We start from the raw sequence: 72,089 nt of genomic DNA, 5'->3' as shown, positions 1-72,089 counted from the left end.
ACAGTCTCAGGGGAGGGAGGCACTGAGAGCCCAGGAGGAATGGGGAACACTGCCCTTTCCAAAGAGGGTGACTGCTCCTAGGAACCCCGTCACTACCATGTGGGAAAGTGGGGCCAGCTTTGTCACATCTTCCCAGTTTCCAAGATAAGCTGGAAATGCGTACCTTTCTGTGAAATATCTTTTTTTTATTTTAAACGCTGGTTTGAGCTTTTTAAGAATCATAATGTTGGGTAAAGAGACCACAACTGTGGCCACATTGAGGCTACGAGCACCAGTTTAAGAACTTCGCTGTTGAGGCTCCATCATAAAGGAGATTGTTATCTGCAAAGCAGTGTATTTAGAACGTTATTTACAATGATTTCAACAATACACCATTTTCTAGCAGAAATACTAGCCACTTGGGCTTGGCGATCCCCGGCACGTCTGCCCACGGGGAAGGGGCCAGCTTTGAAGCGACTTCACTGGCTGGCTCCATCTGATGCTATAGAGACTGAAAAAGTTGTCCTTGATGGCTTTACTCTGCAAAATCTTCTCCTGGTGGGGCCTTCATTTTGACAGGAGCCTGGCCTGAATCTTCTTTTTGGTCCCAGCTGGATGTCTGCTAATCACGTCCAAAGACATTAGCAGATAGTGGCTTCAGGTCTTACATTTCTAAGAGGTATTTAAATTTTAAATGATGATGCAAAGATGTAAATTTCACTTTCTTTCTTTACCATCCTCAGCATTATTAAATGACAGAGCACGCAAGGGAATGAATGCCCTCGACAGATCATGGGTGACACCATACGGTCTTTGATTTCAAGCAGATCGATTAATTTAATAATAATCTAGCTTTGTTCTAGTTTTGGAGGTTATCAGGAAACCCTCCTAGTACTCTTTATGACATCCTAGCATTCTTAAGGAAATAAAGCTAATTAATGGGGGTAAAATGTAAAATTTCAAAAGAAAGAGAAGAATTTCTTTTTTTTCTTTCCTTTTTTTTTTTTTTTTAACTAAGGGCACTGAATCCATTTACTGGAAAGATTCTATTTTAATGTTGGCCACTCACACAGATGAAGTTGATTAGGAAGAGAAGAAACTGTTTGCTTCATTAGGCTTTAATTATAGAGATGAATTATTATGGTTGAAAGGAGGGAGCCACAAAATTATGGAGATTGAATTCCACTTCAATAAACAACTTCAAATATCTTTCCTGGAGACATAAGCTAGTCATGTTCTTTTTTTTCCCAATTTAATTTGATGTCCGTTGACAAATGATGTTAGAATGTCCCTGGAAAAATCTTAATAACTACTGTGTGTTGCTGGCTATCATTTAAATGATACTTTTTTCCCCTAATTATATTTTCTGATAGTGGTGTGGAGATAGATAGGGCTTACTTCTGCTTCAATTTATTTTATGTAATAATGACAAAATGTTACATTCCTGTTTTGCTGTTATCCATGAAGCTAAATTGCCTTTACAATAGCTCAAAGGCCTTCAAGGGCTCCCCAGTGCATGCAAAGCTGTAAACCCTGAGTTTGATATTGAAGCACTTGCTGAATCAGATCCAACATAAATATCTAATATTATTATTCGGTATCTTGTTGTAAAGGTATAAAACTTCTGCTGTGGTAAAACTTCTCTTCACCATCGCGTCAATAGGTCTGGTACGTTTTGCTTCTGAGATTTTAGTCACATCCCAACTCCGTATTTGCCCTTTTAAATTTTACCTGTCTGAATCCTAACTGTCAAGGCCCTGTTCAAATTATACCCCCTTCCTCTTCTTTCCTGGGCATAGTATTCTGTGTTGATCCTGCTGTCTGATGTACTACATATATGTGATGTATTACATATATGTAACGTATGTAAAACAGTATCTATAACGTTCTTCTTTACACCTCTTACGTTATTGGTACCTTTCATTCTGGTCCTTCAACTAGATTTTAAACCCCAGATATACTATATCTCACATTTCTTAATACTTTAAAATAATGGTCCTATCAAAATATTGTGAACAATAATGACACGTATGTGGCAACTGAAAATGTGAAAATTGCATACGTCGACTACAAATCGGCACTCGCCACTGGCCCTTGCCATCTACCTCTACCAGGATTAAATCATGTGCTCTGCAGCTGCTGACTTTCAACACCCGCCCCCCGCCCCGAAAGGAATTCAGGGTGGAGAGCAGAAATGAGGCGCTCTGTGCTCTGGGAAAAACTGGCAGAACAGGTCTTCAGAGAGTTAAATATTTTCAGGAGCCAATTTTATGAGCCCAGTTCTTGTATCTCCTGGGATCTAGAAAAGCACCAAAATCCTTCATGGTGACGACTGCTCCTCGTGACTAGCAGAAACCTGCTGCAGAATAATATGTGCTCGATCGCATGGACTCCCCTCCCCCCTTCACCCAAATCACATCTATCCTGACCTTCCCCGCTGCCTCTCTGGAGCAGTTCCTCAGAGCTCTCTGAAGTGCTGTCTCCCGGGCTGCAGTTCTCATTTTGCCCCAAATAAAACTGAACTCACAACTCTCACACTGTGCATTTTTTTAAGTCGACACATATTTGAGACCACCAGAGAAGTATCGTGTGTTTTTTATGTGTTACACTATTATGGTGGTTATGGGGTTATGGTTTTTAAAAAGAGTATTTTATTTTTTACAGGAACTTTATAAATGGTTATGCATGAAATAGTGTAATGTCTAGGATTTGCATCAGATCAATATGGGAGAGAGAAAAGTGAGTTAGAGTACAGATGAAATGTTGAGGATAATGTCAAAATTGACCAACCATCACTGATAGTTGTTAAATTTGGGTACCTGGGATTCACATACTAATCTATCTATTTTTATCTGTGCTTAAAATTTTCCGTTGTGAAAAAGCTTTGAATTTTTCACAAATAAAATTAAACAATAAAAGTAAAGATCTTAGGGGCAGCATCAGAACACTCGAAGTGGGTACTGTTCTCACCATGGAATAGCCCCCTGGGTCTTTGGTAAGTCACGTAGCCTGGCTGACACTTCTATCCATTCTCTCGAGACAGAGAGAACGGTATACGCCCCGGCCTCAGCCTCTTCCTGCTCTGCAGCTTGGTGAAGCTAGGTGCTTAGGAATCAAAGATGGATTTTTGGAAAGTGGAATATTATATAAACTCTCTAGAGTGATCACTTTAACACCAATGAAGTAGAACCCCTCTTGGGAGTGAAATGAGACACACACAACGTCTACAGGGCAGAAGCAGGAGGAGGTCAGCCGCCAGGAGAGCATCACAGCTGGGGGTGGACGGAGAGTCATCAGGCAAAGGGCTTCCGGTCCAGAGTTTGTTTTGAGAGCAGTGATTTGGTGAGAAAATGTTCTCTCTCCCACAAGGAGGAAGCTTTACAGACTCACAGGGACTGGGAGTTTCAGCCAAAGTTCAGCCCAAGTTAGGTGGGACAAAATCACTCTGGACACAGGGTCCTTTGGAATTGGGGAATCAAAAGAATTATTACATCAGAGTCGGAAGAGACCAAGCGAAGTCAGGCAGGCAGGTAAAGGCCACTCCAGCCTTGGAGTGCATCCAGCATACTGAAGACTGAAAGCTTTCCTTTCCGTGCCAGGCCATGCATGGCTCTTTGGTGAGCCCTCTGTGGATCCAGAGAATGAAAAAATGTGTCGGCTTCACAACTGTCGAAAGCCCTTCACATCACAGAAGGCAGCGAACACGTTATCTTAAGCCTTGCCGTGCTTAACTAGCCTCTTCAAGAAAGGCCAATTCACACAGATATACTTTAGGGGGGAAAAAAAAAACCCAAACAAAAAAGGCACATAAGCTTCTCCGTGTGGTCAGAATGGATTTAACTAAGCACAAATGTAAGACATCTGGAGGGCAATGATGTTCACTATCCTTGTTAATGTGGCTGAATTTTATAGATCACCACAGTCTGTTCCTTTAATATGTTAGTTTTACTCCAGAGTGCTACTGAAGCTCAGAATGCTGGATATCATATACTAAGGTTATTGGAAAACAAAGTAAAATAAAATCTATTGTTCTAACTTGGGATATGTCAACAGCGAACAGTAGGGAGAGTAACTATAATTTGTAGAATACCTGCAATGTGGCAGAAGTCTTCGAAAGATTATCTGTGCTATAATCACCTAAATGAAAAGATATTCCCTGGAGAACAGGTGAGGAGATGCCAACGGCAGAGCTGAGATTTCAAAGCACATGACAGATGACACCCCAGGCCCCTTCCGCTATCAGGAGTTTCTCAATCTTGTCTGCACATTAGAATCATCTGGAGAGCTTCAAAGCATGCCCAGGCCCTATTCCTTTGAGATCTGCATTTAATTTGTCTCGGGTGGGGCATCAGCATTTTTATTTTATTTTATGGATTGCCCAGTACAAGTTGAGAGACTTATCTGTCAGCAGGGAGCTGCCTCCTCCCCCTTCTCCTTGATCTGTAAAATGAGGGGACTGGCCTGGAATCTCTCCAAGGTGAAGAGGCAGTTCTGTGGAAAAGCTCTGCCACACAGGCTCCAGAAGCTGCCTGCCAGGATTCAAATCCCCACCCTGCCCCGTACTAGCCCTCCGGGTCTCAGTTACCCGCCTACACGATAGGATACAATCAGTGCCTCGTGTACTGTTGCGCTGCCGGTAGAAGTGAGTGAGGGGTTCAAAAGAGTGGTCAGTGCTCATCCCATGTCCGTGCTATTATCAGGGTTTGACCCCCACCTGAACGTGAGTCAGGCCGAGGCCAAGGCAGAGCACAACCTCACAAAGTTTCTCTCCATCCTCGACAAGGAGGGCATTTAGGTCCTGACACTCTCTGTCCTCCCAGTTCTCAGTTTACTCTCTCACCTCCTCATTCTCCAGCCCTCACTGTTTTGCACGTTTCCTGACGACAGCCTTTGTCCTAAACACTGGTTCAGTATTCTATTGTATTTACTTTTCATCTGTTTTAAATTTTCCATAAAAAGACCTAAAAAATTTTTTTAAATAAAACAAAGTAATCAAATGAGCCTGAAGCTATCTGTCCTATCAAATGCATACACCATCTGGTTTCCAAAATCTTTTCCAGTGGTTTGAGTCTCATGTTTATTATTACGTGTTATTACTGAACAAATCTATTATGAACCCTCATTATCATACTTATTCACCTGGACTTAACCATTTAATCGTTCAATAGTGACCTGAGGATAACCATGCGGGGAACTTGTCACCTTTAGCAGCGTTAATACACTATCTGGAGTGTGTGCCTCAAGAACGCAGATGGATAAGCCTGGATGTGTATTTTTTGTGATGTATCACTTTCCCTGTCCTCAGAGAGTGATGTCACAGGCATTTGGGCTAAGGGTCTTATCTACAAGGCTTCCATGGTTCATTGTGCTGCTATCTTCAGGAGTATTATCAGACCCCCCTTTATCTTTTGAATGCCTCAAAATAACATGCCTCATGAGAGCCGTGAGTGGTCCATATTTAGGGTTTAGAGTAACAGCACTGACAGTTCATAGCCCTATAGTATTAGCTCTAAAGGGATACTGGAGATCTCCTACGTCAACATCTCATTCTGCAGATATAGAAACGGAGGCACAGAAAGTGGCTGTGTTTGCCCAAAGTCCCACAGCTATTAAGCAGTGCAAAGCATCTCTTTCCTACTTGCAGGGGCCTTTCATGGCTTCAACCGTGATCAAGAAGGGTGTGACCAGAGCAGGAGGAACGAGGGGGGGACAATGGGACCGTCGAAGAACTGCATTCACAAAGTGTGAGTACTGACTGGCTGAGCTTCCGGAGGTTTCCTAGACCAGTGGTTCTCAAACTTGAGCGTGAGTCAGAATTACCAGGAGGGTTTGTTAATACTCGCATCCCTGGGCCCTATCCCCAAAGTTTCTGATTCTGATACTAATGGAGCCTGAGGATTTCCATTTCTAACAACGGGGTCACACTCTGAGAGCACATTGAACGTATTTCCCTGACTCCCAACTATTACTGATGTTAATAATAATTTGGGTGGTTTTATGTTTTTATTTATTTATTGTTAATGAAGTGTAGTTGATTTACAATGTTGTGTTAGTTTCAGGTGTACAGCAAAGTGATTCAGTCATACATATATGACTGAATATATATATATATTTCTTTCAGATTCTTTTCCATATAGGTTATTACAAAATACTATCATTCCGTGTGCTTTACAGTAGGTCTTTGTTGGTTATCTATTTTATATATTGTAATATATATCTGTTAATCCCAAACTCCTAATTTATCCCTCTCCCCCACCTTTCCCCTTTGGTAACTGTAAGTTTTCACGTCTGTAAGTGTTTTTGTTTTGTAAATAAGTTTCTTTGTATCATATTTTAGATTTCACATATGTGATAACATGCAGTATTTGTCTTTCTCTGAGTTATTTCACTTAGCATAACACCCTCCAAGTCCACCCATGTTGCTGCAAATGGCATTATTTCATTCTTTTTTATGGCTGAGTAGTATTCCATTGTATATATGTACCACATCTTCTTTATCCATTCCTCTGTCAATGGACATTTAGGTTGCTTCCATATCTTGGCTATTGTAAATAGTGCTGCAATGAAAACTGGGGTGCGTGGATCTTTTCTAATTACGGTTTTCTCCAGATATATGCCCAGGAGTGGGATTGCAGGATCATTATTAATTATGATTAACAGATTCTCAAGTTCAGTGCTCTTCCCAACACGCTGCTGGGTTGCCATGCAAGGTGGTTTGAGGGCATTCTCTAACCAGGTTTTCTCCCTCCCTCTTCATTCTGTTTTTCACTATTATCCTTTTCTCCGCATCACCATGGAGGCATCTATCGTGTGTCTAGTTATAAATGGTGCTCTGGTCGGGACTCACCACGTCAGCGTGGTCACCCTACATTATGCACGATGGGTGGTAGTAATCTCAATGGGGCCATTTCAGCTCTGCGATGTGGTGGGAGAGGTTAGCTATTGTTTGTGTTTACAGTCCCTGAGCAAGAGGGGCCATAAGAATGGTTTCACGCTCTTCTGATAAGTTATGTATTCTGTTTAACTCATAAATCCTCAGTTGTGGCTCAAGATTAAAAGCTAGCCAAGGCGAAATGTTACCTAGAAGCATGGCTTACCCACAGTTGTAAGGACATTAACAAGACTGTTTTCCCTTGGCGACAGCATCCTGACCTCTTTCTCCTATAGGGCAATGACCCAGCTGGAGATGTCACCCTACCTGATATGCCTGTTGATTTTATGTAGCATAAGAAAATCCAGGTTGAAAATCAACCTGGATTGATTTTGAAGGCACCTTGCCTTCAACATTATATATGGTAATGCACGTGGGACTGTGTTTCCATTAACAGTGAATCATGTATTTTAATCCTAGCAAGTATTTTATGATGTGTGTCCATAGGAAATATGATGGACACATTCCAGAAGTCGTGAAAAGACCTTTTCTTATTTTTTTCCCTAGTGCTACAGAAATCATTGCAAAAACACATTCAGAGTAGATGAGAAAGGCACAAATTCAATCTCCTGGGGAAAAAACATGCTGTATTGATACGAAAAATGTCAGCTGCTAAGCCATAAATACTTAAGCATCATAATACCTGGATAATCTGATTTTTCTGTAGCCCCTTGACTTCTAAATTTTCCCTATTGATGAATTTTTTTTCATTGATTCTCTTGTCCTTCAACAAAACTGCACTTTACCAAGACTTTGCACTTGTGTCATCACACTTGAACAAACACACGAGAGACCTCAGGTAAAATGTACTCAGCTGTGGGGTCTGAAATGACAGGCTCCCCGTGACAGCAAGAGGGTTCATTCTCAGAACAGAGGTGCCTCCCAAGCCAGCACTTTCAGTATGTGTCACATCGTACCATTCTGTCATTTTTCAGTCTAATTTTTTCCAGCTGTGAGCCAATCAGATCACTGACACCCCATCCATGTGTACTGCAGCGCTATCTGGGGATTCATTATTTAAGAAGCCATTTCCCCCGTGCGCACGTGTGTGTGTGTATGCGCACCCAGAGAATAAGTTTCCTCTTGTGCTGTGGGTATGATGTCAGGGGCAGTCTCACTCTCGTCTACAAAGATTTCCTTCTTCTGATGCAGCAATTAGTCGACTATTAATAAAAAGACATTAGGTTATGCTTATTTATTTTTAAGGAATGACATCATTCCCTGCCTTAATGTCTAGCAATGGAGCAATTCACAGGTCTTTCCATTTACGACATCATGGAAGTCAACTGAACTTGGCAATCACCTTGCTGTTTTCACAACAGTGTTGAAAGGGGTGCTGAAAAGAGGGGTTGGTTGCAAGGGTCAGAATAAACATCTATAGGACTGTGTGTCCTCTTATTTTGTTAAGTGAATTTGTACTTGCAGAGCCCAGTTCAAAGTGCAGACATCCCTACTTTATTCCAGAGCAAAGCAGCAACTCTCAGTCTGAGAGGTCAGAGTAGACTTGGTAATATCCACCATCAGTTGGCCAGCCATCAGGGACCATCCAATAATGAAGGTCCGCTAACTGAAAGCCACAAACCTCTAGTTTGTAAGTTACGCCATTATAGGAGCACATTTGCTAAAACACACTCTCAGCTTCATAGAATTTTGGAAACGGAAAGGACTCAATTTTAGACATGGGGGAATTGACCCTAAATTACCGGAAAGATTGGTTTTATTTCCACTCTGTGATAATACCTTGGTCTTAAACATGCCACCTCTCTAGACTAAAAGAGATTCTCTTCCCAGTGGTGGAACTTATGACATTACTTGAATTTATCTGTCTCTTTGTATTGATTGAAAAAACAAACAGTTTCTCGTTGCTGAAGTACTCAAGTCATGAAGGCGCTTCTCACACTGAATAACTTTGTACCTGTTATTCAAACTCCAGTAACAGGACTGTTCAAGGCTTTGGTGTGAGCAGACTATTGAAATGGAATCATGTCACCTCCCCGCTTCCCCAAAGACTCCATATTTTACGGGCACAGATTAGTCTTCACCGAAAGGATCAATCTTTTTTTTTCTTCTACTCTTAGTATGGTTGAGCACAAAGCAGTGACTTTATCAGTAAAGGGTCTGATTATGTCGGTCATTAAGAAGATAATCAGATCTATTGCCAAAGGTCTAACTAACTGACTACAAAGTCATGGCCTTTGACCAGAGCCAGTCAAGGGAAACTTCTTTTTCACACTCACAGCTTCTGCTTATAACCCAGACACTGACCATCGACTTTACCAAAGTGTACATGTCTCTAGAATCAAGACTCAGATTTAAAACTTAGATGGAACTATTTACACAAGATTGCAAATGGATGGGGAAGAAAAAGTTTTTCTCGACACTCTAGGGTCCCTGGTTGGGTCTGAAAGTTAAACTGACAAAGACAGATAAACAGAAGAAAAGCATAGACATTTTACTGAATTTTCACACGTCCATGGTAGCCTCCACAAGAGAATGAAGACCCAAAGACGTGTCCAGAGCCCTTTTATACCCTTTAGACAAAGAAACACTACATCTGTGAAGAATGGACAAGACAAAGGGGGTGGACTAGGGGTAGTAAATGGTGAAGAAGTAACTAGAAGGATACGGCTGAGTTTAGCAAGGTTTGTTTACACAGCCTTCTCAGCCCCACATTCCTCAGCTCTGGCTATAAGAACGTCTTCTTTCCTCCCAGTACAGGGAAGGAACCTTCCACATGGGAGTTTTATGACCTGTTTCAGGGGAGAAGCGTTGGGGAGAAGGTCACAGTGAGCTTCCTGCTTTTCTCAAACTCCTTGGGCTTAAGATTTTCAAGGTACCAAGGTGCAGTGTGTCCTGAGCTCCTTCACAAACAATGATGTACCAAGAATATTCCCAGAGGATTGTCCTCCAGCTCAGAAACCTATCCATTTAAAAGGTTTGAACAGTTCTGAGTACTTTGGTTTGTTTTAGGAGATAGAGGAGATGACAATCTACACCAAAATACACTTTTTTTCACACAATATTTCTATTCTTGCTTTAGAGTGATTTTCCCATCCACAGAAGAGCAAACTTCACCTCACACGAAGTAGACCTTTCTATATTTGTGAATTAATATGTCAAGAAAATTCAACTGGATTGTATTACTCAGCCCCAAACCCCAGGCAGAAATTGTGTCTATAACAAAATATAATTAGTTGGAACAAGATAGTGGAGACAAGGACACAAACTCTTGACAACCCACCAGCACCACCATATACCTCATTATCGAATCCTAAAGGTTTCTACACTGTATACACAGCCAATGACACATTGTGCTATGGACTGAATGTTTCCTTCCCTCCGTAATTCATATGTTGAAACCCAACCCCCAAGGTGATGGTATTAGGAGATGGAGCCTTTGGGAGGTGATGAGGTCATGCGGGCAGAGCCCCCATGAATGGGATTTGTGCTCTTATAAAAGAGACCCCACAGAGCTCCCTAGCTCCTTCTGCCAAGCGAAGATACAATAAGTCTGTGACCTGGAAAAGGGCTCCCACCTGAGCATGCTGGCAGCCTGATCCTGGACTTCCAGGTTCCAGAACTGTGAGAAATAAGTTTCTGATGTTCATAAGCTACCCAGTTGCACTGTGTTACTGCAGCCGAATGGACCGAGAAACCGGGCATGGTACCATCTGTGGATCCACTAGAACTTTGTTGCTCAAAGAGAGGTCTGAGGAGACCTGCATCAACATCGCTGAGAGCTTATTAAAGAAACAGAATCTTGAGCTCCAACCAAGATCAATGGAATCAGCATCTGCATTTTAACAACCTCTGCAGGTGATTCACAGGCAAGTTGAAGTTTGAGAAGTAGTGTTTTAGAGGAGTGATTCTGAAACTTGGACAACTGTTGGAATCATGGAGAGTTTTAGAAAAGACTGGTGCCTGATTCCCATCCCCCAATATTTAATTTAATTGTTATGAGGGTGCAGCCTGGGCTTTGGGATTCTAACCTGTAGCTGTGTCTTCATTCTCTGCTCTAGGGCAGTGTTTCTCAAGCATTCTTGATAAAAAAGCATCTGCAGGTACTTGTTAAAAATTAAAATTCTCAAACTTCATCCTGGATTCAGCATTTCATTATCTACAATGACCAAGTCCTGTAGGCTGTATAAACATACAGGTGGCCCAGGAGATTCTGATCCTCAGAAACCTTTGGCAAACGCTTTAGAGCAGCTTGGGTACATACAGCACAAGAAGGAAGTAATCTCTCTCAAAACAACGTGCTTCTGGGCTCTTCTCAGCCAAAGCATTAGTTTATTTGTCCTCATTAGACAGCCACTCGTGAGGCACAATTATGAATTTATTGTGTTTGGTTCACTAATGGATAGTTTTGACTATTAGATTCTATACTTTAGAGCAGGATCTTTAAATCCATCATTTATTCATTCAATGAATATTTACGAAAGGCTATATTTACCAGATAATGTTATAAACACTGAGGATATAATTGCAGAGCAAAACAAAGTCCCTACTCCCATGACATTTTTGTTCGAAGGTGGAAACAGATCATGAAAAAATAGTAAACAGAAAATCTTCAGTGATAAGGGCTGTGAAGAAATAAAATGCATGAATGTAACAGAAAGTGGCTGAGGGTGAACAGCATCCGCTCTAGGTAGGTTAGCGGTGAGGTCGAGGTGAGATTCAAACTGAGATTTGAAAGATGAGAACCTCAAAAAATAGCCAAGAAAAGTGTGCTCTGGACGGAGGAAATAGTAAGTACAAAAGCCCTGAGCTGGACCAGGCCCAGCGTGTTCCAAGGACGGGTCAATGTGTCTGTACCATAGTGAATAAACCTATGGTTCAAGGGGAGATTGCAGAAACAGTCATGGAACCAGATCCAAAAGGGGTTAGGTTTTATTCTAAGAACAATGGAAAGTCATTAGAAGATTCTCACAGGGAGGTGATACGATTTGGAGGCTCTTTGGAGAAAGGATTGTGGCGGCAAAGATGGGAACTGGAGGTCTAATTCGGCAGCTGCCGTAGTTGTCGAGGTAAGAGAGGATGGTGGCTTGAACGGCAGAAGCAGCTATGGAAAAAAGTGCACCAGTCCCCCTGTGCACGCTCCACTGACATAGTTCTATCACTTGATGTCCTTCCCATTTTTTAAAAAAAAACCTGATTTGTTCCTGCGGTGTTTATGTTTTATTCGTTTTGTAGAAGTCTGTTTTGTCTTTGCATATCCAGCCCAAAGAAATGAATTCAAGTGTGAGACCAAGGAAGGCCTGTCCACTCATTCCTGATAAGTCTTTCACTCTGGTTTAAAGATTTTCATTCATAAATCTCTGGAGTATTTGCTTTTCCCGATATTTTTCTTTCTAGCTTTGGTTTTGAAGCCCTTCTAACGCTCTTTGTCAATTGTGCAATGCTTTCCATGTGAGTGGAAGGAGAGCTCATACCATTTTGAGAGGTTAAGTGCCTTTAAGTGATTTAAAATGCTGGGAAGATATTTAACTCTATGGCAAGGGGATTTGGAGAGCATGCTATTTCCAGCTGTGGGCTAGATCCATATTTGGAAGGAGAAATTCTTAGCATCAAGAATATCATAGAATACATCCAGGTGTTCTTAAAAACTGCAAAAATATTGCCACTAAGAAGAACCTTTCATCGTTCCTTCAAGATGCCATGCTTCTTCCTTAGTGAAGATAGGTACCATGCACTGTACTTCTAAAAGGACTCTTGGAATCGGTCCAGTCAGCTAGGATGGAAAGCGGGCTTTTGAGAACATTAAAAGCAGGAAACTGGAGCAAGAGAATGTAGGCATTTGCAAAGGTGCTAAAGATGAACAGGACTTAACTTTGTAAAGAAAGAAGTCTGGGGTAGGTGGTAGAAAATTCCATTCTGGAAGATGGAGAGTTATAAAGAACGGGTATGGGGAGGAGGGCTCAAGAAGTAACAAACCATTACATTGACGGTGCTGGGTGAAGAAGAGGGAAAAAAAAAAAGCAAGACTATGTCATTATGACTCAAGCAAAATAGTTGCTCTGGGGACCTGCACAAGTTATCGACTCACAAGTGGTTACACTCAGCATTCCTCTAACTGGGTCATTAGAGCACACGCCTGGATTTTAAGGGTAGCCTCCAGGAGGACAATCCAACAACGCGTGCCTTTGTGTAGCTTTCAGAGAAAGGACATAGGGGTGCTGGGCTCATGGACCATTTCAGACTGAAGACCGAATTACGTCTGCTGGGCTGTGATCCAATTAATAGCAAAGCGATTCAACATAATTGACCCCAAAAGAGTTGATTCGGTGACACGTGGATAGAGCTTTGACAGCATGGCAGTGAGATCAGGGAAAGAAATTAATATGTGATTTAAGTAAATTCAGGCACCTGGTAGTTTAACAGATTTAGCCACTTTCATCTTTTGTTATTGGATTGACTCCGGCCCAGTTGGGAGTTACTGAGAAACTGATCGCAATAAACTGGGCTCTGTGACATGCCACTTTGGGGCTCAAAGTTCCTTCCTGGATCACCAAGGGGAAATGATGCCACAAGGGCACTGGCATACACTTGCGTATTTAACTTGCACAGACCAACCTTGTGTTTCTTCCTAGGAGGCTGGCTGAAAAGCATGATAAATGACAAAGTTTTGGAACCAAAGATAAGACTTAAAAATGCCAGAAAGACCTGGGCTGGAAACAGTGCAAGCAATACACTTTAAATTAAACTAAGAAGTTGGTCACAAGCTGGTTTCCTCTAGATTCTGGTCTTACATTTGATCCAGTATTTTCATGGCTGCTTTACGGACTTGGGCTACTGGCCTTAGTTCCACCTTAAAATACCTATTCATCCTTTGGTTTTAGAGCCTGTGCTGTTTTTTGTGCTTTGGCTTCCATTGCTCTGTAGGCATGTAGGTGGTGTATGTGTCCTGATGTGATATGTGTGAAAAGAGAGGGTCTAAATTTTTCATTAGCTTTTTAAAATGTAGAAGTAATCCGCGAATATGAAATTTCAAGCACTATGGAAGTAAATGAAGTAAAAAGGAAAAGAATGTTTCAAGTTTAAACAGGCATTACCCAACTGCCTTCCAAAAATTCTGTACCAATTTATACTCACACAAACGGTCTATGAGAGGGTCCTTTCTTTTTCTTATCTTTGCCAAGAATTGGTATAACTGTTTATTGTGTCTGACGCTAAACTTCAGGGTAGTGACTATGGATTTGAGGTTGTTTTTCTGTTTGTTTTACAAAAGGGGATCACTCGCTGTTCTCCAGACCCACTTGTCTCCTTTCTGTTCCTTCCAAACAGCAAGTTCTCAGGTGGTGCTCAGACCTTCTTGGCCTGGAACACTTCCTCAGGTCTTCCCAACTGTCATTCTCACTGAGACTTAGCTCAAATGAAGCTTCTTCTGGCAGAATTTCCCCCTCCACTGTTTTAAAGGAGAAACCAACTTCACGCTGGCATGACTGTCTATCGTATTTCTCTACTTATTTCCCTCAAAGAATGTATCCTAACGTACAATACCCTTTTTCATGTACTAGTTTGTTTTCTTTCTCCACCAGTGCCTTGATAGCACAGACCGACCTGTGTGTCTTTCACTGTCCTCCTTCTCCAGCCTGACCCAGTGATCGGCAAATAATAATGATGCCTTTGTTGAATTTATGGATGAATAGTTTCTCCATCTTTTTCTTGGAGGCCACGGATGGAGGGGAGGGAGGGAGATAGATGCGGTATCTAGGATGACTCCTGCTTCATACCCACTGGTCCTCTTGAAATGAACATAACATCCCCCATAAAATCAGTGCACTTCAAAGAAATGAGAGAGAGCTTCTCTCTTCATGGTCTCCTTTTATGATGAACTTGGGAACACTATCACATTTTGAAACTCTTGTTTATTTTTCATATTTGGTTCAATGCATCCTCCAAATTACAATTTGCACCACAGACACAAAGACAATTTACTTGTGTTTAGTGGGAAAGAAATATATTAATTTATCTGACTTGTGCATTTTTTTCTAACTCCTAGGAAAAACATGGGGAGTTCACGGCGACTTGATATGAGAGGGATTTTTCATGTTGGTGGTGGCTGTTTTATTTTGTTTTTCCTGATCTCATGCTCACTGTACATTTAGACAATTCTAAAGAGGGTAAAGAAGGAAATGTAATCCACACATCACCTTTTATTCCTAAAATATACGTTTTGTCTTAAGCCGAATTCCTCTAAAGGCAGATGCTGAGGTAGGACTAGAACTTAAGTCCTTTACTTTGGAAGTAACCTGAGGAAGCAGCTGTAGGAGATAGGAGAAGTAAGGGGGGGATAGGGAGGGAAGTCCATACAGGCTGTGATAAACAGCAGGTCACCACCATGAGTAGCTGGGGCTCAGTCCTGCTGGAGACACCTGTCAGACCAGGTAACAACCCTTTCAGTTGTCCCACCTGAGAGACATTTCCAGTCCATGATTAGACGAGGGCTGCTTCTAGAGGTGTTAGCTCCCCGGCCCCCCCACTCCCATCCACTGAGTCCTGCTCCAAGCACAGGCTGGGCAAGTGACCATGGCCAGAGAAAGCCCTTAGGCAGACGGTTACAATATGAAGCCAGCATGTGCCAGACAGTGTGTGCCAAGGAGACACGGGCAGGGTATTGCCAGCATCTGTTACACAATCATCAGAGGCAAGCTCAGGTGGAGCCATTCTGGCACCAAGTCCTGCCCTCCTTCCAAACAGCCAGTGCTGAACAGACAGACCACTCCTGGGAGCACGACTTAGAAAAGTCACATTCAAGGCTGAGCGTACACACAAAGACCTCTGTTTGTAGATGGGGCAGGGAGCCAAGGCTTCAAACATGCTTGCCCCGACTGGCTTGGTCTCTTGTCTGCCCACAACCTACCATGAGGAGAACATGTACCCAGGTAGCAGTTGGTCCAAGAGAACTGTGAAGTGGGTCAGACCTGAATCCAAACTGAATTCAGGAGCCCAGCCCAGCTCAAAGTCATTTAAAGTAGAGCCACCCTAGTCTGCAGACCTCTGAACAAGAAAAATAAATGCTCATTATTGTAACCACTGCTTTTCAGAGTTACATGTTACACAGCATTATCACAACTGTAGCCGACAGATGCAGTACTCAAGGGGATAGATTTAATGAAGCAATGAGGACAATAGTTTAAAGAACATTATTACAATCCTCAAGGATGTGGAGTGGATATTACAGACCATTTAAAAAGGGAGAGAGAATCAACTAGAGAGCTTGTGAATTATAAACGTTATTGCTAAAATTAAAAGCTCTCTTATACGGACTAAACAGCAGCAGGGAAACAGATAAAGAACAAATTCATTAGTTAATAAATTGTGCCAAAAACTTGATCTGATATTCAACACAAAGAAAAAAAAATTATGAAATAAAAATCAAAACATGATGGATAGATCCAGGAATGGAAGGAAGGGCATATGGAAAGTAGTGATAGAAAAACAAATCCCATAACAAAGAACCCATCAAATGTTGAGCAGGACTGAATGAAAAAGGGTCATCATCTAGATACACATGGCAAAATTTCATTAGAATAAGAATTTTAGAGGGAGGCAGAGAGAGAGAGAGAGAGAGAGAGATCTACAAGGAACAAAAAATGGATTAATACAAATGCTGTAATCAGCAACACTGGATTTAAAAATTAAACTAAAAAAAGAAAAAGCTGTGGTAAACTAGGAATAGAGGACAACGTTGTTAACTCACTAAAAGTTATTCCTAGAAACCTTTAGCAACCCACCTACTGAATGGTGACACACTTCAATTATTCCTCCTGTAGTTTTTGTCAACCTTAATTTTCAATTTCATATATATGTTTTCGTACTAAACTGATATATATCTATATGAACATTTTGAATGGTTGTACAGTATTTCACTGTATGATGAACATCTTCTAACTTATTTAATCAGCCCCTCTTTAATGGGGATTGCTTGTTTCTATTTTATAATCTATAAAGTGTGCTTCAATGAACATTCTACTTGAAATTTCCCACATCTTCTGGAATGCCGATTGGATATTATCAACATTTTTAACGTTGACTAAATCAATGATTGGAAAGTAAATCTTGTGGGTTTTAAAAAATTTTTCTTTTAAAAACACTGGTGAAGCAAAAGACCATCCTGTGTTCATTCATTCAACAAAGAGCACCTACAATCCACCAGAGCTGCTCTATGTGCTCAGCACATACACATCACTGAACCAAACAGACACAATGCACTGCTCTCATATGTTCCAAGTATTTCTTCTTTTGTGAGCTACTCATTAATCTACTGAGCTGCTCATCTTTTCCCCATTGCATTTTAGAAACTACCTGTGCATTCAGATTTTTAATTATTTAGTTAAATTTTTATTTAATTATTGCCATAATTACAAAACCTTTTTATTTCTGTTTATATTTTAGCTTTTATGCTTCTTTTCTGGCAGCTCAGGCAAGTTTCGATTTTATGTAGGCACAGTTTTCAGTGTTACCCTATATTTTTCTACCTACTTATCCTAAGATCATAGAAATAGTTATCCACATTTTCCTCTAATATTTTTTATAGTGATTAAGCTTTTAACTTAAAAACGTACCAAATCATATACAAAACAGATCTATTCACTGGCTGGGCCTGACCTGAGAATCACCATGTGTACCATGCACAATGGTGGGTAAACTGTTTGGTTATGAAAGAGTGCTTTTCCCTATTAAGGTGTGTATTTTACTCCTGCGTCAGACTCTCCCTGTGTTAAAACATGGAGATGTCAACAGAGCGACATCAAACCACCTAAGTCAAAATGCTCTTGGAAGCAGAGTTACTGCCTTTAAAAGAAGGTCTGAAGTCCCTAGCAGACACACTGACCCTGCCCCACTTGAGCTGCAGCTCCCTGAAAATGACACACCCTCCCCTGTCGCCCGTAGTGTCACGCCACTCGCGGGAGTTGGGTCTCTACCCCACGCTCACTTGGTTGACTTCTACTCATCCGCCAGACCTCAGCTTCAGTGTCGTCTCCTCCAGGGGAAGCAGGCAGTCAGGTCATGAATATTTACTGGACCACCCTTCTTTGTCCACACTGTTCTCCCCACTTCCCAGCCAAGGCTGGTGAGGCGTCACTCCTACATGTAGCCATATCTCCCATCGCACAAAATCACAACAGCCTCGTTCCTGGACTGTAAAAACTATAGGAGGTAAGCCCCTTGTCTCCTTCACTAAGGTATCCCCAGCCACTGACACATAAATCAACGTGAACACAGACAAAGCAGTAAACCAGAAGGAACCAGGAGGAAAGTGTGTGACATTTCATTTCCTGGAAAGTGAACAGGGCAAGAGAAATGGTGCCCATCCTTCAGAGACCTGTGCTGTAGGTGCATTTGAAAGAACTCTGGCTTTGACGTCAGAGGAACTTGTTTCAGCTCGTGGCCCTGTCGGGTTCTACCTCTGTGACCTTGGACGAATAAACTTTCTCAAATCTGGTTTCCCATCTATACTCGGCATAAGGCCTATACTCCCCAAACCTCAGGGTAACATTTCTTGAGCTCTTACTCTACGTGCCATACACTGAGATGATTCATTAATGATATTACCTACTTCAATCTTCATGCCCTATTGTGGAGATACTATTAATATTATCTTCATCAATAAATTGGAGAATCTAAGGACTTCAAGCCCAGATGAGGAAACTGGAGGGCATCACTTAGGGTAGTAGGAGTACTGGGGGTTATGTACTCAGTCTAAAACGTAGAGAGGCTATGTGATCTGCCCACATTCACACAGAGTGAAAATAGCAGAGCCCGGATTCCGACCCAGGACCGTCACTTAGTCATTAAGAACATCACCTAATCAATGTTCCAAGGCTTATTCAAGTTGGGACAAGGGTGTTATAAGTGGATGGGCTTTGTAAACTGTCAAGCCAGGGCAAAAACTGGAGATGGGGGGCAACCCACCCGCAGGACAAAGCAAGCAGCCGCAGTATCCGGATGCCTGTGTGCCTTCAGGGAGGAATGTGTGCCTGGGATTTCAGATCTGATCCAAGTTCAGTGTGTCTGGCCCAAGGTTATTTTTGATTCAAGGCCTCTGTGCCCTGGTTTCTGTCAACACTGAAATAAACACCACTTTGCAATCTGCACCTTTTATTAATGGTGTGACTCACTTAATGAGGGCTTCGCTGACTCACATCAATCTTCCTTTGAGAAGAGGCCCATCAAGGAACTGTGGACAGCTGCCAGCCTGGATCCTCTCCGCATCAGCAGCTGGCCGGTCCAGCCACCCTGCAAGCGCTGTCCCTCCAGCGGAGGGGAGAAAGCAGAGCCTCGAGGCTCGAGGGCAGCCCAACAACAGACACAGGTTTAAAGGCTACCTTATTGGCCTTCTCCGGACACTGCTCTTTATCTTATTTTCGTTTCAGACAAACAGCCATGGATGGATTCCTCTTGAAACCTAATCATAAAATATTCTCCAAATGGGCAAAGGCACTAATCAAAACTGTGAAAAGCAAGGCTGGAATAAGGAAAGAACTAAATGAGACGTGGGGGATTTTTCACTGCAAAGTTTCTCTAATTCAGCATCCCAGGCTGACTCATAAAGGGAGAAAATATCCTGCCATGATGACAATGCGTGCTTTAGCGTCATCTGCGTTACAGAAGGGTGGCGGCGTGACGGGGATGGCTTGGTGTCCCCAGAGTTTGGAACGGAATCTGCAGTTCTGTCTACATACAATCACACACTGTTCATTTTTAATTCCTTCTCCATCCACTAGTTCTTAGGTCTAGTTATCGCCACTGTCCACACCGAGCTCTTGGAAAGCAGTTGAGGACAAAGCCAAGTTAGTTGTGGATCCCTTTTAGAATAACGCAGGCTCCTTGTTTTACACAGAAGAGGGCTCGCCGTGTGGTTCCCTCCCTGCCTTCCCTAGAGTAACAGGTTTAGAGTGGGAGCATCCAGAGGAGGATGTGCCGTCTTGAGGACCGGCCTCCTTCCCCTTCTCACCACTGCAGTCCTGACTGTTTTAAGGAAGCCTAAAAACAGGGACGAAGGCTTTCGAAGCAACACCACCACGGGAGGATGCTGTTCCCTGTGAGAATCTAAACTAGATACGACGTGAAGGTAGAGGCAAAGACAGCCTGGGTGGCATCGTAGCACATCTTCCTCAGCAGGCAGTCTGGTTCTCCTGAGAAACATGTAGGGGACAGCCTTGTTGCCCGCTTATCATTTCTGTTGTTTCAGGGTTGGGGGAGTCTGGAAGTGGAGGAAGGCTGAGAGGCTCAAAGGGGATGCTTCCTTCAGAGGATTCTCCTTGGCTACTCTCAGTGGGTGAAATGGCAGGGCTCCTGTGCACTTCAGAGTGGACGGGGTGTCCACAAAGCAGCCATGCCCAACCCCCGCATGATGGGTGGTGGAATCTGGGAAGAGGGCATGTGGAACTCCCCACTGAATTGCAGTGATTAGCTCGTGTGTATGGTGAAACTATGAGCAGTTGGCTTTCCTTTATGCTTTTCTGTATGTTTTAATTGTTCTGTGCTTATTTTCATAATAGGAATATATGTTGCTTTAAGTATTAAACTAATAAGGATTTAAAATGTTCTTTAAGATTTTATCCAGCTCTTAAAATCAAGATAAAGGTTTTCTATATGTTCCAAAATGAATTATCTTAATCACCTAAACCTGTCCTTCTTCAATATTTCTTATTTTGGCACCAACAAGCCAAAACGCTTGGAATTGCCCTAAACCGCACTCTTGCAACTTGTACCTCCAAACCTCCTCAAGCACACATTTAGTCTGTTTACCTCCTCTTAAATCTGATATCCTTCTCTCCATCCCTCATTATATAATGAACTGATTTGGGGTTGGAAATAACTCTTATGTCATGCTTTCTCCTCCTATCACTCCTTAGAAGATGCTTTCTGACTTACATGCTGAAGTTGCTACTGCTGGACATTTTATATCTGGCCTCCCACTCCAGTTGTGTCACAGTAGTTGGTCAAATCACAGAGCCACAGAATTTTAGAACTGAAAGGAACACGAAAGTTATCTTGCCCTGTCCTTAAATTTTACCAAAAGAAGAAACTGAAGGTCAGAGCTGTAAAGTGACTGCCCAGTATCACAGAGCTACGTCATGGGGAAGCGGTGACCTGACCCTGGGTCTCCCAGGTCCTAAGCCTGTGTGTCTCCGCACAGTTCTCTCCACCTCCAGCTTCAAAACATCCATTCAAAACGGTTATTTTTAGTCGATGCTGGGCCTCCTCGTCTGCCCTTCTGCAGCTCTAACGATAAAGGGGTTTGCAGAATAAAAACCCTGGCAGGGGTATGGGGTACAAACGCTGGCTTTTAGCTGAACTTGCTACGGGGCTGCAGCTGAGCCATAAAGCTGCCCCTTCTTTTAATTCAAATTTGCAAAGTTAAAGTAATAAAGCATAACAGAAGCGTCCTTTGATTTAAGGCTGCTGGGGGAGAGCCTTGAGTCAGATCTGAGCTGTTTATTTAAATCAATGAATGGAACTTCAGCAGAACAGCTAATAAACAACCCTCCACAAGGTCAGGCCAGGCTCCCCGGGACCCGAGGTGTTGGGTCTGAAATCCAGCCAGAGAGACCAAGGCTCACATTGGCCTCATAGAACTCTCCAGTGGTCTAGGGTCCCCCCTGGGGCCTCGGGTTTGGAATGCCTTCTGAGAAGACAGGCCAGGGACGGTGGCAGGAAGACAAGCTTTATTTTGTCTACCTTAGAAGGAGGGATGGTCAAGGGACACTGCCTCTAGGGAAGCCAGCACCCCCACCCCCCACCAGCACCGAGGCACCCAAGCCGCTCTGCTGAGACCACAGATCTCTGCTCTGCGGAATCCAACTGAAAAATAGTAAGACTTCGGACACAGTCCAGCTGACATTTACATCTGAATTTTTGAAGCCTTTACACTTGATTTCTAATTACGTTCACAAATCGATGTACTAGTAGCAAGCTGTCCTTAGAATGACTCCCAGCCCCATCAGAAAGTTTCCTCCCTGAGGCCTCTGTTTCTGCTGCACCTTCTATGCAGAACCACCTTCCTTCTCCTCTCTTCCCCTCCCCTCCACCTCCCGTATTTCAAGATTAAGTTCTGAAGCTGTAGCTTTCACGTTTTCTTCTCTTAACAACTCGGGAGAGAGTGAACTTCCTCTCTTCTGCATTCCTGGGGAACTGGGGTAGACCATTGCAATGTGTTTTCTAATCTTATGCAGCTCTGGGTACCATTTTCCTTTCCCTGCACACTTTGCCCATAACAAATGTCCAACAGAAGGATGTGAGATGCGGAGACGCGAGGGAGGGCCCGAGGAGCGGGCTCGCCGCGGTGCCATTAGCATCCATCACCACTCACAAAGCAGCTGAGGATGTTATTTTGTTTCGTGTTTGGCAGGATAGGTGCACCTCAGGGCTTCATTCCACTGTTCTTGCCTTTTAAAACGAGGTGGGAAGCCCTGGCTGAGGTAACAATTGCTCATGACTTTCCCTCGAGGTCTTTTTACTAAAGCAGTTTTACTAATAGGCTGTTTACAGTCATTTCCTTTTCACAGCTGGCCACAGAGCGAAGTGAAAACAAAAGATACCCAGGGGTTTATCAATTTTTCTCCCTTATAAACTGTTAGTGCCTCTCAGCAGGAAGGGTTCACAATCCCCAATTTATAACCCCTTTCAGCAGGATTTGTCTGCCCAGATTGACTCACTACATGGAAGGAACTCAGATCCCTCCGGCAGAGGCGGGTGCCCCGTGCTGAGCCTCGCAACCTCACAGCCGGGTCTGTGACACGGTTGGGGGTGGCAGCTCGCGGACCACTGGAGCCGTGTAGGGAGGGACCAGGACACCGTCCCAAAGCAGCTTTATGGGGATTCCAAAGAGCGGGGCATTGTTCACCTTGCACGTATTAAGTTTTTTTGTTTTTAATTTTTCCAAGCAAAGACCTCTAGCATGGTATTTAGTATACAGGAAGTAGAAAACAGACTGTCAGCTGCACCTAAAGTTCCAAGCCGGAGCAAAGAAAGTGAAAGGGCAGAGGCACAAACAGGAAAGGAAAACATGAGGCAGAAAGCAAAGACAGCAAGTCAGATTTGACCCTGATCAAAAGGGGAAGGTCACAGCCAAACCTCGTCAGGGTGGCATGTGGAATGAACTACCCAGATTAGCCATTACCTCAGCTATGATGAGTGACAGGAAGCAGTCTGTGCAAAGGGGGCTTTTCAGCCTTCACAGGTGTGCTTTGCTAAAGAATACAAGACTAAGCTTGTGATTTACTTTAATGATACATTTTTTCATTCGTTTACTATTTCATTCACTTATTCATTCATTCATTCATTCATTCAAAATAAGCATCAACTACAAGCTGGGAAAACAAGAAAACAATCACAGAGCTTTCTGCCTAGTGACAGACATGTGTTTAAATGAATTACTCCACTGGTTAGCTATTAGGGGAATCAAATCTAGACTCGGTTTACACAGCACTGGTAAGAAGGACAGCCAGAAAAAGAGGTAAGTGAAAAAACAACTGCTAAGTGGAGAAAGGAATAAAAGCAGCTTATTGAGTCTGAGAAACAGAAAAAAGGCCAATACAGTTAGAACATACAAGCAAAGGGGAAAGTGGCTTAGGATGCGTCTGCAGGACCTGACAGGGGATGGACCATTCAGTGTCCTGCAGCTCGTGCTGAGATAATGACTGCCATCCTCAGGGTTCGGGGAAGCTGTTGGAAAGTTTCAAGGGATGACAAGACACGACCAGACAAGTATATTCTGAATATTGCTCCATCCGATGGAAAATGGACCAAAAGGAGAAAACGCCAGTAGGAGGTTAGCATGCTGGTCTAAGTGAGGATGCTGGTGGTTTATTCTAGGATGCTAGCTTGGGCTAAGGTGATAGTGGTAGAGTTGGAGAGAGTGGACATTCAAGATCTATTTTGGGAGTAGAGTTGACAAGACTTGCCAATGGATGGGATATGCAACAGGTTTCTGGCATGAGCAACTGAGTAGATGAGGCTTTTGCTTCTCCGACTGAGTACTTCCTACTTCCCCCCAATCAGAGAGAACTGAAGGAAGACATCAGCCTGGTCTCTCTCCGGTTTCACCTTCAACTGCCATCCATCTCTCTACCATTGATTTTCAATCCCTGCCTCTCCACCTGCCAGCTGTGGGTCTTTGTCAAGATATTTAGTTCCCTTAAGCTTCAGAGCCCCTAGCCAAAACGGGAGAGTTGAGAGAGTTAAATGAAATCCTACTTAAAGAGCTCCTGGACCACAGAAGGAACTCGATAAATGGATGTTTATTTCCTCCCTCCTTTTCCTTCTTAGCTCCGCCCTCTGAGACCTTGAGTTTGGCGCTTCCTTTTCTCAGACATACTCTTCTGCTCATGTGCTCTCTCACCCCGCCTCCCATACAAATGTGATCATCTGCTCCAGCCAGATAAACGTCCACCTCTTGCCTCCATCGTTCCAGCGAAGGCTACTATGCTTCCAAGTGCGTGCTCCCCAGCTCTCAGTGCCCATTTCTGACCTTGTGATTATCTATGACCTGCATTTACAAGGACCTCTTGTTCCCTGGTGGGAGAAGCAGTAAAGTGGCTGAACTTGAGGACAGAGGTGCAGTGCTTGAGAAATAAAGAGATGTTGCAGGTCAAAGGCAGGGCAGACAGGGGCCCTGTCTGGGGTTGGAGCCGATTCAGAAGCGAAAAGCCAGAGCCAGGCAAGCTGTGAGGTGGCAGAAGGGGGAGACCCACCCTGTCAGAGATAACGGCTTTTGAAACAAAAGCAAAACCTGCCTCAGACAGGAAACCTCTCATCCCCTCCTCTGTCACTACTGTGACTGGAACCGGTGGTTACCTTCCCCCCCAGATCTGCAAACCCACCGCCTGCAGCCACTGCCACATTAACAGACCAGACGGCAGATTTTATGCAGCCTTGCAGTCTGCCTTCTAACAGAGATCTCAGACCTGCACTTGGGTGCCTCTCAACATTTAAAATACCTTTACATTAAGGAGGAAGTTTAAACCAGTTCATGTGTCCAATGTTCAATGGAATGACCTTAATTTTACTTTGTTTTAAACTTGTTCATTAGGTGGATAATAAACGCATACACTAAAATGAAATTCAACAACGTGAAGGGGTACATGCCAAATGCCTTTACTTGCCTTTCTCAGAGGCAATCACTGTAACAGGTGTTGTGGGTGTGTGTATATAAAATTTTCCATAAACATCCCACTGTGAATAACTATGAGTATGAATAGCCGGGCACCTTTTCCCACGACTCACTTATCTTTCAGTCACGAAGCTCCACCTTTACCCTACCCTCATTTATAGAATCAGTCCCTTTGTTTTGTGTCCTCATTGTGCTAAGTACAGACTCCTACCCCTGTGTCTATCATATTTTCTTGCTATGTATGTCTCACTCCCCATATTAAAAAATGATGAACAAAATAATAAAATAAACCCAAAGAAAGTAAAGGAAGAACGGGTAGCAGCAGGAATTAATAATATAGAAAACAGTCACCAAAAAATAAGCTATAGCTGATTTGTAAAACCAAAGTCGATTCTTTGTAAAAACTAATGAACTAGATAAATCTTTGGCAAGTCTGATTAAGGGGTAAAAATGAAGACAAAGGTAAGCAATACTGAAAGCAAGAAAAGTGGCAGGACGATAGCTGTAGAGGAGGCTTTTAAATTATGAGAATGTTTTGTAACAATGTCAACAAATTTGAAAATCTAGATGAAATGGATGATTTCTTAGAAAAATGGAAATTACTCAAGAATGAGTACAAAATCTAAATGTATTAATAACCATACAAGAAACTGAAAAAGTAGTCAGAGATTACTGTTAAAACTCTTGGGCCAAGGGTTTTATAGGCAAATCCTACGAAGCCTTCAAGAAGCAGATAATCTTTGTGTCATTAAACTTATTCAATAGCATAATAAAAGATAAGAAATTTATTGACTCAACCTGCAAAAATAGTGCATAAAGAAAAATGTCTGCCAGTGTCACATACACAGATGTAAAAGTTCTAAGTAATAAATGAAGCTATCAACTCCAACAGTTCAATAATTAAATGCCAAAGTGTTGTATCTCACCTACCATTGGAAAATCCACTAATTTAATTCACCACAGAGGCTGATTTAAAAAAGAAAACAATTTATGATCATCTCAAAAGATGCCAGAGAGAATATTTTATAATATTTAACATCTTTCCTCATTTAAAAAATACTTTAATAATATTCTTTAATTAGAATGAAATGTCCTCACTCTCTAAAAGGTTCTTCACCAAATCCCATATAATTGTGAAATATTAGAGGTAGTCTTACTAATCAGGAACAAAACAAAGACCTCTATTACCATTGTCACTGGAAACATTAGCAAATGCAACAAGACAAGAAAAAGAGAGCTTTAACTATTGCAAAGAAAGGCGCCCAAATGATTACTTTCCACAATTATCAATGAAGAATATCTAAGAGAAGCCATTTAAAATTATTATAAATAATAAGGTAATTCAATAAAGTGTCCAAATAGAAAACAACCTAGCAAAACCATTTGTTTTCTTACGTGCAAGAAAATACAATATGATAATAGTATAATAAGGCAAATATTATATATCCTTACAACATGCAAGTACTGATCTAAGTGTTTTACACAGACTAACTCATTTCATCCTCATAACAACTCTATGGGTTAGGTATAGCTACTGTTACATTTCACAGGGAGGGGAAATAAAACACAGAAAGATGAAGCAACGCGCCGCCCAAGATCGTGCTACCAATAAGTGGCAGATCTGCGGTATAAACTCAGGGAGTCTGGCTGCATATTCCATGCTCTGGAAATTAAACTCAGAGTGAACATTCTCCTTGAAAGTTTTCTGAAGAATACAAAAATGATTTCTGTCAGATTGGCAAACGTTTTTAATTTGATAAAATCAAATACGGGTGATCACTGAAGGATTCAGATCCTCCCCTACCTTGTTACTTGAACCACGAATTGATGAAGCTCTTCTGAAGGCAATTTGTTAGTCCATCAAAACTAGACATAAGCTAGGAGTTTATACTGAATAAACCTTGAGTACAAGAATACTTATTACAGAACTGTAGGAAATAGCATGAAACAGACAACAACTAAACGACCATCAATAGGGGAGTCTTGAAATAGAGTATGCTATATCTTTACTATAAAGTATCATGCAGCTGTCAAAAAAGAAGGCATTGATGTGGAAAAACCACAAAGACAAATTTTCAGATAAACAAAGCAAACTAGGGGAAAAAGTGCATAGTATGATCCCAATCGTGTTTTTCCAAGGCATAATATATATACACGTATGGATATGCAAACACAGAAAAGAGAATGAAAAAACATGGTCTAACCTATTGGCAGAAATGAATTCTAAGAAGAGGACTGGAGGAAGGACAGGATTTTCAAGGTTTTCTTTATATAATTCTTTATTGTTTGAATCTCTTATATAAGGAGTATATTTATAACTTTAAATGTGTTTTTAAAAGGAGAAAAATTTTAAAGTAGAAAATGAAATATTACTTTAAAAATCAGAATAGGGCTTCCCTGGTGGTGCAGTGGTTGAGAGTCTGCCTGCCGATGCAGGGGACACGGATTTGTGCCCCGGTCCGGGAAGATCCCACATGCTGCGGAGCGGCTGGGCCCGTGAGCCATGGACGCTGAGCCTGCGCGTCCGGAGCCTGTGCTCCGCAACAGGAGAGGCCACAACAGTGAGAGGCCCGCGTACCGCAAAAAAAAAAAAAAAAATCAGAGTAGAGGAAAGGGAAAAGTCTTTAGGCTAAAGAATGCATTTAAGCACAATGAAATAGTTATATCTGTTTTTAAAAGGAATGAGTATCTCTGCGAGAAAAGAGTTTGGAAATGTCCATTCCTCTGACCACTTCCATTCATACTTAATAAGATGAGGGAGAAACAAATTCTGCCCTATTTTACCCTCACACAGAAGAATGTGAGGTAACCTGAAAAGGCAAAGAATTTGCCGTGTCATATAAAAAGCTGGATAGTATGTGTTTCATCCTGGGAAACAAGATTAATAAGAACTGTTTAATAAGAGTTGCTTTTGAGAATGGTATTAGATTTGTTAATAGCCCTCCTCTAGAGAAGTGATTCAATGCACTTTCTCAGAAGGCAATGGAAAGTATAAGTCTCTGCGTTGTGTTGAGGGGAGAGCCTGCTGTGCTGGAAGACTCGTCAGTTTAAACACCATCCCAGCCATGGCTGGTAAAAAGAGCTGGGAGGATGCTCCCTCCACCACCACCACCCCCTCCACTTCAATAATAGCAGCTGCAGGGCAGGGCAGGAGGCAGAGTTAGTCCTCAGGAGGGGGCAATGCCAGCAGTAAAAGATAAAGAAAAAAGAAAAAAAAGCAGTTCAAGAAACAAGCAATATTGCTTATTTTGAATTAATCAGACTCTGGAAACATCTGCCTGAGAATGGATGTTGGCTCCACCACGCAAAAGCTCTGTGACATCAGGCAAACTGCAATTCCTCTCATCCTCAGTTTATTGACCTTTAAAATGGTGATACAACAGTTTTCTCACAGGATGGTTGTGAGAAATCAACGAAAAAATCTTGCAAAGCTCTTAGCACAGTGTCCAGAATATACTAAGTATTTCAACATAGATTAGGCATTATTAATAATAATGTTATGGCCACTTTAGGGACATGGGAAACAGAAACCACAGCCCTTTAGGAATTTGACGTCTACCTGTGGTTTTTTTGCTCTTTGGCTGAGCACATTCCAGGGCTCATGGAGAAGTAAGTGGTTATTGGTGAGGGTGGGGGGCTGCTGGAGATGCTGTCAGCTAGGACACAGGCTTGAGTTGCGCTGTCCACTGTGATAGCCTGGTTTGCTCAAAGTAAGATGCACCATAATCACAAAATAATACTCTGGATTTGAAGATATAATATGGGAAAAAAGTAAAATATCTCATTAATAATTTTATATTGACTACTTGTTAGATATATTGGGTTAAATAAAATAATTTATTAAAATTACTTTCATCTGTTTCATTTTACTTTCTTTTTTTTTTGCGGTACGTGGGCCTCTCACTGCTGTGGCCTCTCCCTTTGCAGAGCACAGGCTCCGGACACGCGCGCAGGCTCAGCGGCCATGGCTCATGGGCCCAGCCGCTCCGCGGCATGTGGGATCCTCCCGGACCGGGGCACAAACCCGTGTCCCCTGCATCGGCAGGCAGACTCTCAACCACTGCACCACCAGGGAAACCCCATTTTACTTTCTTTAGGTGGCTACAAAAAAATGATACAAATGAACTTAGTTACAAAACAGAAACAGACTCATAGACTTAGAGAACAAACTCATGGTTACCAGCGGGGAAGGGTGGGCAAAGGAATAGATTGGGAGTTTGGGATTGACACATACACACTGTTATATTTGAAAGAAATAACCAACAAGGACCTACTGCATAGCACAGGGAACTCTGCTCAATATTCTGTACTAACCTTAATGGGAAAAGAATTTGAAAAAGAATAGATACATGTATATGTATAATTGAATCACTTTGCTGTACACCTGAAACTAACACAATATTGTTAATCAATGACACTCCAATATAAAATAAAATTTTAAAAAAAAAGAAAGTTTTAAATTACATTTCTATTGGACAGTCATGGGCTACAACCTACTTGTCCTATTAAGTGTATCTTTTGCATTTACACATACATTTCTTTAAGTTTCTGGGAAGGTAGGTGAGAAGGAATTCTTTTCTCCGTTACTTAGAGAAACTGAGAATTGAAGTGATTTGCCCAAGGACTTTCTCAACATAACATGTACCCATGTAGAAGGAAAGAAATTCAAAGAGAACAGAAGACCTCATAATAAAAGACAGCAGCCTTCCACCTCCTTACAGTTCTCAGAGGCAAACCCCATGTTTCCCAGTGCATCACCCCGCCTTCACCAGAACAATGCACAGTCCATAAAAGAGGCAGCAATCCTCAGACTCGCTCAATTACCCAAGCACAATCTGTGGCTCGTAACAAGAACTTAGGGGTTTTCCAAAGAGAGAGAAGAATAAGTCTTCAGGAAGCAAGGGGTGTTTTGAGTTCAATCATCTTTTTCCATAATTGGATCTGGGCACAGTGGCTGCCCTGGTTTGCAGCACAGGATAATGGAAATATGAGTATCGCTCCGTGTATCAGGATTCTCTCAACTTTTTGAACCAGGGATTCTTCTCAGAAGAGAACATGGTCTTCCCATAGTCTGGCAAGAATTTATCAAAAATAAGGAGATCTGGGAGGGAGGGAGACGCAAGAGGGAAGAGATATGGGAACATATGTGTATGTATAACTGATTCACTTTGTTATAAAGCAGAAACTAACACACCATTGTAAAGCAATTATACCCCAATAAAGATGTTAAAATAAATAAATTAATTAAAAAATAAGGAGATCTGAAGATCAAAATGAGCCTACAATATCATGAGAAAGATTAACTCCTACCTTGGCAAGCTTTTTTCTGTAAAGGACCAGATACTAAATATTTTAGGCTTTGGGGACTATGTGGTCTCTGTTGCAACTAATCACCTCTGCCTGTGGTTACACAAAGGCAGTGGTAAACAATATATAAAGGAATGGGGATGGCTGTTTTCCAATACAACTTTATTTATAACAACAGGCAGAGGGCAGCCAGTTTTGCCAAATGGCTGTAGTCTGCCAACCCCTGGATTAAGGTTTCTAGTTGAAACCACATCCAAGTCACAAAGAGCCAACAAAATTTGCACAAGAAGAGGAAATACAGATTAACGCTGAGTGGCATTATCCATAAACAACAGCAATTAGAGGACTATCTGAGGAGAAGGACTGCAGGCTAAAGCAAGATGGTGAGAAGACGCCTAGATTTTTATGAAGCAATGTTGACAGTGGGATGGCAGCCCTGGCAAGGGGTATCCTGAGGGCTCACCTTGAGATTCTGGGTGGAGAAAGGAAAGGAAAGGAAAAGTAGCCGGAGAGGCTGTTAAGGCTGGCGGGGGGTTTCTCCACAATGGGAAAGATGTGCACATCTTTGTGAAAAGAGGTTAGTCAAGAGGAATGATTAAGTCATTTGGGAAAACAGGAGGACTTGGTATCACGAAGGGCTGAAAAGGTCTGCCTGGATGAGAAGGGGCAGCACTTCTTATTTTAATAAAGGAATGAGAATCGAGCTGGCCTCGGGCTCCTAAGTACAATCTGTTTCTCTGTTTTCCGTGCTTCCTCCGACATCACCTCCCTTTCATCATCACAGCTTAGTGCGATATTGGCCTTTCTTTCTAGAGAAAGAGGAACCCATGTCAATCACCTTCCCATCTTCGCACTTCCTCACTTGATGCACTCCTAAGAGAAGGTGGCCAATACTCATCTCACTAGAACACGAGACCAGAGACAAGGAAGCATATGTGTCCCAGAATATATAACAGGGCCACAGGGCTGCTTTATCTCCAAGCCTCAGTTTTAGACTGAATTAAAAACCATCCCAATTGAAGAGATCACCTGGCAAAAGGTTGGTCTCCCACGTGAGTGGATGAGCATGAAATATGGCTGGTGGCAGTTATCCTCTCTGAGCGTCTGCAGTCACAGGATAAATGGAGATGACTGATTTCCCTGAATAAAGCTGGGTTTGCATTCAAGATAAATGGCCAGGCAAGGTGAGGTTGGATGATGAATGAACTGGGATTAGCATTGCAAGCGTGATGAAGAAAGGCTTTCTATTCCTGACACTTAACATCATTACTCTTGGTAAACATCTGCCACAATTAATCACTCCACCCCTATGTTTGCTCTGAGTACTTTGTTTGGATCTCAATCTGAGTGCTGAGTTTAGACTCCCTTCTATTACCCATAGTGTATAAAAGCCTGTCTTTCCACTGGACTGTGATTCCTTTGAGAGCAGGGACTATTTTAACTAAGTTTCTATCACAGTGGAATTTCTGTATAATGGTGGTTTGGGGGACAGCAATCTAAGACAGCATAAGGAAAGACTCTGTGGGCTGGGTTTGCATTGCAGACTCATTTTCTTTTAGATTTTACAGTTCCCTAGGTAGCTTTAGGTGGTGGGTGATGGAGGAATAGTAAATCTCTGATAAGCCAGAGATCCTTGGCACCCAAAGTGTCCCCAGAATGTCTTGTACATACGTGGTTGAACTGAATATGTCGACATTTTACCTGAATTTCTTTAAATGTTAAGGGAATGAAGGAAATGTTTTTTACCCAACACATCCTTCTCGTGTGAAGAGTTGCTTCATATGACAGGAAGATGTATTTTGATGAGGTCTAATGACCACGTCCTTCTAACGCCAATACAGTCTGTCTGCAGGGGCTGGCCTTTACAGTTGCTGAGTGTAGGCATGTGATTTAGGGCTGGGAACTCAGACAGGGCTGAGTCACTCACTACAACAGAGATAAGGGGCATGAAGGGATAGGAGTGACAGCTTGAGGAAAGCCAAGCTGAACCAGCCAGCATGGGCAATACATCGAAAAGCAGAGAAAGAATTCCCACACCCCTACACACACACACACACACACACACACACACACACACACACACACACACACACACACACACACACACACACACACACACACACACACACACACCCCTCTCCTCTAATGACACAATTGAAAATGGATTTTGAAGAGCAGAAATATCTGAAGAGCATTTGTGTCTATTTCCTGAGATGTCTAAAAGGTAATCCCTCTGCTGCAGTCATAGCGACCTAAACTACAAAGATTTGTGCTCCCCAGTGTGAAAGGACTGAGTTAATGCAGAAAAGTAGCTACCCAGACAGAGACTCCATATGGCTAGTTCTTGCCAAGAGAATGTGGGTGAACTGGGATGTGACCTTCTGGGATGAGATGGTTAAATCTTGGGTGCTCCGTCCTCTAGGTCAGAAGTTGGCAATTTTTTTTTGGTAAAGGGAAGTAGTTTTTTCAGTCTACACAGTCTCTACTACAACTACTCAACTCTGCCATCTTAGCAAAAAAGCAGCTGTAGAAACATATGGGCACAGCTGTGTGCCAACAAAACTTATGGACACTGAAATCTGAATTTCATATACCTTTCACGTCATGAACTATCATGCTTCTTTTAATATTTTTTTTCAACCACTGAAAAAATGTGAAAACCATCCTTAGTTTGCAGGCCATACAGAAACTAGTGGTGGGCTGGATTTGGCCTGTGAGCCTTAGGTTGCCACCCTGCTCTAGGTGTTCTCTCTCAGCCCACATGACTCACGTTCCTGGGATACAGGAGTCTGAGGTCCCAGGGAGCAGTGCAATGACAGGATGGAAGTGGAATCACCCAGGGAGCTGCTCAAGACACCTCCCCAGGTAGGAATGACTTCGGGTGAGCAAGAAGCAAACCTTTACTTTGACCCGCCATTGAGATTTGGGGGTTGTTTGTTACAGGAGCGGGCGTTGCTTCTTTTAACAACCTCCCTCCCCCATCTCTTGCCTCAATGAAAGGCAGTAATTTCTACATTGCTCAAAGCATTGTTTATAAAGGCTTTCTCTTCTATTTTATTATTTGTTTTCTCTTTTTTTCTCTTCTATCTTAAATCATCTCCAAGGAATATACACTAACACTGCATTTATCTGCACAGCTGCCCCATCTCCCTGACTACCTGCTGCATTTCTTAACAGCAGTTGTTTGGAACTTACTCCACGTTCTCTCAAACCATCAGAGCCAACTTTCTCTCTCTCCCTCTATTTTCTACAAATCCAGGTCCATCTTCCCTAATAAATTCCTCTCTTCATCTGTCACCAGTGTCCTCATTTCCTTAAAATGCCTTTGAACCCGTGTTAATTCTTCCTCTTTCAAAGAAGGAGGCCCCTTACCCTTGGACAAGGGGGTCTCTCTCTCTTCCTCTCCTCCTCTCTCTCTGTCTCTCAACAGCATCTTTATCCTCTCTGCTTCTAGTCGATTCTTTCCTTCTGCCTTCAGATGCTATAATCTTTCTTATCCTTTAAAGTAAAAACAGTTTCTTTGAACCCTACTAACTTCTCAAGCTTATGACTTCTCTCTCTCTTTTAAAAATAGACTACATTTTAGAGTAGTTTTATGTTCACAGCAAAATTAAGCAGAAGGCACAGACTGCCTATATGTCTCCTGTGCCAACACGTGTGCAGCCTCCCCCATTATCAATACCCCCCAAGGGTGATGCATTTGTTACAACTGATGAGCCTACGCTGGCACACCATAATCACCCAGAGTCCATGGTTTACATGCAGGTGCACTCTTGGTCTTGTGCATTCTACGGGTTTGCACAAATGGATGCTGACATGTATGTACCATTAGAGTATCATACTGAATAACGTCACTGCCCTAAAATCCTGTGTGCTCCACCTAGCCATCCCTCCCTTCCCTCTGATTCTTGGAAACTACTGATCTTTTCACTGTCTCCATAGTTCTACCTTTTCCAGAATGTCCTAATTCGGAATCATACCATATGTAGTCTTGTCAGACTGGCTTCTTTCACTTAGGGATTTACATTTAAGTTCCTCCATATCTTTTCATGGATTGAGAGCTCATGTCTTTTTGGAGCGGAATAATATTCTATTATCAGGGTTAGGGTTAGGGTTAAGGTACCACAGTTTATTTATCCATTCACTGAAGGACATCTTGTGGCTATGACTTCTCTTGACAAACAGTAAGATTTTTGAGCCAATGCTTGCTATACAGCCTCTTGTTCTCTTTTTCACTAAAAGGGGCGATTGGGACTGACACACATACACTATTGATATTACGTATAAAATAGATAACTAATGAGAACATACTGTACAGCACAGGGGACTCTACTCAGTGCTCTGTGGTGACCTAAAGGGGAAGGAAATTCAAAAAAGAGGGGCTATATGTATACGTATAGCTGATTCACTTTGCTGTACAGCAGAAACTAACGCAACATTATAAAGCAACTACACTCCAATAAAAATTAGAAAAAAAGAAGAATCAGTCCTGTTGCACTGTAACAGCTCTTGAGGTCACTGATGATTTCTAGGCTGATGTATCCATCACAATTTCTGCAGCCCTCAATGCCCGACAACACTAAGTAGCCTAGGTCAGGGGTGGTCCAGCTTGTTATGCATCACCTTGAGCCTGTATGAAGTTAGTTATTTGTTAGCCATTGGTTCTGTGTATTTACAGGTTCAGCAGAGGAAAGCTAGATTAGACATGAACTTGAGTGTTGATTCAGGCGAGAGAGAAGTCTATGCCAATTGCTAGAGATGTCATCCATGCACAAGTGTGCTCTTGTGAATTAAAGTGACTGTGATATTTAATCAACTCTGATAAAGCCAACTGCTTCAGGAAAGAGAGGAAAAAAATGGGTGAAAGCAGGAGAAATGCCGGGAAGTATAAGGAAAAAGAAAAAAGTACTTATCAATATACCTCTATCATAGTATTAATATATTATTAGGTTGAATCCAATGAAATCACCAATATTCAACATTTTGACCTACAAAAATAACGTCCTATGGTTCAATCTATTGTGAAGTATCTGTTTTTTCCAACAGCCTGCATTTAAAGGTCTGAAACTTATTTATATTATATCTCTAACGCTTGGCATGTCATGGGGTCTATGTGGGTTGAACTGAATCAGAATTCAGTTGAAGGCAATGACTGTATGTCAGGAAATCTGCAGTCACGTCTTAGCTCTGCCACAACTATCCACGTCAACTTAGATAAGATGCCCTTGGTGTGAGTCAGTGTTCTTTTTCGGTAAAATGGGATGCTTCCTGTAATATCTCCCTCAAACTGTTCTTGTGAGGATCAAATAACATTGCAATACAGTAGCGTTTTGTCAACTGTAAAAAAGTTGGTACATTGGTACAACCACTAGGGAGAACAGTATGGAGGTTCCTTAAAAAACTAAAAATAGAACTACCATACGATCCACCAATCCCAATCCTAGGCATATATCTAAAGAAAACCGTAATTTGAAAAGATACATGCACACCAAAGTTCATAGCAGCACTATTCACAATAGCCAAGACATGGAAGCAACCTAAATGTCCATCGGCAGAGGAACGGATAAAGAAGATGTGGTACATATATACAATATACAGTGGAATATTACTCAGCCATAAAAAAGAATGAAATAATGCCATTTACAGCAACATGGATGGACCTAGAGATCATCATACTAAGTGAAATAAGACAGACAGAGAAAGACAAATATAATATGGTATTCCTTATATGTGGAATCTAAAAAACAATGATACAGATGAACTTATTTACAAAACAGAAACAGAGTCACAGACATAGAGAACAAACTTATGGTTACCAATGGGAAAGGTCGGGGGTGGGGAAGGATAAATTAGGAGTTTGGGATCAACATATACACACTACTATATAAAAAATAGATAAACAACAAGAACCTATTGTATAGCACAGGAAACTCTATTCAATATTCTGTAATAACCTATATGGGAAAAGAATCTGAAAAAGAATGAAGATATATAGATAGATAGATAGCTAAAACTGTGTCACTTTGCTGTACACCTGAAACTAACAAAATATTGTAAATCAACTATACTCATATAATATAAAAATTAAATTAAAAAATAAAATGATAATCTGGGAGCTTCTGGGCTGGTGAGCTCTTTTTTTTTTGAATATGTGAATTTTATTTTATTTATTTTTTTATGCAGCAGGATCTTATTAGTTATCCATTTTATACATATTAGTGTATATATGTCAATCCCAATCTCCCAATTCATCAAAATGAATCATCCAAAACGAAAATAAATAAGGAAACATAAGCTTTAAATGACACATTAAACAAGATGGAATAAACTGATATTTATAGGACATCCCATCCAAAAACAACAGAATACACTTTCTTCGCAGGTGCTCATGGAACATTCTCCAGGATGAATCATATCTAGCATCACAAATCAAGCCATGGTAAATTTAAGAAAATTGAAATTGTATAAAGTATCTTTTCCGACCCTAACACTATGAGACTAGATATCAATTACAGGAAAAAACTGTAAAAAATACAAACACATGAAGGCTAAACAATACACTACTAAATAACCAAGAGATCACTGAAGAGATCAAAGAGGAAATCAAAAAATACCTAGAAACAAAAGACAATGAAAACACGACGACCCAAAACCTATGGGATGCAGCAAAAGCAGTTCTAAGGGGGAAGTTTATAGCAATATAATCCTACCTCAAGAAACAACAAAAAATCTCAAATAAACAGTCTACCCTTACACCTAAAGCAATTAGAGAAAGAACAAAAACCCAAAAGTTAGCAGAAGGAAAGAAATCATAAAGATCAGATCAGAAATAAATTAAAAAGAAATGATGGAAACGATAGCAAAGGTCAATAAAAGTAAAAGCTGGTTCTTTGAGAAGATAAACAAAATTGACAAACCATCAGCCAGACTCATCAAGAAAAAAAGGGAGAAGACTCAAATCAACAGAATTAGAAATGAAAAAGGAGAAGTAACAACTGACTCTGCAGAAATACAAAGGATCATGAGAGATTACTACAGGTAACTATATGCCAATAAAATGGACAACCTGGAAGAAATGAACAAATTCTTAGAAAAGCACAACCTTCCGAGACTGAACCAGGAAGAAACAGAAAATATAAACAGACTAATCACAAGCACTGAAATTTAAACTGTGATTAAAAATCTTCCAACAAACAAAAGCCCAGGACCAGATGGCTTCACAGGCGAATTCTATCAAACATTTAGAGAAGAGCTAACACCCATCCTTCTCAAACTCTTCCAAAATATAGCAGAGGGAGGAACACTCCCAAACTCATTCTACGAGGCCACCATCACCCTGATACCAAAACCGCACAAAGATGCCACAAGAAAAGAAAACTACAGGCCAACACCACTGATGAACATAGATGCAAAAATCCTCAACAAAATACTAGGAAACAGAATCCAACAGCACATTAAAAGGATCATACACCATGATCAAGTGGGGTTTATCCCAGGAATGCAAGGATTCTGCAATATGCATATATAAATCAACGTGATACACCATATTAACAAATTGAAGAAGAAAAACCATATGATCATCTCAATAGATGCAGAGAAAGCTTTTGACAAAATTCAACACCCATTTATGGTAAAAACCCTCCAGAAAGTAGGCATAGAGGGAACCTACCTTAACATAATGAAGGCCATATATGACAAACCCACAGCCAACATCGCTCTCAATGGTGAAAAACTGAAAGCATTTCCACTAATATCAGGAACAAGACAAGGTTGCCCACTCTCACCGTTATTATTCAACATAGTTTTGGAAGCTTTAGCCACAGCAGTCAGAGATGAAAAAGAAATAAAAGGAATCCAAATCAGAAAAGAAGAAGTTAAACTGTCACTGTTTGCAGATGACATGATACTACAAATAGAGAATCCTAAAGATGCTACCAGAAAACTATTAGAGCTAATCAATGAATTTGGTAAAGTAGCAAGATACAAAATTAATGCACAGAAATCTCCTGCATTTCTGTACACTAATGATGAAAAATCTGAAGGAGAAATTAAGGAAACACTCCCATTTACCACTGCAACAAAAAGAATAAAGTACCTAGGAATAAGCCTACCTAAGGAGACAAATGACCTGTATGCGGAAAACTATAAGACACTGATGAAAGAAATTAAAGATGATACAAATAGATGGAGAGATATACCATGTTCTTGGATTGGAAGAATCAGCATTGTGAAAATGACTATACTACCCAAAGCAATCTACAGATTCAATGCAATCCCTATCAAACTACCAACGACATTTTTCACAGAACTAGAACAAAAAAATTTCACAACTTGTATGGAAACATAAAAGACCCCGAATAGCCAAAGCAATCTTGAGGGAAAAAAATGGAGCTTGAGGAATCAGGCTCCCAGACTTCAGACTATACTACAAAGCTACAGTAATCAAGACAGTATGGTACTGGCACAAAAACAGAAATATAAATCAATGGAACAGGATAGAAAGCCCAGAGGTAAACCCACACACGTATGGTCACTTTCTCTTTGACAAAGGAAGCAAGAATATACAATGGAGGAAAGACAGCCTCTTCAATAAGTGGTGCTGGGAAAACTGGACAGCTACCTGTAAACGAATGAAATTAGAACACTCCCTAACACCATACACAAAAATAAACTCAAAATGGATTAAAGACCTAAATGTAAGGTCAGACACTATCAAACTCCTAGAGGAAAACATAGGCAGAACACTCTATGACATACATCACAGCAAGATCCTTTTTGACCCACCTCCTAGAGAAATGGAAATAAAAACAAAAATAAACAAATGGGACCTAATGAAACTTCAGAGCTTTTGCACAGCAAAGGAAACCATAAACAAGACCAAAAGACAACCCTCAGAATGGGAGAAAATATTTGCAAATGAAGCAACTGACAAAGGATTAACCTCCAAAACTTACAAGCAGCTCATGCAGCTCAATATCCAAAAGACAAACAACCCAATCCAAAAATGGGCAGAAGATCTAAAAAGCCATTTCTCCAAAGAAGATATACAGACTGCCAACAAACACAGGAAAGGATACTCAACATCACTAATCATTAGGGAAATGCAAATCAAAACTACAATGAGGTATCACCTCACACTGGTCAAAATGGCCATCATCAAAAAATCTACAAACAGCAAATGCTGGAGAGAGTGTGGAGAAAAGGGAACCCTCTTGCACTGTTGGTGGGAATGTAAAGTGATGCCGCCACTATGGAGAACAATATGGAGGTTCCTTAAAAAACTAAAAATAGAACTACCATACGACCCAGCAATCTCACTACTGGGTATATACCCTGAGAAAACCATAATTCAAAAAGAGTCATGCACCACAATGTTCACTGCAGCATTATTTACAATAGCCAGGACATGGAAGCAACCCAAGTGTCCATCGACAGATGAATGGATAAAGAAGATGTGGCACATATATACAACGGAATATTACTCAACCATAAAAGGAAATGAAATTGAGTTATTTGTAGTGAGGTGGATGGACCCAGAGTCTGCCATACAGAGTGAAGTAAATCAGAAAGAGAAAAATCAATACCATATGCTAACACATATATATGGAATTTTTAAAAAATGGTTCTGTAGAACCTAGGGGCATGAGAGGAATAAAGATGCAGATGTAGAGAATGGACTTGAGGTCATGGGGTGGGGGAAGGGTAAGCTGGGACGACGTGAGAGAGTGGCATGGACATACATACATTACCAAATGTAAAACAGATAGCTAGTGGGAAGCAGCTGCATAGCACAGGGAGATCAGCTTGGTGCTTTGTGACCATCTAGAGGGATGGGATAGGGAGGGTGGGAGGGAGACGCAACAGGGAGGGGATATGGGGATATATGTGTATGTATGTACAGCTGATTCATTTTGTTATACAGCAGAAACTAATGCAACATTGTAAAGCAATTATACTCCAATAAAGATGTTAAAAAGAAATAAAACATGATAATCTTAAAAAAAGCTATTGCTCTTTATGGATTTTTATATAATTCATAGCCAGGATTCATTCATTATAGATACTGATGAACTAACATGGAAATGAGAAAATACTCCCATTGTGACCAAGCCACATTTTTCTATTTCACAGACAAGTAAAATGAGACTGAGAAGGGGCATAATGCAGGTCACATACTTGAATCTAAAACCTGGATCGTCTGCTTATGCCCTCTCCCTTCCTGAATCATCTAAACCCACCGAGCTACAAATTCCACTCTACTTTTTTAGGTAGGGCTTTTTTTTTTTAAAAACTGCACTATTTCTATACCTAACTGAAAACTGTTTGACCCTGAGAAGCTTACAAGTAAGATTTTCAACACAAAAATATCCCATCATCAGCTCCTTTAGGCTAAGGATTCTTCCAGATGCCACTTGGTGATTTGCTCACGCCTTCCAGCCAAGCCCATCCAAGCACAGGTTGACCCTACCCTCCAGTTTGCAAAAGATCTCCTGGATCCTCTCTGCTGCCTAATTGAAAGCTTCTTGACTCATTTCCAAGGAATCCTTTTCACCTCCATTTTATTAAATCATTTTATCATATTACAACCTTTCAAGATGACGTGGACTGCAACAGAGGAATAGAGCCAATCTATTTTGTATCATCAAAGTCCTTAAATGATGAAGATGTGAAATACCAATTTCTCTTTTTTCCCCTCATTCATCATTGTGCAGGAGGATTATTGAGGCTAATTGAAGCCTCTTACATTTTTCTGCTATTGATGTGGGTTTAGCTGAAGTGGAATGAAACATATCATATATGATGGGGAGATTACTTTTACAAATTAAACCAATGTATCTTACTGAGTTCTATTTCCAGAAATGTGACCTTATTACATTTCATAATTAAAAATGAGAGCAATAAAGGCATGCTAGCCAACATGACTTCTAATAACGCCTGCTGGATTTGAATTAAGTTTGGTCTTGACCATTAAAACATCACAAGGTACCCTGTGGGGACCATGATGAAAAGCTCCTGTTGTATCCATCGTTCCTGGCTGTTCCAGACGAGACAGCAGCCTGCCTGGTCCTTAGTAAATAAAATGCTCTCGAGTATTTTATAACATTTTTATTTTATGGTTATGAAAGGAGGAAAATGGGGTTCTCAGTATGGCTGCCTCTCAGATGAGAGAGAAGGAAAGGAAGAGATAAGGGGAGAAGGAGAGAAAGGCAGGCAGGCTTGGAATCCAGTTCATTTTGAAGAGAGGGAACCACTGGGAAAGCAGGAAAGGAGAACCTGAAGGCAAGAATTTAGGAGGGCGGGAGCTGGGAGAGGCTGCCTGACGGAAGGTGGAGGGTTGAGAGGATCACGGATGATCGGGGTTGGGGAACGAGGGGCTGTGCGTGAAGCTCTAGGGAGATAAATCGGAAATGTTTAGAGCATCATGAAAGAGGCTGCATCATGAAAGGGAAGGACTTGGGGGGATAAGCCAAATGACTCAATGAAAAACAACGTATAAAGTTGTTCACACCCCTATGTTCATAGCAGCACTATTCACAGTTGCCAAGACATGGAAGCAACGTAAATGCCCATTGACAGATGAATGGATAAAGAAGATGTGGTACATATATATACGCAATGGAATGTTACTCAGCCATAAAAAAGAATGAAATAATGCCATCTGCAGCAACATGGATGGAACTAGAGATTATCATACTAAGTGAAGTCAGAAAGAGAAAGACAAATACCATATGACATCACTTATATGTGGAATCTGAAATACGATACAAATGAATTTATCTATGAAACAGAAACAGACTCACAGACATAGAGACTGGTGGTTGCCAAGGAAGGGGAAGGGCGTGGGGCAGGGATGGATTGGGAGTTTGGGGTTAGCAGGTGCAAACTGGTATATATAGCATGGATAAACAACAAGGTCCTACTGTACAGCACAGGGAACTATATTCAATATCCTGTGAGAAACCATAATGGAAAAGAATATTTTAAAAAGAATGTGTGTGTGTGTGTGTATATATATATATATATATGTATGTACGTGTAACTGAACCACTTTGCTGTACAGCAGAAATTAACATAATATTGTAAATCAACTATACTTCAATTTTTAAAAAAAGTATAAGGTTGTTCACATTTGCCAGGTAAGCAGAATAATGCAGAACTCTGAAGCCCGTGGTTTCTCCTGGAATGGCTTCCCCTTCCTGCTGTAATATTTAATAGCTGATGCATTCAGGACAGCAGGTCTCAGACTGTTGTTAACAGACTTAAAGCTGTGGAAGGACATAAGTAGGGGAACTGAAGGAGAAAACACTGAGACTGCAATTCAAGTCTCCATGCAGAGACCCACTGGAACACTCTCTCCAGTCCACAGTTGCTCTCCATTTATGGTTTCCCACAGTAGGGGTAGTTAAAATGCTTTTTTTTTTCTTTTTGGCGATACGTGGGCCTCTCACTGCTGTGGCCTCTCCCGTTGCGGAGCACAGGCTCCGGACGTGCAGGCTCAGCGGCCATAGCTCATGGGCCCAGCCGCTCCACGCCATGTGGGATCTTCCCGGACCGGGGCACGAACCCGTGTCCCCTACATCGGCAGGTGACTCTCAACCACTGCGCCACCAGGGAAGCCCAGTTAAAACGCCTTTAATGCTCGGTGTCCAGCTAAGCTCAATCTTAGACAAAGTAAATTTCAAATACTTCCAGAGTCTCAGAAACAAACCTGCACTTGAGAATCCCACATCTCCAGCACCTTCCTTGCATTGCTCTGCAGTGCAGGATGCACTGGCCATACTTTTAAACACCAAACGGCCGCAGGCGATCTGTGATCTGGGAGATGGATCAGATTTCAAGTTTTACCTTGTCCAGTCTCAAACGACCTGGCTCACTAAGGTGTGTTGCCCTCGACAGCAGACAAGTTGTCAAGTTAGAACACAGTAGGGGCTAAGCCTCAGGTTGCCGACGTTCTTATCCTGCTTACAGGCTTTGTCAGCTCAAGAAGTTTCTTTAACCAGTTCCTCCTCTGTAAAACATGAATGTTGACATTACCTACTTTATAGAGGTGTGGTGAGAATTAGACGAAATAATCCATGGAAAACATGCTGAGCTCTAGGTCTGACAAATAGCAAATATTTAATGATTGGTAGATGTTACCACCGTTGTGGTACTTGTTATTACTACTGCTACAACTTCTTCTTCTTCATTTTTTCTTTTACAACTTCTATTCTCATTATTAGACTGCTTTTCCAGCATCTCTTCCCTGGGCATGACCCCTTTCTTGACCATTTATCTGACTGTGATTGGAGTGACTGTGTTTATACAATGGTACTTGCCTTCTATAACCACCTGCAACCTCCACTATAGTTTATGTCCCAGGAGTTGTGCGTTCTTCCAAGCTCCATCAGTGGGTTCCTTCTGAGTAAATTTTAATTTCAAAACAGTCAATTCAGACTTCTCTTTGTGGCTGAATCCGCGGCATGTTAGAGACGGGCGATGTCACTGGCTATTTTCTATCATGCAGGAAACAGAGAAATGTGGTCCACGGCAGGGTTCTCAACCTTTATCCAACACCAGAATCACCAGGAGGGCTTGTTAAAACACATGTTGCTGGCCCCTACCCTTGTTTCTGACTCTGGGACAGAGTCTGAGAATATGCATTTGTAACAAGTTTCCTGATAATGTGGACACTTTGGAAACCCCTGATCCATAGCAAGAGAGAAGAATAAAAGCAATATGTTGAACAAATCAAAGATAGATAGATAGACGGATAGATAAAGATAGATAATAGATGGATAGATAGATAAAGATAGATAATAGATGGATAGATAGATGGATAGATAGATAAAGATAGATAATAGATGGATAGATAGATGGAAAGAAAGATGGAAGGAAGGGAGGGAGGGAGGGAGGGAGGGAGGGAAAGAAGAAAGAAAATATTCTGGTTTACTCAGAGAGATTCAATCTGTTCCTGAGGCTCAGGTGCTTCTGTCTTCTGACTTCATGAAATACCCCAGGAGCATTCCAATTAATTTCTGGCCTAAGTTAGCTTGGTGTTTTTGCAACCTGAAACATCGTGAAAGAGGTTTTGGTGGGCAGTGCAGTCTCCTGTACTTGAAAAGCAATTCCTCATGTTTCACTTCAAACTTCCAGATCGTATCTACATCCACACCCTGTGCGGACCAGAAGGAACCTAATCTTCAGAACAAGATGAAAGCCTCAGAATGAAGGTAAGGAGGTCTCCCTTTAGGAAGACGTCATCACCAAGCTATGTGATGCCCGTGTGATTCCCTATGAATCCAGGGTAAGGACCGTTGCACTGGCCCATCAGGAAGTGAGGCTCCTAAGGTGATTCCCATCCAAGGCCCATGTTTGTGGGGCCTCATGGCAGCCTGGCACATGGGATGGGGCCTGGGCATTGGCCCTGAGACAGACTTAGACTTGACCTCCAGCTTTGCCATTACTAGCTGTGTGACCCTGGGGAAGTTACTCAACATTTCTGAGCTTCAGTTACCTCAACTGTTAAGTGAATTAAATAACAGCGGCACTTCACAGATTTGTAATCCTGCTGATGGATAAGCTATGGAAAACACCCCCTGTTGTTTCTGGAGCTTTTGTGGAAGGTACAGAAGCATCCTAATCATCTTCATCAGGGAGGATGGAGGAAGAGGGCAGCAAGAGTATAAGAAGTTACACAGAAAACAGAATGGGGGGCTTCCCTGGGGTCCAGTGGTAAAGACTCCACGCCTCCACTGCAGGGGGCACGGGTTAGACCCCCCGTCGGGGAACTAAGATCCCACAGGCCACACGGCATGGCTAAAAGAAAAAACAAATAACAAACAAACAAAAAACCCCAGAACGTTTACAGTTGTGTGTTGGGTCATCAATGAGGCCAGACGGTTCATCTGGGCTTTTTCCATGCCCCCTCCCCTCCCCCAACCACATCAAACTCTACTGCTTGGAGAAGCAGCTGCAGGACCCCAGCTCTTACTTATGATTATTATTATATTTCCGATCCCTGGCCTTTGTTTATTTCATCGCACTCAGTGACTCCAATTCTTGTTCAGAGCACAGGGTAACCAAAGCCTTCTCTGCCTGGGCACAAGCAGATCACCTCCAGAGAAGCCCTGGATGCTTCGGTTTCCTCGTCAGGTCCCTGATACAGCCAGCCCTGGAATGTGGCTGATTCACCAGCTCTGCCCTGCAGCACGGTGAGCAGACAGCAGAGGGTCCCCCGTCAGGAGTATCCCCTGCACCCTTCCCTGTTTTCTCACCCTCGTGGGAAGTTTCCTGAGCCTAATCGGCTGTGTCACACCAGCTGAGACCTACCAGGTATAACGCAAAAGTAATCAGGCTGGTTTTTAAAGAATAAACATTCCAGAACCTTGACATCCTGATGTGTGCTGCCCCCAAGGTGTTGTCCTGGATAGAATCCCTTCACGCCCCCAAAGCCACAGCATGTCCCCTACAATATTGTTACTGGTGGCCAATCCTCATTTGCTCAGAGTGGATTTTATTTTGGAAACTAGGTTAAAGGAGGGTGATCAAGCAGGGTGATCGCACTTTGGGTAATAAACAAGCGTGACTTTGAGACTGATTTTTCTGGGCACGTATCATAAACTGATTCTGAGAGAAATCAGAAACACAGGCATATGAGCTTTCCCAAATATGCTTCCTTCCTGAGTGAATGAGGAGTGACTAATAATAAGATGCATATAATCTCTCAGTACATACGCTCACAACTAGACTGTATGGCCAACATCTGGGGAAGAGAAAACAGACCCCCAGAGCACAAGGTATCCAGCCTCGCGGAGGGCGAGCATGGCAGCGTCAGGGTCAGACTTCCCTGGCCGCAGATGCTCCCATGCTGCGATGAACCCAGGGCCCCTTTCTCAGCTGCCCTTCCCTCTGCTCATCCCCCGCATCTCTCTCCTCTCTGAAGCTCAGCTTCCTACCTATCACCTTCCACCTGCTAAAAACACGGAGTCAGGGTAACTTTGCCTAACAAAATAAAACTTTCAGACAAGCCCTCATGAAAAGAGAGTTTTCACAGTGTTAAGTGCAAGACACAGCAATCGCCCCAGTTCTTCTCAGAAATCACCCAAAGCAACAAGCAAACAACTGAGAATGAAGCAAGCCTGTCTGAAGCGCCGTCTTTGATGTCTGCACGAGACATCATAACTTAAATTTCTAATACAGTCAGTTCTTGTTATTTACGGATGTCATGTTCTATAAGGTCACCGAGAACACTGGATTAGCAAACACTGAACCACTGCTCCTAAGAGAAGCACAGGGCGAGGGTCCTGCAAGCTTCCGGTCGCAACATTTTCATCCACTGGTCAATACGTAACCTTGTTTTATGCATGTCTCTGTTGAAAATCTCCTTATTTCATATATACCATTGATTCACCAACATTAAACTCATAGCCAACAGCTATGTGACTCCTGCCTGGCTGAAGCTCATCTCACACACACAGTTCCTCCATGAGGGCCCATCACAGCCTTCTTGCCCTTAGAGACACTAAACAACACTTCAGCTCTGTGCTTCGGGGCCGTTTTATTTTATTTTATTATGTTTGGCCACACTGAGTGGCTTGCAGGATCTTAGTTCCCCAACCAGGGATTGAACCCGGGCCCTCGGAGGTGAAAGCGTAGCGTCCTAACCACTGGACCGCCAGGGAAGTTCCCCCTTTTTAAAAAAAAAATTTTTTTCAGGGCATTTTGAACAGCAAACTCACCAAAAAGAAGCTCAAAAATGCAAAAAACATGGTACTCAAGAGACCGTTTAAACAGACACTTTACAGGAAGACTGAACGTTCTTCAACCTCAGCTGGGAGCACGTGTGTCGGGTGATTTAAAATTTTTACCAGTCTGAGCACGTCCATGGCTGACCACAAAAGTGCCACAAGTATTGATTTGGGGGTTATGAATAAATTTTAGTGAGAAGGCAAATTCACAACTATAGAATCTGTGAATAGGGAGGATCAACTGGATGTAAGGAAGTGAGATGAAGGTCAATCAGACTCGGGAGAAGGGTCAGGGAGGGGAGCCAAAGCAACACATCTCACATAAAGCTGGGAGAGCACAACTCTCCAACAGAAGCAGGGTGGTGGGGACAAAACCAAGAGCACTTTGTTTGGAAGAAAGGGGACGAATGAGCAGGCTGGTAGGGGAAGCTTCTTTCAACGTGGTCAGGTAGTAGGTGGCAACAGTTAGATGGGGCGGGATGATGAATGGCACGGACAAGTGGCTCTGCAGGCAGTGGCCGGCAGATGGCCAGGGAAGAGAAGCAAGACCTGTGCACGAGCAGCAGTCTTTCACTGCCACCCTGGCTGGCTGGAGAGAAGCACATGCTAGAAGAGCTCGCTCACCCTGAAAACCCATCATCGTGAGGAGAACTCCTGAAGCCTGCGGGGTTACCCCTCCTCCCCCACCTAACCCCAGGAACTCGTGCAGGGAGTTCTGCCCAGGGGCTGAAGATGTAAACTTAGTAGTTATTTGGTCTCTTGATAACATGTGAAAAACCGTGAAGCTGAGCGCACAGAAAGGCCACCTGCAGAGTCTAATTCCCCTTGTCTGGGGCCCCAGCCTCACGGCACGTAGAAACCTTCCCAGATGGTGCTGATGGGCAGGCAGAGTTGAGAGCAACCAGTCCAGGGAAGAAAAGAGGAATCTCAACCAAACTCGGAGGCAGTCCACACTAGACATGGGTTTGAGAAGTAGAGGCCACTGAAGAAAAGGAAAGGCAGGGATGAAAGGGTTTTGAGGGGAGGCGAGGTTCATGGGACCGCCTGCCGCCGAGCGAATCAGGTGAGGTTAGAGCAGCACCAAAGGGTCTGGCAATAGGAGGCAGCCTGCAACCTTGACGAGAGTGACAGGGACAGAAGCCAGATTGGAGTGAGCTGAAGTGGAAACAGCACCATAGTGACAGTTTTGAGTTCTGCTCTGAATAGATGAGCGTAAATGATGTAGCAGCTGCTGAAGGGGGTGGGGGGAAGGGAGAGCTTTTGACTACACTGATGGGAATGGCCTGATTGAAAAGAAAAATTCCACGATGAAGGATAAAAGTGTGATAGCTGTAGCAGTGACGCCCCTGAGAAAGCAAGAGGAGATGCAGCCCAGATGTGGAGTGACCGTCCTTCGCTGGGGGCCTTGGAACCATCACGGAAGATGCAGGGTAGCCCAACTAATCAAGGCAGGTCTATAAATCTGGTGATGGGAACGTGAGGGAGTCCCCATCTGATGTCTTCTATAAATATTTACTTACATCAATAAGATCATACAGTAAGGAGATAATATTTTGAAGTCTGTTTTGGTCACTCCATTGGCTGTACCATGGACGTATTTTCATGTCAATAAATGGGCATCTCAGACTATCCTTTTAAAATTACTGCAGAGTATTCCTTTGTGTAATTGACCATAATTTATTTAATCAATACTCTTGCAGGAGTGAGTTGATTTTTTTCTCCATCTTTTGATAAATATTCTTTTTGCTTTCTGTTTGTTTTTAACCTTCTCTCTCTCTGATAATAAACATTTTTACACATTTTTAAAAATTATTTTCCTCAGGATAAATTTCTAAGGATGGGATTTCTATAAAAATCATCATTTGTTATTAATCAACTTTCCTGTCTCCAATATTTTCATTGCTCCTTTGGGCAACAAGGATTCTACTTTATCCAACACGAAGGATATAATCACCGCTTTCTTTAACTTTTTATGCAGGTAAAAATGTTTGCAGGTGACGCGACTTTACAGGCCTCTTTTAATGTACTGTGGTCTCACAGATGGCTTGGACTTCATGTGAACTTTCTTACTAACTGTTGACTTGAAAAAGCAGCTTCTCATTTTTCTGCTAACACAGCTGTCAACAAGGAGCTGATTGGCCCACCTTGAAAAATACTAGTTCTGGAAGTTGAAAGGCATTGCGGTTTAAATTTGCAAGGACAATTTCTCCTCTCCTTTGCATGTGCCCCAACACACACACACTTCTTGTTGTCTTCTTTCCTCTGTTCCTTTGTGTCAGTCTCACATGTGAAATTCTTGACTCTCCAAAACTGACCGGAAGTCCTCTGAAGGTAAGACTTGTGCCAAACTTGACTCAAATGCTCCTGACCCCCCTCCACCCAAAAGCATTTTTCAGTTCTTGAAGTAACACTGAATCTGTGAATTCTCCCCTCACCCTCATTACGCCTGAAAGCTACTCTGCAGAAGGACTCTCCACTATTTCTTTTGAATCCTTTACATTGTCTGGGACAGAAGCACAAGCTGATTGCCTCTTGGTCTAAAACTCTTAGCAGCCAAGGATGCTACATGAGCCAGTATCTGTTCCTAACGTCAAAGATGAATGAGCTTTGCAAAATGCACATCTGATCAGCTCCCAATGTTGCCTAAAGCCCTGCAAAGATTGTCCATTGCTCTTGGAATAAAGACAATCCTCCCTATGAGGACCTACAATGGCCCTCCTGCTCTCTGGTCCTGGATCTCTCCACATCATCCCCTGCTCTCTGAAAACCATTTGCATAGGTCTTATTTCACTTTCTCGAGTAAGCCTTGTACTCTTCTCCTCAAAGGTGGTTCCCTTTACAGTGAATTCTGCTGACGTCTGTCTTGCCTGGTTAGCTATGCCTCATCCTTCAGATCTCCGCATAAGTGTCACTTCTACAAGGAAGCCTCTGCTACCCCAGATAAGGCTGAATCTCCCTATTATAGGTCCCCATAGTGCCATGTGATTCCCTTGTAGTCCTTCCTGATGACTGAAATTTTATATGTATTTCTGTGCTTGTTTGATCAATGTCTGTGTCCCTTACGAGAGTGTAATTTTCACGAAAACCAGGTGGGTGTCTGTTTCCTTCACTATTACATATCTATTATCAAGTACAGCATCCAAGAGGTGTTTGTTGAATGAACAAATGAATGAATGGCTAAAACGGAGAGTCACAGCCTATCAGAGCTAGAGATGGGTAGTTGAAGAACTGACCTTGCAGTGGTGGTGCAGGGAAAACAGGGACCAAAGATCATCTAGTCAAAACCTTCTTAACAAGGGTGCATCAAAAGGCTGCAGAGAATCAAACAATGTGCTGTCACTGTATAAAATTTTGTTCATACACTTTTTTTGTGGCAACAGAGTCCACTGCATTCATTAAATATTCAAGTGGGTCCTGACTCTCCAAAAAGATGAAAAACCATTAGTCTAATCAAGTTTTTTTTTTTAAATAAATGTATTTATTTAGTTATTTATGGCTGTGTTGTGTCTTCGTTGCTTTGTGCAGGCTTTCTCTAGTTGAGGCGAGCGGGGGCTATTCTTCATTGTGGTGCACAGGCTTCTCATTGCGGTGGCTTCTCTTGTTGCAGAGCACAGGCTCTAGGCACGCGGGCTTCAGTAGTTGTGGCACGTGGGCTCAGTAGTTGTGACTCACGGGCTCTAGAGCGCAGGCTCAGTAGCTGTGGCGCACGGGCTTAGTTGCTCTGCAGCATGTGGGATCTTCCTGGACCAGGGCTCGAACCCATGTCCCCTGCATTGGCAGGCGTATTCTTAACCACTGCACCACGAGGAAAGTCCCTCTAATCCAGTTTTTAAACAAGAACTAGATATATGTCCAGAACTGGAATTGGGTCCCTTGAAATTCCAGCTAGTGCCCTATCCATTGCCTTTTGACCAAACAGTAGTCATCACCATCATCATCTAAAACATATGTTTCTGTGAGCTCCTAATTCTTTGAAGATCCACTGAGCAAAGTTAACTCTTTGAAGCTCTGGGCTGCCCTAGCGTCTGGTAAGGTGAGAGCTGGCTGGCTGTCCTCGGCTGTCCAGCCTCTCTCCTCTCCATGAATCCTCACCAGCAGAGAGTGTGCAGCCCAGGGCTTTTCACCCTCCATTGGCCTCTTGTTCCTAACTAATGAAGCCTCGTGCCCTTGTTGGGCCTTGTTTCTACAAGGCTGGACACCTTCTTTTAACAGAACGTACTTGAAAAACAAGATATTTTTCTTTGTACCAGAAACAAATGGTGATTAATGTGCTCGTTGTAATTAATCTGCTGTGACAGATGAGTGGTGTCGCAGCAGTTTCTTTGCTGCTGTGGGAGCCTTCCTGGATAGGACAGCTGGTGAGAGGGGACACCAAATTCAATTTGTTCCTCATTTGCATACATATGACAACCATCTGTGCTAATAGCCCTGCAATGTCTCCATTAGGCCCTATGGTAGCGTCGGCCTCTCCGGCGCGCTCCCGTTAGACCTGGAAGTGGGGGAGCTCAGAGCATAAATATTTGTAGAGGAAAAGGGTGGGCCTGATGGAGCACAATCAACCGTGTCCCCTTTCATCAGAGGTTAAGCATCACACACGGGCTGAAATTCCTCTCACCCATAGGAGGGGATCTTCTTTTGAGAACTTCTGTTTTCATCCGAAGCTTCTGGGCTCTGTTGTCAAAGATCCCACTGAATTGCTGACAGTCTATTCCCTGACATCCAGTCACTCGAACCAGCTTCATTTTGGTAGAGACCTTTTTTTTTTCTAACTGGCCTGTTTACTCAAAAACTATTCATGGTAGTGTGTATATATACTACTATATATAAAATAGATAACTAATAAGGATCTACTGTATAGCACAGGGAACTCTACTCAATACTCTGTAATGGTCTATATGGGAAAAGGATCTAAAAAAGAGTAGATATATATATAACTGATTCACTTTGCTGTACAGCAGAAACATAACATTGTAAATCAACTATACTCTGATAAAAATTAATTTAAAAAAACACAAAACGAAAACATATTCATGGAATATCTACAAAGTTTGGGCACTCTTCTAGGTGGAAGAGAAAGAGCTCACAGGAGTGAAAAGGTTTTTGGTTTATGGCGTTTACATGCAGGAGTGAACCCTGACAACAGACAAACAAACAAGAAAAGTTACATGCAGTGTTTTGTTCTTAGCAGAGAATCGAAACAGGGTGCAAGGTGGCGTGGAAAAGATAGTAGGTGTTGACAATGTTAGATTTGGTGGCCCAAGGAGTTCTGGCAAGGAGGTGAGATATAAGCTGCTGTCGGCATGGCGGGAAGTCAGCCTGTGACATCAATGGAAAACACGTTTCTCCAAAGCCAGGGAACTGTGAGCTTGGCACGTTGAGGAAGAGAAAGATGACCAGTGTGGCTGAGGCAAGTCAGAGAGGAGGTGAGAACGGTGAGCCTGTCTTAGTTTCCTGGAGCTGGAGTAACAAAGTGGCGCAGACAGGGGGTGGGGGCAGCTTAAAACGACAGAAATTTATTGTCTACAATTCTGGAGGCTAGCAGTCAAGACATCCAGCTTCCACGGTGGCCCTGAAAACTGTAGGGGAGAACGTTTCCGCCCCTCTTCCAGCTTCTGGTGTTGCACGAATCCCTGGCTTTTCCTTGCTTGTCAGTTGCATCGTTCCAATCTCTGCCTCTGTCTTCATGTGGCCATGTTCTCCCTGTCTGTTTTTGTGCCTCTTCTCTTCTTATAAGGACACCAGTTATATTAGATTAACCAGCTGGAGCACCTGGGAATTTGAAAGCCAGATAAGGTGCACTGGTCATAGTGTAAGAGCAATGGATGACCTTCAAAGGCTTATTACAATGAGATGATGTGATCCAGATTCCATATGGGTGTCACAGGTAGACTGGAGGCAAGAGAGAAAGATAACCTTGGGAAGTTGTCCCATTCATCTTTGGAACCTACATGTCATGGTGGCCTGAACTAGGAAAGTGACAGAGGAAATGGAGTATGGAAGGAGGTTCTGAGATATATTTAGAAGCTAGAATCCATACACCTTATACCAGACTGGATATAGGTATCTGGAAAATGAAAGGAAACACATTTTTGTCCTGAACAGTTGGCAGGATGGTATAATATTTGCTGGAAGAGGAGCTATTGGGGGGACAGGGAACAAGTTTGGGAGAGGAAAATCAAGTGTTCCATTTCGGACGTGCTGCACTGCAGACATTTATGAGACATCCACGTGGAAATAGAAAATCACCCATTTGGGTGTGTACATCAGAATGTCAGAGAAGATTGATTTTGAGGTAGAAATTTGGGAGTCATCTACTTCAAGAGATTATTTAAAGTCTGTGGTGCTGGATAAGCTCTCTCTCTACAGAGAGAGGAAAATAGGGGAAAAAAGTTCAAAGAGGAAGGAAGGGAGGGAGGGAGGGAGGGAGGGAGGAAGGAAGGGAGGAAGGAAGGAAGGGAGGAAGGAAGGAAGGAAGGAAGGCGGGCAGGGAGGGAAGGACCCAGCCCCAAACCCAGAGACACCCCATGGCTGTTGTTTCCCCTTCTGCCTGTGCCTTTGCTAGGGGTCCTCACGTGCCATAGGTAGTGCCCTTCCCTATGATGCATGACTGTGAAACACGGTGTGTGGTGATGCGCCAAGGCTTAGCTGCTGCCCCTCTGCTTCAGCCTCATTCTGTCCATATTTCATTCCTATTCCCCTTTGTCCTTGTTCCCCTCCATGAAGATATGGTCCATGTTCAACGTGTCTTTATATCCACACACCAGGCTTTCTCAACCTCAGAACCACTGACATTTGGGGCTGGATAACTCTTCACTATGGAAGACTGTCTTATGTATTGTAAAATGTTTAGCAGCATCCCTGGCCTCCACCCACTAGGTGCCAGGAGCACACACTCCGTGCCATTTGTGACAATTAAGAACGTCTCCAGATATTGTCAAATGCTGTCTGGGAAGGGGTGGAAGCAAAATGACCTCCAGTTAAGCACCACTGCCACACATGTACCACAAGGCTCTCTATACAGGGGGCCACTCATGAAATACCTGCCATAGATGGTGACAGCGCTTACACCCCGACACACAGCTTCTGTCTGCCTTCCTCTACCCACTAAAGGAAAGAGATTACTTAAAAACCTGGTACGAAGCATCAGAACCTCTCACCCGCTTCTGGCCAGGCCTCCAGACTCCAGACTCCTTCTCCAGCGTTGAAGGCAAATGTGTGAGAAATCAGAACGAGGTGTGAGAGGGAGTTACTCATTCAGCCAGTCAACAAATGGCGAAGTTGAAGAACAAGTGAATTAACAGCACCTTTCTGCGACCAAAGCCTGGTTTGATAAGATAGGGGAGGCTATTACCTAAGAAAAATTGCTGCCACACATTCCAATGACTCTGCATCCTAAGGAAAAAGTCATCTTTAGCACAACAGATGTCCTTTTAAATTTTATCAACCAGAAAAATAGATGGGGGGGAGCACGTAAACCAGACCATGAAAATGTAATGTAGAGTCTACAAATTAATAAGCTGGTGGCGTGATCAGATTGAAATGGCATGAAGTCAAATGACAGGTAGCTGTCCTCATGGCGCATCGTAGCTTCTGGAGTCACAGAGATTGAGTGCAAATGTGGGGCATGCTTACAGCATGGTGAACGTAGCAATCTGTCTTGGTGGCTCCCAATTCGGCCTCAGAAGCTTTGCTAACACTGCATCCGGGAAGCCAGTAACAGTCACTCTGCGGAGTGTCGTAGATAAAATGGATTTGCTCAAGCAGCCCCCGTGGAGGTCTTCCGACGGGTTCACACCTAATCACGATCCCCAAACTAAACCCCTTTTGTTGTCAAGTAGAACACAGAAAACTGAAACCAAGGTAAAAGAAAGCCCTTCTCTCTAGAAAAGAAAACCTGGCCACTGGCTCCCTACCCCCTTTCCCCTAAACTCCATCTGGGTGCCGACGGATCCTCCAAGGTGGAGGTGAAAAGGGTGGTGGTTGGCTTCCCCAGCAGGAAGGAGCCTTGGATTAGCCCTGATACTTCTGTGACATGAATTCAAAGGAGAGCAGTATCAGCAAGGAAAAGAAAGACATTCTCAACAAAGAAAGGCCTTGCAGAAAGTAACCTTGTATGAGGAGACAGAGGGTTCCGGTCATCAGTGACAACATAACGAACCACCCCCAAAATGTAATACCTTTTAAAAACCATGTATTATTCTCCATTCTGTGGCTTAGACGGGTGGTTCTACTTCTTTGGTGTTGGCAGGTATATTTCAATAACTGGAAAGTCCAAAATGGCCACACCATGTAGCTGGCAACTGATGCTCTCTGTCACCTGGGTGCTCAGCAGGGGCTGCTGGTGGAGGTTCTTGCTTCACCTCTACTGGGTCCTTTCCAAACAGCTGCTTGGTCTTCCTCACAACATGGCAGCTTCTTTCCAAGAAGGACACTGAGGCAGCTGTCAATCTTCAAGGTCTTGGTCTGAAAGTGCTAGAATGTTACTGTAACTATATTCTCTTGGCCAAAAACAGTTATAGGGGCAGCCTAGATTCAAAGGGAAGGAAAATAAGCTCTACCTCTTGATTTGAGGATCCCCACACCCAGTCAATCTACTTGTGACACACACATAGAAACTGGATCTTGTCATTTCATTTTCATAAGCCTTTAAAGGTCATTCATTGCTCTTTCACTGTGATTCGCATGCCCTGCCTGGCTTTCAAATTCCATAATCCGATATGACTGGTATCATGTGAAGAAGAGAAGAGACACAGAGACACACAGGGAGAAGATGGCCATGTGATGACAGAGGATCCTGGAAGAGACCATCTCTGAAGACTAGTAGCCGTAATGAACTTGTTATTTGACTGCACACCTCGCCATTCTGGTGTATTCCTATGCTCCAGTCCACACGTATGCCCTTCTTCCTCTACAGTATTGTCATATGGTGAAGGCGATACATGGGAAAGAGAGGGCTTGCCCTCCTGCAATTACATACAGTGATATGCTGACTATGTACACCTACACGAATTTAAGGAGTGATCAGAAGGTCAGAAAGAATGACTCTCTCTATACCAGCTTCTGGTTGTGAACACGTATTACTCCCCAAGCTGCAGTGACAAGGGCGTATATATTGTAGAAAACCATCAAGCGCCATTTTCATCTAATCAAGTTTTTAATAAACCCAATTTTCACTCCATCTTCTGACATTTACTTAAAGCGTGAGTAAATAGTTGACTTTTTTTAAAATACCTGCTTCGTACAGCTAGTACAAAAATCAAAGGACAGAATAAAATGACCTTTCCAATAGTCAATGCTCAAAAATGTTAGAAAATGATGATGAAGATTAAAATAGCCAAACACAATCAGTGATGTATTAGGTGCTTAATAAATGACAGCTAATATCATTGATAAAAGCAGCTCTTTTAGAGGAAGGAATGTAAAGGGGTAGGATGCAATCCATTTGAATGGGGAGAGGAATGTAAGGGCTGGGGGGGGGTTGGGGCCAGGGGAAGAGCGATGCTCTCTGTGCCTCAAGAAACAGCTGACAGAGCTCTCTTTAATACCAAATTATCAGACACCGTTTTGGGATTTTCCCTGGCAAAGATGTGTCTCTCCCCTGAGCCCCAGAATAAATACTTAGAAGGTTAAAGTTTAGTTCATTAATCTCCTCATTTGTCTGTTTGTTTGGACACAGAGATGCTCCATTGAGAAGGCAATTCGAGAAAGGGTGAACGACACTGAGACCAGGAAAACAAAATACGGACACTTCAATACAATCACATGGTGGGAAGGGGGGTGTGCAAGAGAAAAAGTACGCTTTACATTTAATTCTCTGCTTTAAAAAACTGTAATCAAAATTGGAAGCTCATGACTTGGTTCTCTCCAGGGTTTGTTTATGCAGCTGGCCTTCTAGGTGACATCTGATCAAGTTTTCTTTTCCAAGTAAATTTTTAGTTGGCTCAATTAGGCAAAACCTGACAAGCAAGAGCCATGTAAGTTCTTACCCGCTTTCTCTGTACCAACGCTACCCTCCTGCTTGGCACTGATTCAACACATCTTCAAGTTTCTGTGAGGGGCCTTGGAAAAGCCTCACTCTGAGATGTTGAGACAAAAGCAAAGAAAAGATTTACACCTTCTAATGAAGTGGAATGAGGGAAAGTTTGACTAAAGTTATCCTCATTAAACTCAGTACATGTTTAGTAACAGTCAAGTTATCTCTCCATCTGGCTCCAAATAACCTGAAAACAGTCAGCTGTCCTAGAGCCTTTCCAGAGAAAAAGCTGTAAGAAGAGAAATGTCTTGCTAAATGTCACTCCTATACACAGTAAGGGCGCGAAGCAGGCAGATCCTGGGTGTTTATCCTCTATCTCTTTGGGTGCTACGGCAGGCAGACTTCAAGGCAACCGCCCCAATGATCCCTGACTCTTGGTATTCACATTTTTGTATAATCCCTTCTCCTTGACTTAGAAGTAGGTCCTATGACCTGCTTCTAATCAACAGAACATAGCAAGAGTCATGGGATGTCCCTCCCATGATTATGAAATATTATATAACCATCTTACTAGCAGGTCTACTCTGGAGGCTATCCTTGCCGGCTTGATGAAGGAAGTGGCCATGCTGTGAGACAGAGTGTAGAACGGTGGGTGGTCCCTGAGAGCCACAGGAGGCCTCTAGGAACTACAGGCAGCACTAGGAGCTGAGGGCAGTCTCCAGCCAAGCAGGAAGCTAGAGCCCTCAGTCCTCCGACCACAAGGAAATGAATCCCACCAACAATAAGAAAGAGCTCAGAAACGGACCCTCCATAGTCGAGCCTTCAGGTGAGATCACAGGCTGACTGACACCCTCACTACACCCTTGCGAGACACTAGGCAGAGGAACCAGCTGGGCTGTGCCGGGACCCCTCCCACGGCGACTGTGAGATGATAAACGCGTGCTGCTTAAGTCACCTAGCGTGTGGCCACATGTTACACAGAAGCAGAAGATGAGCACAGAGGTCCTCTGCTAGGCAACAACTCTCAAGCATCCTACTCTGGTTTTCCATGAAGGCACCTCTGATTACGTAGAGGAAAACTCTACGTCCCCTCTACGTAAGGGTTTTTCCTGGTACCTTCTCACCTAACCTTAAAATTCCCAAATATTGGGGCTATTTTTTTATGTTTATAAGGCTTAAAAGAAACACTGCCCATCCCCCAGGAGAAGACTGGATAAGGAATGTAGGACAGTGGTTGTGTCCACGACATGGTACACACTGACTCAATCATGAACCAGCTTGTCGTTTGTGTTGACTCTCTATTACTGTATAACCAACCAGCCCAGAATGTATGGCTTAAAACAACACCATTTATATAGCTCGTGATTTCATGGGTCAGCTGCGTGGTTCTTACAGTCTGGTCCAGCTCAGCTACCCCCTGCTGGCCTCACTCAGCATCAGTGGTAAACTGGCAGGTGGGCTGGAGACTGCATGATCTAGGAAGGTGTGGTGGGCAGAACACAGGCTCCAAAGACATCCACACCCTAATCCTCAGAACCTATGAAGATGTTACCTTACATGGTAAAAGCAACTTTGCAGGTGTGATTAAGGGTATAGACACTGAAATAAAAGATTATTCTGAATTATCCCAGTGGGCCCAATTTAATCACGTGAGTCCTTAAATGCAGACCACCTTTCCCGGCTGGCTGTGAGAGATCAGAAAGAAGGAGGAGGAGAGATCTGAAGCATGAGAGGGACCTGACCCACCAGTGCTGGCTCTGAAGATGGAAGAAAGTGGCCTCATGTCAAGGAATGTGAGTGGATTCTTAAAGCTGGGAATGGCCCTCAGCTGACAGCCAGCAACAAAACAAGGATCTCAGTCCTACAACCCCAAGGAACTAATTTCTCCCCAAAATCCAATAAGCGAGGAATACCCGTCCTCACCTGGACTGGGGACAGATGTATTGGGATGAGCTCTTTCCAAGATTGAGTCCTTACTCAGATCTTTCTCCCTCAGATGTAGGGAAAAGGGGATTTCAGTAAAGCAGTGGTTTACAGCATGGGCTTTGTGGTAGGCGGAATGATGGCCCCTCCAAAATGTTCAAGTCCTAATCCCTGGAACGTATAACTTAAATGCCGTTTAAGTTAAATGGCAAAGGAGAAGTAAGGTTGGCGATGGAATTTAGGTTTCTAATCAGCTGACCCTAACACAGAGAGATTATCCTGGGTTGTCCAACATAATCAGCAGTGTCTTTAAGTGTGGAAGTGAGAGGCAGAAGCTTCAGTGTCAGAGTGATGCAGCCTGAGAAGGATGGGACCAGCCACTGATGGCTTTGGGGATGGAGGAAAGGGCCATGGACCATCCCCATGGGCCAGCTACCAGCCCCTCGATCCCTCACGGTGTCCATGGAGACCACGCAGGGACCTGGAAATTCTACCCCACCCAGCAGTAAAGAGGAGTCCACCCCATCCTTCACCTGGACCTGATCGTGGCCGGGGGGAACTTGGGCTTTCAGCTCCATCTGGGAGAAACAAGGTGATGACCCCCTTCCCCTGCAGGAGCAGTGCCAGAATAACCTGGTTAAAACAGGTTTAAGTAAGATCCAGAGTCTCATAGCATGGTACCAAAATGTCCTGGTTTCAGTACAAAATCATTCAGAAAGATCTCACACTGAGTGAAAAAGACAACACTGAGGTATGAGAGATGTTGGAATAATTGAAGGTTTTAAAGCAGCCATGACAAAAACGCTTCCGTGAACAGTTACAAGCATGCCTAAAACGGGTGCGAAAACAGAAATCCTTGGCAAAGACACAGAACCAAATGGATGTTTTAAAACTGGAAAATACAATTAATATAAAAAGTAAAGAGAGAAACTACAGAAAAATAAAGAAATAAAAACCTCAGTGGATGGGCTCAACAGGAGAATAGAAGGGGGAGAGGAATGACTCAGTGAACTGGAAGACAGAATGATAGACATTAATCTGAGCAACTGAGAGAGAACAGAATGAAAAAACAAAAATGAACAGAGCCTCAGGGACCTGTGGGACTACAACAAAATATCCCCCATCCATTGGCATTCCAGGGGGAAGTAGACAATGTACTTGAAAAAATAATGATGCGAAGCTTTCCAAACTTGACAAGAGATATAAACATACAATTCAAGATGCTGAACAAACTCCTTCCTAAAGATGGGCAGGTGACCTTTCCAGACGGATAAGAGCCTAGAGATTACTGATGGATCTTAAAATTGCATTGAATAAGCATCTGTAGTTGAACTCACTCAGGAATCAAGCCGAGAGCTGTTGGAAGGGGGCACCTCTAATCTCCCTCAGTCACCCCCAAGACATTCCTCATAAACACACAGTCTATGTTACGGTTGGTGTCTGCATGCAAACCCAACTCTAAGACAGGTCCTGTAACTCAGTCCTCAAAGTGAGATTCGAGGACCTGCATATCAGCATCACCTGGGAGCTTCCTAGAGCCCCATCATAGACTTGATATTCCTGCACCCACAAGAGCCTCAGATCCATATTCAAGTTTGAGAAGCACGTCTCTGGTGCTTACTCCTTTCCTGCACTCCTCTTACATGAAAATTCTAGAATTCCTTATGAACTGCAGGCTAAAAGCCAACCAAAAGAGCATCAAAGTTACAAACTAGGAAAAGTACTGGGCAAAGACACTGGAGTTTTGTTCTCCATCTTAAACCTCTGTATCTGCAAATCACCTAAACTGCCGGCAGTCTGTGTTTGCAAGATTGCTGTGTTTTTTTGTTTGTTTTGGGGGTTTTTTTGCAGTATGCGGGCCTCTCACTGTTGTGGCCTCTCCCGTTGCGGAGCACGGGCTCCGGACGCGCAGGCCCAGCAGCCATGGCTCATGGGCCCAGTGGCTCTGCGGCATGTGGGATCTTCCCAGACCGGGGCACAAACCCGTGTCCCCTGCATCGGCAGGCGGACTCTCAACCACTGCGCCACCAGGGAAGCCCGATTGCTGTTTTTTATGTTTATTTGTTTTCCTTATGAATTTAGTGCTGAAGACAAACTAGAAAATCAGAGACTTTTTCCTATTCGAATATCCTATGATTCCATTACATGAGAATCAGATTACCCATTACTACGTAGGCAAAGCCTGTGTATAAAGAAGTTAATTATAAGATCCTAAACCATGCCTGGTATATAATTACAGCAGGAATATTTTTTAATCTAACTGTAATTCTATTTAGAAATTTTGATGACTTGAATTTTGCTCCTGTAGCTTATAATATCACCAGAAACCCTTCACAGAATCGTAACCTCGTAAGTCAGTTACCTGCTGATGCTCAAATATATGCGTATGTAATTTTAATAGTGCCCATTACACACAGACTTCCATTATAACACTGTTTCCACTCGGTCATGATTTATGAAAAATTCCCCTATTGGCTAAAATTTTCCAGGCTTAATCACACTCTCAAGGTGAATTTTTTCAACTAAACTCCACTTAAGCCAATTTTGAGCTCTCTGAATGAAGGAAAAACATAGATGCCAGATTCTTTAAAATAACCGTCAAGCAGGCTCCTTTTTGAAATGTTTACTTAGCACACTAACATTCACACCCCACAAGAGGACTGAACCTGCGGGGCTCATAATTTCCAGATAATGGAGGGCAGAGGCGCTTTTCTGCTTAGAAATCCCCAGTCAATCTCTCAATTATCTCCTCTGCCGTGGAGAATTATAGAGATTCTGTAAAGCAGGTACCTTGTTTTAAACTTGTGAGACTCCCTAGCGTCTACGAAGCTGAATTCAGTTCCTACACATCAGCTCTCCTGCCCATGAGTCTGGCAAAGTCTTCCATGTCGGGACTAAGGAGTAGAAAGTCATTGGGATTACTGACCCAGTGTGAGTCACACAGAACGGGGGACGGATGCGCCACGACCACTGTTTTGAAACAGTGCCCTTTACTGTTTCTAAACTTTACTCTGGGACTTGCAACCTTGGACTGTATTATTTCTATGGGGAAAAGCACCTCTGATTTCTCTCTCAGAACAACTGGCAGGCAATGTCTCCTGGGCTGGGTCATGTCTCTGAGCCGCTGGTTTTCCTCCCTTGGCAAATGCTTTGTGTCCACTCTGTACATCTTCATTTGGTTGACTGGGAGCGGGAAGCCTGCCAGGACACACACAGCCGTCCTCTGTGGCACGAACGGCCGAGGGCAGGACACGAAAGAATTCTCTGCTGGATTCCTCACGTCCAGGCCTTGCTGCCAAATGACAACTGACGGAGACAGCCTTCTCAATTCCAAAGAGGTCTCTCGGCACAGCTATATAGACAGGATTTTTTTTAACAAAAACCCTAATGGATTTAGTTGCCCCATCTCCAAGCTAAAGCTTTCACATGTTGCTTAAGGAGGAACCATGTCCGAGGAGCTCCTCCTGGGTGGGAACAGTCTCCTGCAATCGGCTGAGGTGCTTTGGCCTGCCGACTTCTTTTATGCAGCTGATCTCAGCGGCACCTCCCTCTTTGTCAGAGAAGTCATCCCTGCCTTCTTCGAGTAGGTCCCTATGCTCTCTGTACAACACTCCTCTTTGAGTTCTGGAATATGCAATCCTATCTCCTACCACAGGACCTTTGCACATGCCATTCTCTGCCTAGAACACTCTCACACTCCTCTTCTCCTAGTGAACTTCTGTTCATCATTTAGATCCTAGCTTGTGACTTCCTTCAGGGAAGCACCCACTAACTTTGCTAATTAGGTCAACCCCACACCTATGTCTGTCCTCACAGCACCAGTACTTCCCCTTGGTGGTACCTGTCACTGCTACCTTCTTAGATTCACTTCTGTGATTTTTCTTTTATTAGTAACTTGACCCCACCAGCTCCATGAGAGTCCAGACCATGTGTACCCTCAACTCCTGGCCTAGGCCTTCACACAAAGTAGGTGCTCAGTAATTATTTGTGAGACAGATGGATGAATGAATGAATTCACTTTAGAAATTTCCAGGAGGGAGTCACACAGCCTAAGTCAGCACTGCTAAATGCCTTGGCATCAGAAGAATTTGTCTGGTTTGTTTTATGGTGTTGTTCTAACCTTGACGTGTAAGACCTATGAAATAAGAAGGTGGGCAGAGAGGAAGTAGCGCAGAAGAGGACCTGGGAAAAAACCCTCAACTGAGGCCTACATAAAACGCTTCCTGAGCCATAATATTATAAACCTACAAATGGACCTTGGAGATCGTTTCTGGGATTTTACAGATGAAGAAAAACTTCCACTGTAGTTACTGGCAGACGCCACCCCTTCTAACTCTTCATCTGTTCCTGGTCCACTGCTCCCACAAGGAGACAGTCCTTAACAGATAGTTTAAAAAAAAAAAATTCAATGGAGGACAAAACTTAACAGGAGCTGAAGCCCTGAGCTGGGAAAACCATACGAGAGGAACAAAGTGATGAAATCATATGTAAACCATAGGGTCCCCGAGGGCTATGGTTAGAACAAGAATTGAATTTCTTTCCTCTCCTCTTAGACCCAACATAGGGAGTTTCACTAGGAAGTCCCCAAAGGAATAATTCCCTCTCTTCTGTAATCCCTAACTAATGCTTATTCTCTAATCTGTAAAGACAAAGGGGGCCAGGCAGAAGCAGCTACCCAAATATCATCACATCCAAGTGGCTTAGGATGTGGGTTCTGCACCAGATTCCTGAGTATAAGCCCCACGAATTGTGTGACTCTGGTTGAGTTACTTAACTACTCTCAGTTTTCTACTCTATGGGAATAACTGAACCCAACTTTTAGGGTTGTTGTGAGGATAAAGTATGATATGATTTGTAAAGTCCCTGTGCATGACACACAGGAAACTCTTGGTACAACCTAGTATCATTTCAACATTCAACAGATGGGTGTTGGGTGCTTACCATGTGCCCACATGGAACAAGGTCGTGGCGGGGGGTGGAGGGGACTTATAATGGGGGAAGAAAGACACATTTAAGAAACAGGAAATTTACAGATTAGGCTCAGCTCTGAAAATTTTTTAAAAGAAGAACTAGAACAGGAATGGAGAGTTGGCTGCCTTTAGATAGACTTCATCAGAAGAACGTCTGTGAGGACACGACATTCGAACCGAAAAGGATCCAGTCGTGTGAAGAGCTGAGGAGAGAGAGTTCTAACCCAGGAAGTATCAGAAACAGAAAGGGCAAGGCCTTGAGGGGGGAACGTCCCTATTCCCAGTGCAGTGAGAAGCCTGCAGAAGCTTCTCAGCAAAGTGAGACAGACAGGATCTGAGTTGTGTTTTCAAAAATTCCCCCAGTCCAAACCCATGGGATGTACAACACAGAGAGCGAACCAAGAAATGTAAACTGTGGACTCTGGGTGGTAATGATGTGTCCATGCAGGTTCATCAGTTGTAACAAACGTACCAGCTGGTGAGGCATATGCTGATGACCTGGGAGGAGGCTGTGCACGGTCTTTGGGAAATCGTTGTACCTTCCACTCAGTTTTGCTGTGAACCTAAAACTGCTCTAAAAACATAAAATCTTCACTAAAAAATTTAACTACTGAATTGAAAAAAAAAAAAGTTCCCTCTGGTTCCTGTATAGAGAATGGGTTTCAGTGGGACAAGAGTGAAGGCAGCGAGACCAGTTAGGGAGCTAGTGGAGAAGTGAAGGTGAGAGATGGAGGGATGGTGGCTTGGCGTGGAAACGGATGGGAGAGGAGCCGACACTGTCGAGATGAATTTTACAGACGGAAGCAACAGGGTGAGTGACGGGGAAGGGGAGGAATCGGGGATGAGTCCTAGGGTTTTTGTCTTGAACAACTGGGTATAGTGATGCCTTTTATCGAGATGCAGAGAAAAACAAAAGAGGAGACCCTGGAGCTTATGGCGTTTGCTTTGGTTTTACAATAAGAGAGGCAGATCTGGGATTCTAGGCAGATCACAGATTCTCTGTGCTGTTGAATAAAATATCCCACCCCACACCCGAAGAGTTCTAAGAACAAAGAAAGTACTAGTTTACCTGGAATGGTGACAAGTAAAGCTCTTTGGGAGAAAGGAAATGAATTAGTTCCCTTCTAGCAACACTGTCCACTCTTTAGGAAGTGGGGTTACTTCCTTCTGGTGACAGAGTCCTCTTAAATGGTACGATACCATATTCTCCCATTTTTCTTAAGGTAGAGAAATAAACAATGATGCCGAGTGACATAGTTCTTTGTTTCCCAGGATTGCCATTTAACTATTACATTTTCTTTTTCTTTCTTTTTTTGTATTTTTTGATGTTTAAAGGCAGAAAAAAATTCTCAAAAACTGCACAGAGCACCCTAGTACATGCCTTCTTTCAGATAATTTAGCAATGTAAGGGTCACCCTCTGTTTAGGAAAAATCTGAGAGTTTCAAGGAGTAATTTCCAAGGTTTTTAAGAGTATTATTTTCTTGCAACAGGTGATAAAATCGGAACAAGTTGATGCCACTTTCATGTAAGCTTTTTCTTTTAATACAAACACAATGAAAAGAACACTAGACCAGGAGTCTTAAAAAAGATGTCACCCCCACTCAGTCACTGGAAGTCACCTGCCCTCTCCGGGCTGTCGCTGGTTTACCTGGAAAGAAAGAGGAGCTGGGTATTGCGTCCTTTCCAGATTCCATGGTCCATCAAATATTGGCCAGAGTGAGAGAAACGTTTTCACACTAATCAAGGCGATGAACGCCGTTCATTTGCATTTTGTGGTTTGTTATTTCCCAGATGCTCTGAATGCAGCTCGTCTCTTTGATAGTCTGTCAGCTTGACCGCTCTTTTTGTAAACTCATCAAAATCGACAATGAATTTTGGATAAAAGAAACATTCTTCGTGTTTCAGAATCAACCCTCAGCATGAACTTCGTCTGGGGGCCACATGTCCTGGAGTGAAGTTGTTTTTGACCGAGGCCCTCAAGTGACAAGTCTTTCCAGCTTTGATTCACTTGGGGTGGCTCCCTGGAGCGTCTGACTCCATGGAACCCCACTACAAGAGATTGTACTAAGTGTAACACGATGTAATCAGCCTTGTAAACTTACTTTATACCAAATGCGTGGCTTTGATTTGAAACAAATGCAAAAACCACAGCTACAGAGTGATGGCCAAAGGGAACAGCTGACTAGAAGCCGAGTCATTGCTCTCTTCCCACCTCTGTCACCATCTAGCGTGTGTCCCTGGGCAACTCATCCTGTGGGACTCAGTCTCCTCATCTGGAAGATGCTGGTTGGACCGTTATGGCTGGACCACAATCTCTCAGGTCTCAGCTTTGTGATTCCATGAGTAGTTGTGAAACCTCACTGACGGCTGTGGGCACCGGGCAAGAGAGCAGTATCATTTGGCCCAATTACTGGACTTGATATAATACACCTCACTCATGCTGATAAAGAAATCTCAGGAAGGCAGTAACGGAGCAGGGACCGAGGCTCACAGAGGTACTAATGAAGGATTTCACCTTCCCTAAAGGTTTCCACTAGTGTCTTTGAGTGGGAGCCAGGGTAGGTGGCAGCTGGAGGGGAGCGGTGATTAGTAAAGTGGGATCAGGTGGCACCTGCAGGGGAAGGGATTCACTTCGTCCTCTGCAGCAGGAGAACAGACAGATGGAGCCCTACACCTCCACAAACACTATTAACTTAACCTTGAATGTGCAGAGAGGCAGAAGCCTAACCCCTGTAACCAAAAACATCATTTATTATTGATTTTCTGAATGTAAAAAAGGTCAATTCCACATTATCTCCCTGCATTGATAGTCCCCATAGTCTCTTAAACCATACAACTGGAGCTGGAGAATGGGATCCAGAGAGGGAGCTTTTCCTCTTGGGCTTTTCAAAACGGAGATTAATGACCAAGGATTTGCTCAGTGAAACATTTCTCACCATGAAGTTCATAATTATTTGATCATTATGATTTTAATTATTCTTAACAGTATCAGCAACTACCAGTGTCCTGAAAGTGTTTCAGGTAGAAGATGGTAGTTTTATTGGGAGTTTTATGTCCTAAACCAGGGCATGGACTAGCTGTTCCCTCTTGAATTCTCCTATTTTTTTCCACTCATTTATTCAACAAATATCTACTGAGTATAAATTCTGTGCCACACGTTCAGCCATGCACTGGGTTAAGACAGATTAAGTCTCATCTCTCTTCTGCCTTTTTGTAAATTTGGATTTTTTTTTCTATTTTTTAAGTTCCCCTATATAATTTTTTAATGCCTTTATTGGGATATAATTGCTTTACAACGGTGTATTAATTTCTGCTTTATAACAAAGTGAATCAGCTATACGTATACATATATCCCCATATCCCCTCCCTCTTGCGTCTCCCTCCCATCCTCCCTATCCCACCCCTCTAGGTGGTCACAAAGCACCGAGCTGATCTCCCTGTGCTATGCAGCTGCTTCCCACTAGCTATCTATTTTACGTTTGGTAGTGTATATATGTCCATGCCACTCACTCATTTCTTCCCAGCTTACCCTTCTCCCTCACTGTGTCCTCAAGTCCATTCTCTACGTCTGCGTCTTTATTCCTGTCCTGCCCTTAGGTTCATCAGAACCTTTTTTTTCTCTTTTTTAGATTCCACATATATGTGTTAGCATACGGTATTGATTTTTCTCTTTCTGACTTACTTCACTCTGTTAAGTTCCCCTACATTGTGGCTCTAGTGTATCGACCCAAACTCTTTCCCACTATTCATTGATGTGAATGTTCCATCCTGCTCTGCTGTTTGTCCACATGCATATACACACACCCCCACCAGCATGTGGACAAATACAACGTTCGCCTCCCCATCTCTTCATCTTCTCATGTCTGTCTGCGCTAGCGATAACTCTACCCTCCTCCCATTCACTTCTCTAAATTCTACCCAGCTTTCAAGGTCCAGCACAAATCCCCCTTCTCTGGGAGGTGCTGGGCTAACACAGGCGTCCAACCCAGGCGTCTTCCGTGTTCTAGACCACATACGAAATCAGTCTTTTTCTGGCACCCAAGTTTTTCCTTCTCTTTTTGTGTGCACTGATTTGATCACCACGTGTAAATTCCAAAATCCCTAGAAAGGTGAACCATATTTTGTATCTTCAGTAGCCCCCCCCCCCCATTTGAACAGTACGAGTCTCAAAGTAAGTTTTCAAGCATTTGCTTGGCTGGACTTCTACATTTTGTCTGCAGTCAAGATAAGCTCTTCTAGGGATAGTAGAACCTCAACCTTACAACAGGTATTTAGAAAAACATGCTTTAATCAACTACATTTATTTGAACCTTGAAATCTCAGACCTTTCCCTTGACTGTATCACTATTAAAACCACAAGGCATCAAAGGATATCATACTTTAAAATGACACATATCTATATATCTAAGTACAACTTACTACCTTTCTAATTTCAATTACTACACTTAAACAAAATTAAGGTATTTTTAAGGACTGTCCCTTCTCTACTGCTCTGCAATTCACACTCATAAATTGTATGACAGTGTATATGTGTCTATTTCTGAACTCTCTTTCATTCCACTGGTCTATTTGTCTGCCCTTGTGTCTATACTGCCTGGTCTTCATTACCGTACCTTTATAATGAATCTTGGTATCCAGTAGAATACATCTTCCTAGATTATTTTTCTTTAAGGATGACTTGATGATTTTTGGTCTTATGCATTTCTAAATAAATTTAGAGATCAGGTTGCCAGTTTCCACAAACAAACCTGCTGGCATTCTGACTGGGATTGCACTAAGTATATAGATTAATTTGGAGACAGTCAATATTTTTACAATATTGAGTCATCTTGCATGAACACAATACATCCTGCCATTAAGAAATATAATAGTCATACGGAAAAAAATAAAATATGATTCCCTACCTCACACCATACACACAAATCAGTTCCAGATATACTGAAGTTCTAAATCTGAAAGATAATATAGTTTCTAGAAAATAATATAAAAGAATATTTTCATGCTCAGGGAGCAGTGAAGGAAAGAAAAAGCTAAGCATCAGAGATATAAACAATAAGTTGGACAGCACTGAAATTAAAAACAATAAAAAGACACCATGAAGGACTGAAAATGCAAGCTACAGAGTGGACGAAATATTTGTGAAAATCCAAAAAGGGACTGTACCTGGACTATATAATATACTCTTACAACTCAATAAGAAAAGACAGAAAACCCAAAAGAAAACAGGGCAGAACCTTGAAGAGGAATTGGACAAAAGGGCATTCAAATGGCCAATAAACATAAATAAAGAATGGCTCAATGACATTCTTCATCAGGAAAATTAAAATTAAAACTAAAATGAGACACAATGTCACACCCACCATAAAGACTAGTATTCCCAAGTTTGGGTAGTAATGTGAAATAACAGAAACGTTCACACACAGCTGGTGGAAAAGTTAAGGTAGTACAAATACTTTAGGGTATTATTTGATATTAACTACAAAAGTTGAATATCTGTACGATCCATGACTTAAAATTCTACTCCTAGTTATATGCCCAACATATACCAAAGACTTGTGCACAAAAACATATGCACCAAGAAGAGCAGCGTTATCTTTAATAGCAGAAACAACCTTAATCCATCAAACTCCATCAGCAATAATCTAGAGAAATGAATTCGTTTGTTCATTCCTTAGAAAACCATGCAACCATGAACGTAAGTGATCTACTTCTTCACAGAACACCACAGATGAATCTCACAAAAAATGTCGAGCAACCAAAATAACTGGATATTCTTTTCTTATTGGGATTTTGGTTGGGATTGTATTAAATCTGAAGATTCACTTTGGAAGAATTGACATCTTTACAATATTGAATCTTTGTGCCCAAGAATGTGATAAGACTCTTCACTTACTCATGTCTTTATTATTCTGAATAAAGTTTATGGATTTCATGAAAAAATATAAACTCAGAGTTAGGTGTGTGTTGCTATTTCCTAGTTATTTATATTTGTTATTATAATGTAAGGATTTTTAATTATAACTGGCCACCCTGATGAATTTTCGTAATAGTTCAAGTAGCTTTGAATTGAGCCTTTTAATTTTCCCACGCAGAATTTTTTTTTTTAATTGGGGTACAGTTGTTTTACAATGCTGTGTTAGTTTCTACTGTACAGCCAAGTGAAGTAGCATTCCCTGTGCTCTACAGCAGGTTCTTATTACTTATACATTTTATATATATTAGCGTATATATGTCGATCCCAATCCCCCGAATCATCCCCCCCGCCCCCTGCTTTCCCGCCTTGGCGTCCATACATTTGTTCGTCTCATGTAGAAAATTACTAGTGCCAAATAATGGTAATTTCCTCTATTTCCTCCTACTAATCAAATCTCTTATTTACATTTCATATCTTATTGTGTTGGATGGAAATTGCAGAATAAGGTTGATAATATCTATGAATGTGGATTTTTTTTCCTCTTGTTATTTGTCAGAGGTCAGCAAGCTTTTTCTCTCAAGAGTCAGATATTAAATATGTTTAGCTTTGGGAGCCATACCATCTCTGTCAGAACTATTCAACTCTAACACTGTGGCGTGAAAACAGCCACGGACAATAAACAAAAAATGAGCACAGCTGGATTTGGCCCATACACCATGGTTTACTGAACTCTGTTCTACTTTAATGACAAGCCTTTTAATGTTTTCCCATTACTATGATTTTGGTTTTTGGTTTCTTTGTCATTTTAGGGAATAAATCCTTCAATTATAGATTGCCAAAGTTTGGGGGTTTTGTTGTTTTTTTAGTTTTGCGGAGTTTTTTAAACAATGCCTTTCCTTTTTGACATCTACCGAGATCATCACATTTTAAAAATCTTTTATATATGAATTCCATCTAAAATGTTCTACATATTCTCTAATGTTGAACCATTCTTATATCCCTATAATAAGCTTAGTCGTAATAAATTATTTTTATTTACTCCTGGATTTTATTAATTACATATTAATTGGATACCCATTATGTATCAGGCACTCTTCCTGAACTAGTGGGTAGTGGATGCTTCAGTCAACAAAATAGACAAAGTCCCAGCTTTCGTGGAGCTTACATTCTAGTGGAAGGACACAGATAATAATAAAGACACACAAATAAGTCAGGCGAAGGTTAATAATGCAGAGTTGGAGAGTGAGAGTGCAGGATGCTCTTTCAGAAATGGATTGACACATAACACTACTATATATGAAACAGATAACTAACAGTACAGGGAACTCTACTCAATACTCTGTAATGGCCTATACAGGAAACAAATCTAAAAAAGAGTGGATACATGTATATGTATTAACTGATTCACTTTGCTGTACACCTGAAACTAACACAACAGAGTAAAGCAACTCTACTCCAATAAAAATTTTTTTTAAAATGGTGTTCAGGGAAAGCTTCTCTGATCAGGTGTCATTTAAGCAGAGCCTTTAAGGAAGCGAGGGAACAGCCTAGACAACTAACTAAGCAAACGGAAGTAGTAGACCGAAGCCCAAGGATAGGGAGTGGCCGGGAGCTGTGGGAGCACGCGGCAGGAGCCCCTAACACAATCTCGGGATGCAGTCCGCAAGGCCTCCTGGGAGGAAGCAACATGCCATCTGAGACCGTGCAGAAAAGCTACAGGACTGCCATGCTGAATTTTTGTTGTCACCTTGCTTGGGCCACAGGGTGCCAAGACATTTGGTCTAACACTGCTCTGGATGTGTCTGTGCAGGTGTTTCTGTGTGAGATAAACCTCTGATTGAGTCAGGAGACTGAGTAAAGCAGATGGCCCTCCCCAGTGAGGGTGGGCCTCGTCCAATCAGGTGAAGACCTGACCAGAACAGAAAGACTGAGTGAGCGGGAACTCCTCCTGCCTGCCTTGAACTGGGACACTGGTCTTTTCCTGCCTTTGGACTCGAAATGAAACATGAGTTTTCTTGGGTCTCGAGCCTGCTGGCCGTCTAACTGGACTTTATGCCATCAGCTGTCCTTGTTCTCAGGCCTTCCAACTCACACTGGAATGACATGTTGGTTTTCCTGGGTCCCCATCTTGCCGATTTCAGATCCTGGGACATCTCAGGCTCTGTAATCCCATGAGCCTAATCTTTATCATTAACTCTCTGTATATATACACACATGCACACACGTTCTGTTGGTTC

This window comes from Grampus griseus (genome assembly GCF_964374135.1).
Source record: "Grampus griseus genome assembly, chromosome: 20".
NCBI lineage: Eukaryota > Metazoa > Chordata > Mammalia > Artiodactyla > Delphinidae > Grampus > Grampus griseus.
The sequence above is the reverse complement of the archived record's forward strand: the minus strand, read 5'-3'. Positions refer to the sequence as shown.